Here is a 72,089-nt window from a genome sequence, read left to right as displayed (position 1 = left end):
TACTAGTCTTTTGGGTTTTTCTGGGCAGCCTGTCCTGCTGCCATTCACCAGACAGGTTTCTGCCCTCCTGCTGCTTGACCAGCTCAGGCAGAGGAAGGCAGAACAAAGGCTTCCCTGTGGAAGACGGAGGTAACACCCTCTCCCTTGGAAATAAGGCTTGGGAGTAGTAATCTCCCCAAGCCACTGGTTTGCTTTGAAGGGCACATTTGTTGCCCTCCTTTCATAAACAGGTTTGCATCAGTCCAGGGACCCTTGGTCCATGCTCTGGCACGAAAGTGGACAAAGGAAACTGGAGTGACCACTCCCCTGTCCATCACCCTCCTAGGGGGGTGCCCAGAGCTCCTCCAGGTGGCCACTCGATTCTGTCATCTTGAAACCAAGATGTGCAGAGGCCCCTGGGAGCATCTGAGTGGCCAAGTCAGGCAGGTGACATCACAGCCCCCTCCTGATATGTTGTCACCTTACTAGGTGACCAAACCCCCTTTGAGGGCTACTTAGGGACTCTGTTGAGGATGGGTCCCCAGATTCAACATGCATGATTCCACCAGACTTCACTGCTTTGTTTACTTCATCTTCTGGCCACTGGAACCTCAACTGGACTCTTCAGGAGCCGACAATGTAAAACTCCAGCGACAACTCCACTACTCCTCCCTGCTTCTCCGGCTCTTTCCACCAATTGCAACATTTCCCCAGCTGTGCATCCTCTGAGGTTGACAAGACTTCAGCCTGCACTAGGAAGCAAGAAGGAATTGAAGGAATCACTCCCCTGCATCTGGGAGGGGGTGTGTTTAGGGTTTGTGATTCGGTACTGGGAGGGGGCGTGGTTAGGGTTTGTGATTCGGTACTGGGAAGGGGCGTGTTTAGGGTTTGTAATTCAGTACTGGGAATGGGCGTGTTTAGGGTCTGTGATTCGGTATTGGGATGGGGAGTGTTTAGGGTTTGTGATTCGTTATTGGTAAGGGGCGTGTCTAGGGCTTGTGATTCGGTACTGGGAAGGGGCGCGTTTGGGGTTTGTGATTCGGTTTTGGGATGGGGCGTGTTTGGGGTTTGTGATTCGGTTTTGGGAAGGGGTGCGTTTAGGGTTTGTGATTCGGTTTTGGGAAGGGGCGTGTTTGGGGTTTGTGATTCGGTTTTGGGACGAGGCGTGTTTAGGGTTTGTGATTCGGTATTGGGAAGGGGCGTGTTTGGGGTTTGTGATTCGGTTTTGGGACGGGGCGTGTTTGGGGTTTGTGATTCGGTTTTGGGAAGGGGCGTGTTTGGGGTTTGTGATTCGGTTTTGGGACGGGGCGTGTTTGGGGTTTGTGATTCGGTTTTGGGACAGGGCGTGTTTAGGGTTTGTGATTCGGTATTGAGAAGGGGCGTGTCTAGGGCTTGTGATTCGGTACTGGGAAGGGGCGCGTTTGGGGTTTGTGATTCGGTTTTGGGATGGGGCGTGTTTGGGGTTTGTGATTCGGTTTTGGGAAGGGGTGCGTTTAGGGTTTGTGATTCGGTTTTGGGAAGGGGCGTGTTTGGGGTTTGTGATTCGGTTTTGGGACGGGGCGTGTTTAGGGTTTGTGATTCGGTATTGGGAAGGGGCGTGTTTGGGGTTTGTGATTCGGTTTTGGGACGGGGCGTGTTTGGGGTTTGTGATTCGGTTTTGGGAAGGGGTGCGTTTAGGGTTTGTGATTCAGTTTTGGGAAGGGGCGTGTTTGGGGTTTGTGATTTGGTTTTGGGACGGGGCGCGTTTGGGGTTTGTGATTCGGTTTTGGGACGGGGCGCGTTTGGGGTTTGTGATTCGGTTTTGGGAAGGGGTGCGTTTAGGGTTTGTGATTCGGTATTGGGAAGGGGCGTGTCTAGGGCTTGTGATTCGGTACTGGGAAGGGGCGTGTTTAGGGTTTGTGATTCAGTTTTGGGAAGGGGCGTTTTTACGGTTTGTGATTCGGTATTGGGAAGGGGCGTGTCTAGGGCTTGTGATTCGGTACTGGGAAGGGGCGTGTTTGGGGTTTGTGATTCGGTTTTGGGAAGGGGCGTGTTTGGGGTTTGTGATTTGGTTTTGGGACGGGGCGTGTTTAGGGTTTGTGATTCGGTATTGGGAAGGGGCATGTCTGGGGCTTGTGATTCGGTACTGGGAAGGGGTGCGTTTGGGGTTTGTGATTCGGTTTTGGGAAGGGGCGCGTTTGGGGTTTGTGATTCGGTATTGGGAAGGGGCGTGTCTAGGGTTTGTGATTCGGTACTGGGAAGGGGCGTTTGGGGTTTGTGATTCGGTATTGGGACGGGGCGTGTTTAGGGTTTATGATTTGGTATCTGGAAAGGGCGTGTCTAGGGTATCCCTTCCTAATAGCACTTGCTGTGGTATGTGTGAATGTTTTGCAAGGGATCTCCAACACCTGAAGGATGCTTATGGCCATGGTCGAGGCCGCGTCCCCTGTTCATCATGTGAAAATGGGGGTGCTTTGTGCTATTTGTGTATCAGCCTGGGTTTGTGGTCCTCAGCTTCTGACTCCACCCAATCAGCGCAGGCAGGGCCGGCTTTAGCGCTGGTGGAGTCCAGTGCGACAGTTTTGTTTGGCACCCCATGACCACCTCCTCGGATTCACTCACTACCACCCAGCAAAAGTGCCCCTCATCTCTCCATAGCCCCTCTCACATACATTCATTTGTTTTTAAGAGCTTGCAAAGGCTGGCGTTACAAACCCACTCTGCTATCCACATAAACTGTAGTTCTGTTCTTTGCAGCAGGCATATTAACCCTCTAGGCTACTTTATGGCGAGTCAAAACTGCCTCTAGGCCGGACTCGCGTCCCTCCCCCTAGCAGGAAGGTTAGTTATAATTGCTTCCTGAAGGTGGGCGCACGAGGAACTTTTCAACAGGTGCTTTTAAATTGCAAGTTTCGAAAGTCATTGCTGAACACAGCGCCCCCGGCCCAATCCAGATCAGCACCCGGTGCGGCCGCACCGTTCGCACTGCCCTAAAGCCGGCCCTGAGCGCAGGTTCACAAGGTCACAGCAAAGCCAGTGCAGTGCTCTGATCTCCGTCCACCACCGGCGCACATTAAGCACTGGACAGACACCCCCGTCGTCCAGCAGGTGGACAGACTCCATGGAGCATTCGGTTGCCACCAGCACCATTGGCCGGGAGGTGGCCGGACACCATCAAGACATGTACAGACACCACCATCACTCAGTGTGGACAGACATCACCATGACATGTGCGGACGCCACCATCACTCAGTGGGGACAGACATCGCCATGACATGTACGGGTCCCACTATCACTCAGTGGGGACAGACATCACCATGACATGTGCGGACGCCACCATCACTCAGTGGGGACAGACATCACCATGATATGTACAGTCTCCACCCATCACTCAGTGGGGACAGACATCACCATGACATGTACAGACACCACCATCACTCAGTGGAGACAGATATCACCATGATCCAGCAGGTGGGCAGACATGACTATTGTCTGGCAGATGTACAGACGCCGCCATCACTCAGTGGGGACAGACATCACCAGTATATCTGGACAGGCAACACAATTGTCCGGCAGATGTACAGACATCTTTTAGTGGGGACAGACATCACCATGATCCAGCAAGTGGAAGACAACACATATGTCCAGCAGATGTACAGACACCACCATCACTCAGTGTGGACAGACATCACCATGACATGTACAGACACCGCCATCACTCAGTGGGGACAGACATCGCCATGACATGTACGGGTCCCACTATCACTCAGTGGGGACAGACATCACCATGACATGTACGGACACCACCATCACTCAGTGGGGACAGACATCACCATGAGATGTACAAGCACTACCATCACTAAGTGGAGACAGACATCACCATGATATGTACAGTCTCCACCCATCACTCAGTGGGGACAGACATCACCATGACATGTACGGACACCACCATCACTCAGTGGAGACAGATATCACCATGATCCAGCAGGTGGGCAGACATGACTATTGTCTGGCAGATGTACAGACTCCGCCATCACTCAGTGGGGACAGACATCACCAGTATATCTGGACAGACAACACAATTGTCCGGCAGATGTACAGACATCTTTTAGTGGGGACAGACATCACCATGATCCAGCAAGTGGAAGACAACACATATGTCCAGCAGATGTACAGACACCACCATCACTCAGTGTGGACAGACATCACCATGACATGTACAGACACCGCCATCACTCAGTGGGGACAGACATCGCCATGACATGTACGGGTCCCACTATCACTCAGTGGGGACAGACATCACCATGACATGTACGGACACCACCATCACTCAGTGGGGACAGACATCACCATGAGATGTACAAGCACTACCATCACTAAGTGGAGACAGACATCACCATGATATGTACAGTCTCCACCCATCACTCAGTGGGGACAGACATCACCATGACATGTACGGACACCACCATCACTCAGTGGAGACAGATATCACCATGATCCAGCAGGTGGGCAGACATGACTATTGTCTGGCAGATGTACAGACTCCGCCATCACTCAGTGGGGACAGACATCACCAGTATATCTGGACAGACAACACAATTGTCCGGCAGATGTACAGACATCTTTTAGTGGGGACAGACATCACCATGATCCAGCAAGTGGAAGACAACACATATGTCCAGCAGATGTACAGACACCACCATCACTCAGTGTGGACAGACATCACCATGACATGTACAGACACCGCCATCACTCAGTGGGGACAGACATCGCCATGACATGTACGGGTCCCACTATCACTCAGTGGGGACAGACATCACCATGACATGTACGGACACCACCATCACTCAGTGGGGACAGACATCACCATGAGATGTACAAGCACTACCATCACTAAGTGGAGACAGACATCACCATGATATGTACAGTCTCCACCCATCACTCAGTGGGGACAGACATCACCATGACATGTACGGACACCACCATCACTCAGTGGAGACAGATATCACCATGATCCAGCAGGTGGGCAGACATGACTATTGTCTGGCAGATGTACAGACTCCTCCATCACTCAGTGGGGACAGACATCACCAGTATATCTGGACAGACAACACAATTGTCCGGCAGATGTACAGACATCTTTTAGTGGGGACAGACATCACCATGATCCAGCAAGTGGAAGACAACACATATGTCCAGCAGATGTACAGACACCCCCATCGCTCAGTGGGAACAGACACCGCCATCAGCCACTAGGTGGACAGACAGCATGGCCCAGAAGATGCACGGCACCGCAACTCACCCGAGAAACATTTTTACTCAACAGAACAAGGCAGGATTGACAGATGACGCCATAATGGGCTTCCATTTTACAGAATGTTGCATTCTGGGAGTTGTGGTCTCGGCTCACTTTCCTTGAACCACTTGTTCTAAAGTGCAGATCCCACTGGTTTGTGAGGGGGTGGGGTCTAGGACTGGTACCGCGGTACCCCGGTGACGTGGAGCCCGGTGGCCCTGGCACAGGGTGCCACCCACCCTGGCACTGTGCCAGGCGGCCCCTCTGAGGCAGGCGGCCCGCTCTTTACTCCCTCGCGGAGCAGGGCCGTGTAAGGCAGATAATGACTCAAGGCGCCTGTCCAAGGAAGGGGTTTTGTAACGGGGTCACATGCGCTATTTTTAGCCAAGCTTCCCTTCACTTCGCTTCGAGGCTCCCAGACAGGCTGGATGTAATCTGCAGAGGCTGGCAGGTTCCATTCCAGTCCACCCTGGCATGTGCTGGCACAGCCGACGTCACGAAGACTGATCATGCCCATAAGAGTGCTTGTTATAGAGCCATTCACCAAGAGGCGCACTGGCAACACCACGTGTACATGCACTTATCCAGAGGGAAGAAACACTTACAGACATCGGTCTACTCCCATATCAACAGATCTGCAGACATCCCTGTACAGACAGGTCAACACACCAACACACATCCATGCATACACAGAACACCAGATATAGAAGCACCCGTACACACACACATACTTACAGACATCCGTGCACACAGACACACCTACAGACACCAGTCCACACACACAGACTTACAGACATCCGTGCACACAGACACACCTACAGACACCCGTCCACACACACAGACTTACAGACACCCGTTTACTCACATACCAACAGACCTGCAGACAGGGCAACACACCAACAACACGTTCATGCATACACAGAACACCACATATAGAAGCATCCACACACACACACAGACTTACAGACATCCGTGCACACACATAGGCTTCCAGACATCCGTTTACTCACATAGCAACACGCTTGCAGACATCCGTGTACAGACCGGTCAACACATCAACACACATCCATGCATGCACAGAACACCACATATAGAAGCGTCCGTGCACACACACAGACTTACAGACATCCGTTTACTCACATAGCAACACACTTGCAGACATCCGTGTACAGACCGGTCAACACATCAACACACATCTATGCATGCACAGAACACCACATCTAGAAGCATCTGTGCACACACACAGACTTACAGACATCCGTGCACACAGACACCTACAGACACCCGTTCACACACACAGATTTACAGACATCCGATCACTCACATAGCAACGCACCTACAGACATCCCTGCCCAGACATGTCAACACATCAAAACACATCCATGTGTGCACAGAACACCACATATAGAAGCATCCGTGCAAACACACAGACTTACAGACATCCGTGCACTCACATAGCAACGCACTTACAGACATCCATGCACACACACAAACTTACAGACATTCGTGCACACACATCACAGCATACCTACAGACATTCCTGCACAGAGAGTCTAACAGACATCCGTTCACTCACATGACAATATACCTACAGACATGTAACAGCATACCTGGGACCACCGCCTGCCCTTAAAAACATGTTCGCTGCCATTCCCAAAGGGGAAGGGGAGAGAATGTGGTGCAACGGCCTGAGCTGCCGATCTAGGAGCCGGGGGAACCAAGTGCGAGTCTCGGCGTCGACTCAACATCCTGTGATTCTGAGCAAATCACTGAGGGCCTGATTAGGAGTGTGGCGGTCTGACCATCAGACACCGCGGACATCCCAAGGCACTGACAGCAGATGCCGGTTGCAATCAGCCAGGGCGGTGTTGACCTGGAGATCAGACAGTGCAGGGGTCCCCTGCCCAGCACCCTCGTAATGTGCACTGTCTGCTCTATTTTTGTGCCTTACAGTATATTTGTTTACAATTTTTGGTTACTAATATATATTTTAGTAGAGCATTGCTATTTTTTGCAGAGGAACATGGTAGGAAGATTTTTGAAATTATAGCATTTTTTAAATTAATTGTTAGTATTTAATTGATTAATTGATAAATGTTTGTGTATATTTTTCATGTTTAAAATATTACATACATTGTTTTTTTCAAATTGTATGTTGTGTTTTAGGTATTATTTGTCAAATGTATTTTTTATTTAGAATCTTTGTTTATTTTAAATAATATTTCAAAATAGATGTTGAAACATTTATTTATTATATAACTAATGTTTTTGGTGCTTCTTGATTTATGGTAAAAAGTAGATTTTACTTAAGCATATTTTTCAAAATTTGTATGTATTTGTCATATTTTTGTTTACTATTTTTGTATTTTTTAATATTAATATGATTTTTTTAATTTTGTAAATTTCACATGTTCACATTCTTTGTACAAAATGATTAGAAGCAGAAACGTTATTTGTACTTCTACCACAGTCCTATATTTTCTGAGCCGTTGCTTAGACTTGAGTGTGAAAAGTAAATTTAACCCCTCCTAAGTGCAACATGTTGCCTAATGTTGTGTGCATTGGAGTAGGAATTGTAAATCTAACCCCTACAGTTTTACTTATACATAAATTGGAGGGGGAAGCAAATCTAACCTCTCTGTAGTCCAAAATGTCCCTTATGTTGCGTAGACTAGAGGGTAAATTGTGAATCTAACACTCCAAAGTTTAACATTTTCCTAAACTGTTGTTTAGACTACGGCGAGAACAGTAAATCTAATCAATACGAGTTCAATACTTTCTCTACTGTTGTTTATACTCGGGTGAGAACAGTAAATCTAACCAATACGGAGTTCAATACTTTCTATGCTGTTGTTTAGACTAGGGTGAGAATAATTAATCTAACCAGTACGAGTTCAATACTTTCTCTACTGTTGTTTAGACTAGGGCGAGAATAGTAAATCTAACCTATACAGAGTGCAATACTTTCTCTACTGTTGTTTAGACTAGGGCGAGAATAGTAAATCTAACCTATACAGAGTGCAATACTTTCTCTACTGTTGTTTAGACTAGGGCGAGAATAGTAAATCTAACCTATACAGAGTGCAATACTTTCTCTACTGTTGTTTAGACTAGGGCGAGAATAGTAAATCTAACCTATACAGAGTGCAATACTTTCTCTACTGTTGTTTAGACTAGGGCGAGAATAGTAAATCTAACCTATACAGAGTGCAATACTTTCTCTACTGTTGTTTAGACTAGGGCGAGAATAGTAAATCTAACCTATACGGAGTGCAATACTTTCTCTACTGTTAGTTAGACTCGGGCGAGAATAGTAAATCTAACCAATACAGAGTTCAATACTTTCTCCACTGTTGTTTAGACTAGGGCGAGAATAGTAAATCTGACCTATACAGAGTGCAATACTTTCTCTACTGTTGTTTAGACTAGGGCGAGAATAGTAAATCTAACCTATACGGAGTGCAATACTTTCTCTTCTGTTGTTTAGACTAGGGCGAGAATAGTAAAACTAACCAATACGAGTTCAGTACTTTCTCTACTGTTGTTTAGACTAGGGCGAGAATAGTAAATCTAACCAATAGGGAGTTCAATACTTTCTCTACTGTTAGTTAGACTCGGGCGAGAATAGTAAATCTAACCAATACAGAGTTCAATACTTTCTCCACTGTTGTTTAGACTAGGGCGAGAATAGTAAATCTGACCTATACGGAGTGCAGTACTTTCTGTACTGTTGTTTAGACTAGGGCGAGAATAGTAAATCTAACCAATACGAGGTCAATATTTTCTCTACTGTTGTTTAGACTAGGGTGAGAAATCTAGCCTATACGGAATGCAATACTTTCTCTACTGTTGTTTAGACTAGGGCGAGAATAGTAAATCTAACCAATACGAGTTCAATACTTTCTCTACTGATGTTTAGACTAGGGCGAGAATAGTAAATCTAACCAATACGAGTTCGATACTTTCTCTACTGATGTTTAGACTAGGGCAAGAATAGTAAATCTAACCAATACGAGTTCGATACTTTCTCTACTGTTGTTTAGACTAGGGCGAGAATAGTAAATCTAACTAATACGAGTTCGATACTTTCTCTACTGTTGTTTAGACTAGGGTGAGAATAGTAAATCTAACCAATACGGAGTTCAATACTTTCTCCACTGTTGTTTAGACTAGGGCGAGAATAGTAAATCTAACCAATACGAGTTCGATACTTTCTCTACTGATGTTTAGACTAGGGCAAGAATAGTAAATCTAACCAATACAAGTTCAATACTTTTTCTACTGTTGTTTATACTCGGGTGAGAACAGTAAATCTAACCAATACGGAGTTCAATACTTTCTATGCTGTTGTTTAGACTAGGGTGAGAATAATTAATCTAACCAGTACAAGTTCAATACTTTCTCTACTGTTGTTTAGACTAGGGCGAGAATAGTAAATCTAACCTATACAGAGTGCAATACTTTCTCTACTGTTGTTTAGACTAGGGCGAGAATAGTAAATCTAACCTATACAGAGTGCAATACTTTCTCTACTGTTGTTTAGACTAGGGCGAGAATAGTAAATCTAACCTATACGGAGTGCAATACTTTCTCTACTGTTGTTTAGACTAGGGCGAGAATAATTAATCTAACCAGTACGAGTTCAATACTTTCTCTACTGTTGTTTAGACTAGGGCGAGAATAGTAAATCTAACCTATACAGAGTGCAATACTTTCTCTACTGTTGTTTAGACTAGGGCGAGAATAGTAAATCTAACCTATACGGAGTGCAATACTTTCTCTTCTGTTGTTTAGACTAGGGCGAGAATAGTAAAACTAACCAATACCAGTTCAGTACTTTCTCTACTGTTGTTTAGACTAGGGCGAGAATAGTAAATCTAACCAATAGGGAGTTCAATACTTTCTCTACTGTTAGTTAGACTCGGGCGAGAATAGTAAATCTAACCAATACAGAGTTCAATACTTTCTCCACTGTTGTTTAGACTAGGGCGAGAATAGTAAATCTAACCTATACAGAGTGCAATACTTTCTCTACTGTTGTTTAGACTAGGGCGAGAATAGTAAATCTGACCTATACAGAGTGCAATACTTTCTCTACTGTTGTTTAGACTAGGGCGAGAATAGTAAATCTAACCTATACGGAGTGCAATACTTTCTCTTCTGTTGTTTAGACTAGGGCGAGAATAGTAAAACTAACCAATACGAGTTCAGTACTTTCTCTACTGTTGTTTAGACTAGGGCGAGAATAGTAAATCTAACCAATAGGGAGTTCAATACTTTCTCTACTGTTAGTTAGACTCGGGCGAGAATAGTAAATCTAACCAATACAGAGTTCAATACTTTCTGCACTGTTGTTTAGACTAGGGCGAGAATAGTAAATCTGACCTATACGGAGTGCAGTACTTTCTGTACTGTTGTTTAGACTAGGGCGAGAATAGTAAATCTAACCAATACGAGGTCAATATTTTCTCTACTGTTGTTTAGACTAGGGTGAGAAATCTAGCCTATACGGAATGCAATACTTTCTCTACTGTTGTTTAGACTAGGGCGAGAATAGTAAATCTAACCAATACGAGTTCAATACTTTCTCTACTGATGTTTAGACTAGGGCGAGAATAGTAAATCTAACCAATACGAGTTCGATACTTTCTCTACTGATGTTTAGACTAGGGCAAGAATAGTAAATCTAACCAATACGAGTTCGATACTTTCTCTACTGTTGTTTAGACTAGGGCGAGAATAGTAAATCTAACTAATACGAGTTCGATACTTTCTCTACTGTTGTTTAGACTAGGGTGAGAATAGTAAATCTAACCAATACGGAGTTCAATACTTTCTCCACTGTTGTTTAGACTAGGGCGAGAATAGTAAATCTAACCAATACGAGTTCGATACTTTCTCTACTGATGTTTAGACTAGGGCAAGAATAGTAAATCTAACCAATACAAGTTCAATACTTTTTCTACTGTTGTTTATACTCGGGTGAGAACAGTAAATCTAACCAATACGGAGTTCAATACTTTCTATGCTGTTGTTTAGACTAGGGTGAGAATAATTAATCTAACCAGTACAAGTTCAATACTTTCTCTACTGTTGTTTAGACTAGGGCGAGAATAGTAAATCTAACCTATACAGAGTGCAATACTTTCTCTACTGTTGTTTAGACTAGGGCGAGAATAGTAAATCTAACCTATACAGAGTGCAATACTTTCTCTACTGTTGTTTAGACTAGGGCGAGAATAGTAAATCTAACCTATACGGAGTGCAACACTTTCTCCACTGTTGCTTCCACTAGAACAGGAATAATGAATATAGCCCCTCAGAAGTCCAACACTTACCTTGCTGCTTTATGAGATGGAGTTGGAATAGTAAACTAATTCTTTGAAAACACTTTATGTAACCTTTGTTAATTGTTATTTATAGTAATTTTGTATTGCTATTTGATATTATATTCTTGTATTTTTAAATCTCTACTATTTTTTGGGATTTATATTATTTTTCGAAATGTTTTGTCCTTTTTTTTAACTTCATTGTATTAGTTTCATTAATTGTAATATTTTGTTAGATATGTTTTATATTTGTGTTTGCTATTAATGTTATGTTTGGATTTTTTTAGAATTGTAAATATGTTGGACGAAATATGAATAAACCAAAAAGAAAATATAATCGCTCACTCGAGGCAATAATTCAGTAGTTTATTCTGTGCAAAGTAGTCCCATGATGTGCTTCAGCCAACAGCTGGGCGTGATCAGATGCCACATGGTATAACCCACTACCCTTAAAGTACTAATAGTTAACACAGAAAACAGACATCATCAAAAATGTTACAACGGGGGTCATCTTGGAAAGGGATAACTCAACCATGTACTTGTTATGAATTTACACATCATCATCAGGAAAAGCATCCCAATAAGTAAATATTGGACATGAAGTTATAATAAAGCCCCAGTGGGCGTGACTATCGCATTTGCTTGAAAAATACAATATCAACTTACAAATGATAATTATCTAAAGGAAAATCAAAATAAAGTGGTGTAGGAAAAGCGTAGGAATGGATGCTACATTACAGATGAGTTGTAAGGCCTCATTATGAGTTTGGCAGTCAGACCGCCAGACCGCCATAGTGGCAGCTGTCAAAAGATCAGCATGTTGGCTGTCATACAGACCGCCATATTAAGAGTTACACAGCCAGGACCGCCAGCCAAAAAAACAACATCGCTAGTACGTTGAAGAGCGGGAAATAGGCGACCCGACCACTAGCACTGACAGCCCGTCAACCAACCACCGAACCTATTACAAGTTCAGAATTGCAGTGGCGGTCAGGCGGTCATGCCGTAGGGGTCCTTCGATGGCGGTCCGAACCACAGCTGTTCACGGACACCACAGTCACATTGGATGATTTCAAAAAGAACACAGCTGACACACATTCACACACCCAACACACCTACAAACCACACGTCCCACGCAAAATACACCATCCAGAGCGCCCAAGTAAAGAAAAATTCCAATTTATTTGGCACTCCTCCATCTCTAAGTAAGTAAATATCCCACACCTTCAGCACACCCATATCACACCCACATGCACCCCTCCACTCCATTTACTACCCGTCACCACCTCAATTTCCAGCACCTATCTTTATTATTGATTATTTCATTTCACCACCATGTAACCCCAGAAAAATCCCCATTTCACTGAAGATGAGTTAAGAGTCATAGTGGATGAAATCATTAGAGTAGAGCCACATCTATTTGGAGCCCAAGCCCAGCACACTATTACCGCCAGGAAAATGGAAATGTGGCAAAGCATCGACAGAGTGATTTCTTTAGGCCCCACCCCGCGCACAAGAGACAACATCAGGAAGAGGTGGAACGACCTCAGGGAGAAGGTATATTCCATGGCATTTAGGCACCAGTTGCATGTCCAGAAGACTGGCGGTGGGCCCGCACCTCCTCCCTTACAACTCCCATCCTGGGACGAGAAGGTCTTGGCCCTCCTGCATCCTGAGGGCTTGACAGGGATACCTGGGAGTGGAGTTGGGTAAGTCACTAGAATACAAATGGCATCAAAAGATATTGGCATGCATGCTCACCTTGTGCCACCCTCACTGGCACCCCACTCAACAGTCCAGTGTCCACTTGTCCACAGACCCCTGTCTGGCCTTCAACGTGTGAACTAGACCCACCTGGGGGAACTACATCTCTGTATAACGGGTGTAGTACATGGGATTTACGACACTACAAATTCCAGCAGGCATTGTTCCAACATTACTAAAACCAGAACAGTGTAGCCTAATCAGATTTAACATCTAGCACAAACTCCACATTGGAGTGTACTCAGCTGAGAGGATGGCATCGGTATAGTCTGTGTGTAGGACAGGCACTGGCAGCAATGCTAAGCCCAGAGGCTATGCTACTCTCACTCTACTCAGCCACAACACTGTCCCCTGCCACTATGACCCCTGCTCCCTCCACTCAACCATTAAACTGTACCCACCGGAGAGGATGGCGTCTGTACAGTCTGTGTGTAGGACAGGCACTGACAGCAATGCTAAGGGCCAGAGGCACTGCATGCCCAATGCCAAATATCAGCCCACTGTGCGTCTGTTCAAGTATCCCTGTACGTGAACTTGCAATGGAACTGTACTCACCTGGGCGGGTGACCCACGTGTATTGTGTGTACACCTTGAAGTAATACGACTGTAAATCCAAAGAGAGCCTGTAACTCCAAGAACCAAGCCAGTGTCCATATGACAATGTGCATCTGCCTGTGAACTCACAGATGTAGTTTACCCACCTGGGAGGGACCAAGATACAGATCATGGTATACTCTGTGATGTGGCTAACCACCTATATCCATCTTGGGCAGCTATGCCAAGATGCCAAAAAGGTGGGCAGGAAGGACAGCCCAACCTGTGTGCCAAAACAATGAAAGACAAGTCAAAGGGCCCAAATGCATCAGATGATTGGTATTGGCAGCAGACATATTCCCAAAGCACTGAGCACACAATGGCAACTATCACACATACAACAAGGTTCTGGACTAACTGGGCATGACTAACTAGGTCTTAAGCTGACCTTAACCGAATCCTGCCCAGCCAATGTTTTCAGTGCACTGCTGGTAAGGTATGTCTATGACCATCGCTCCAAGTGCTAATAAACCCAGACATCCCGAAGCTGCTTGACTGCAATGGAATCTGTACGTTATCCAAATGTCAGGTCGACACAGTTGATAGCATGTGTGCCTGTCACGTAAAGGAAATCAGCAAATCCAATGCGTACATGGCCTTAGTCAAATGTTACTGTTAACTATTGGAGGCAGATGTCACAATAAAACCTGTAACATTCTGCCTCTAACATCAACAGGTCTACCTGCCACTTGGAACACAGAGACCACTCAAGAGACTGCCAAACACCCATGGATGAAACCCTCCGAGAGGACAACACTCTGGATGTGTAGAAGTTGAGGACGGTTCTGGCCCATCCAGGTAACCTGGTCAGGTGACACCTGTCAGCCTCACCATGACCTCATCGACTCCTCCTAGCCTGGTTCCGTCAACATCTCAGGCAACCAGTTATCCCCAAACCTGTGTCCCAAGGACAGTGACAACAATCATGTGCCCCCAGTCTAGGATTCTAAGTCACAGCAACACACCTCTCTCTAACAATGATGGTCCTGGAGCCAGTAGTAGTGAGCAAGCTGTGCCAAGGGCGCAGGCACGTGGGGGTAGGATGCATGGGGTAATGGTGTGGGCCAGCGGCATGTGGCTGGTGGGGATGGTTCTGGCCAGAACACATCTCACCCCAGACCTGGGAGCATACCAACAATCCCAAGGCGTGATGGGCCAAGTACTTGCCAAACTCAGGGAGATCAAGGAGCTACGGAGGGACTTCCATCGGGAAATTTGTGAACAGTGGGAGGCCCACAGTACCAACATGGCCTCCCTACCAGGGGTGCTGAAAGACATCAACACCACCCTGAGCAGGGATCGTCAACCACACCAGACCCCTTCCCATGGCCCGTCAATTCCAGACCGTTCTACATCCGTGGCAGCCACTGAAAGGGAGGCCTTGCCAGGGGAAGGACCTGCCTCAGACACCCCTCCCTCTGCAGCTGAAGAACCCCCTCACCGCAAGCGGGGACATCCACCTAAGCATCCAGGAGGTGCGGATGACAAGACACAAAGTACTGCCAGGAAGTGAGCCCAACTCCTTTGTGTGCCACTGATTCACTCTGTTGACTGTTCTCCAAACACTTTCAACTTTCCATTCAAGAAGGACACTGGACTTTGGACTTCAAATCTTGTGGCATCTACTATAAGGATTACATCCAGCATGACTGATTCCTTCACTGTCAATATCTTTTTTAGAGTTTTACCTTTGTTTCCTGTGCACATGCAAATAAACACACCTAACACTAAAACAATGCCTACTAGTGATTTGCTATTCTTGTGAGAATTTGAATGTTAAATCCATGTGATGCCAATGATGAATTCATAAGATGGTATGGAAGGAGGGATATGTCACAGGCAGTGAAGCTGTCTGCAGGTGAGTGTCTCCCTTTATACAGCCCGCTTCTGCCAGCGTCTCCCTGGCTGCTGGACCACCACGGTCACATTGGCGGTGTGCAACCTCGTAATGTGTCCGGCGGAAACCCAGGCTCCACTGGCATGTTTGTGCTTTCGGGTGACGTGGTGGTCTGTGCTGGCTGGCAATGCTGGCGGACCACTGGTGGTCTTCTGTTTCTACAACCGCCCAACTCATAATACGGCGATCCACTTCACCAGACCGTTAGCGGTTGGACCACCAACATGGCAGCCATGGGACCACTAAACTCGCAATCAGGCCCATAGAAATGAAAAACTCAATATTGAACATATCAAGATCTAATGTCCCAGGAAAGTGTGCTCTGAGACACTAACAAGAAAAAATAGCAAATATACTTTGAGAGTGATGTACATTAAAAAAAACTAAAAATTCACTGAAAAAACTAAGGGGCACATTTAAGAAAAGTGGGGCTGCACACAGTGCAGCACCGCATTTTTTGCACCCTTTACCGCCCCCCTACCGCCACAATGTGTGTGCCGTATTTAAAATAGGGCGCACCATGGCGCACGGTAGGGGGCAATAGCGTCATGTTTTAGGACGCTATTGATGTACTCTGCAGGAGTAGCGCCAAAAGTTTACATAGGGGCCCACTGTAAACAAAGGTGTTCCCCCTTTTAACGCCTGCTCTGAGCAGGCGATAAAAGTGCTGGAAAAAATTATGCAAGGAAATCTGTTAGACTTCCTTGCGCCATGTTTTCTGCCCCCCTAATGAGGGCACGCCCCCTTTGCATACATTATGTCTGGCTCAAGCATAATGTACCGCAAAGGGTTACAAAGTGGCGTAACGCATGCATTGCACCACTTTGTAAATATTGCGTGACATTTTTGGCCTTCTAACGCCACATTAGCGTAAAAAATTACGCTAATGTGGTGTTAGAATGGCGCTAGGGGCTGTTAAATATGTCCCTAAAGATTAAAGAGACAGTTAGAGTTAGGGGTTAAAAAAATCCTTAGAAATTCACTGGAAAAAAAACAAAGATTAATGTGAGGTTCTAGTTAGGTGACAATGTCAGTTGAAACCTAACATTTCAAACTAAAAATAAACAAACCGAAAGTCACCAGTTATGGTTTACTGAAGTTACAATAAATCACGCCTTGAAGTAACTGTAACTTGCGCCCTCACCATGCACTGTTTATACCCTAACATCTTGCATCACTCTTGACATGCTCAATGAGGGCATTGACAACATCAGTGGTATCGTCCCAAAGCCTTAAGGCAATGCTGTGCGTGGCGCGAGTTATAGGTACTTCAGGGCCGAGTTATAGGTACTTCAGGGCCAGAGTTATAGGTACTTCAGGGCCCGAGTTATAGGTACTTCAGGGCCCGAGTCATAGGTACTTCAGGTCCAGAGTTATAGGTACTTCAGGGCCCGAGTTATAGGTACTTCAGGGCCCGAGTCATAGGTACTTCAGGTCCAGAGTTATAGGTACTTCAGGGCCCGAGTTATAGGTACTTCAGGGCCCGAGTCATAGGTACTTCAGGGCCAGAGTTATAGGTACTTCAGGGCCCGAGGTATAGGTACTTCAGGGCCCGAGATATAGGTACTTCAGGGCCAGAGTTATAGGTACTTCTGTTAACAATAACTGGTGAATTTCAGCGTTTTCTTTTAAGTTTAAAAAACATATATATGTGGACAATTGATTTAAACTATGTAGTTTACATTTTATTATGTTTTACTGTAATACTGTATTAAAAGAAAAACAATGTTCTTAGATTTTTTGGACGATATTCTCTTCCACGATATTTCTGACAAGATATTTTTGTAATTCTTAATATAACTATAGGAATAACAACATTTCCGGCATGATATTTATGGGCTTCAGTGGTTCTGAATATGATATTTTGTCATGGAACCCAGGCACTTTTCTACTGGCTTGCAGGGTGAAATGCACAAAGGGGCAGATTTGACAGCCCCTAGCGTCACAGGAGCGTCACTTTTGTGGCGTTAAGCCCCCTTGTAAATATGGGCCCCTCCAACGCAGTTTTCTGCGTCAGAGGGGCGTGCAATGGGTGTTTGCAGTGGGCGTTCCACCGCAACACCCATTGCTTTTGATGCTTCCCCAGATTTATGAGAAATCGTAAATCTGTGGCAGCGCCAAAAACTAACCCCACCCCAGGGGTGGCGTTAGCATGGCACAACGAGGAGCAATGCTTTTATTCCTTCTCGTTTTTTGCTTTTTCCATGTGTGCTGCATTCTGCATAGAAAGAGCTAAATGCCATGAATGATTGTTTATGTGCAGGAGGGTGTCCCTTCCTGCACATAAACAATCATTCCAAAATGACGCTTTGGCACTTCTATGTGTGCGGCATTCTGCAGCACACACAGAAGTGCCAAATCACCATCATAGATTCTTTATGTGCAGGAAGGGACACCTTAAACAATAAACACATAAACAATCAATCCCCTCAACGCAGGCACCCTTGCACTATGGTGCAAGGATGCCTGCGTTGGGGCCGACAGTTTAATTCAGGGCAGGGGGAAACACAGGGGTGCGCCGTATTCCTGTAGTAGTAGTAATTACTTTATTTCAGTAAAAACAATAAAAGCGTACATAAATACTTGAGAAAAATGCATTAAAAATGCAAATCCCTATAAAGTACACACCCAAACATAATTCTAAAAGAACACCATCAGAAAAATATATAATTTAAGACTACTTAGGATAAAATCTTAAAATGCATGTACAGGCAATTAAAAGTAGATGCTGATTGAAAAGGCAGTATTACTCAGATAGATCTTCAGCTACTCAGACCAGGATCACCAGACCCGTAGTAGTTACCTAGGAGTGGTAATAGTAATTTCTTCCCTTGTATCACATTTAAGCGGCCCGAAGGCTCTTTAGGGATATAGAACTTCTGATAAGCAACGAATGGGGACAATCCACCTCCGAGGCCTGACCCAGTGGCTCTCAAAGATCAGGAGTACAGTTATAGATGAGTAATATATACAACTTAGTTTCGCGCCCCTATAAACACTAACAACACAATCTATACAATCAAGGCAAGGTGTTTATTGATATTTCCGTAAGGGCATCCCCCTCCATCTAATATGCCATGCGTGCTCTAAGTATTTGATATTCTGAATGCTATCACAGCCTTTGTTTCATATTTAAGGATTTTCGGGGCCTCCCAATAATGTCTAACAAGCAGAAGCTTTACCGTCCGCAATTATCCATTTTGTGCGTGGCTGTGAGTGCTGGGGACAGAAAAAAAGAATATGATTTTCAGTTTCTTTTTCCAATGGGCAGAAATGGCAGAACATTGAGGAACCTTGCGTGTCCCATTTGGCCGTCACGGTTCTTAAAGGTAGGGGCCTGTATCTAAATTGAAGATACAGCCATTTGGCAGTGGGTGGATGAATTTCATCCATAAACTCTTCATAAAGTGGAGAGCATTTAACATTTGGAAATTGCCCGGTCAGCTTCTCATCATCATAATTCGGCCAGATCTGTTCCAGGGCGCGATTCCAATAAGCACTTTTCACTTTGACTGGTTCCCTTAGCGACAGCTGCTGGCGAGTTCCAGAGATCTATCATTTTCAGCTTCTCGCACGGTATCCTAATATTTTCCAACCATGGCGTAACTACCCGTGAATCACAAGAGATCAGATCACTTAGGGAGTTCCTAAAGGTGTCAGCTGCTCAGCTGACCACAACCTTACCCAGTACTATAAGGGTTTGATAACCACCACCAAGTTTAGAGGATTAAGTGCTGGATCCAGCCTCAATGGAACCAGAGGCGTACCCTTTGATAACTTAAATGAGCCCTAATAAAATTGTTCTCAACCATTGAGAGGGCAAACTATCAGCAAACCCCAAGATTTCGGCCCCATAAGTGGCTGCCGGTAAAGCCGCAGCTTTATAAATCCGAAGGACCGGCGACACCGCACCTCCACCCATTGCCTTCTGTTTGCTACTGATCGGATAGGCTGTCTGCTTAAAAGATCTTTATTCTTCTCTAATCGATGGGTCCAGGTCATTGTATCAGACAGCCAGACCCCTAGATAATCAAAATGTTTAACCAGTCGATTATGGAGCCATCTATTACATTCTCCCCTTGAACAATTTATGGGTGTTAATATCCATGAATGTTGTTTTCAGTGGGTTAATTTCAAGGCCCCTCATCTTGCAGAAAGCCACATAGGAGCCCAGCTCTGCTTGAAGACCCGTAGGGGTTCTAGAAATGAGCAAGGGTCATCTGCAAACATTGGTATGGGGAGTGCCGTTCCAGCTAGCTTCGGAGCATCATGCGTACACTGAGAAAGCCATTTAACTGCCCCACTAATATAAAGGCTGAATAATGTCCGGCCAATACACAACCTTGCTTTACCCCGATGAATCGGAATCTTGCCTGTTAGGTCCCCACCCATGTTCCACCTCACTTTCGCAAAGGTATTTGTATGAAGAGCTCTTAAAATCTATAGTAGATCACATGGGACCCCATAAGCTTCAAGTACCTTCCACAGACTATCCCTTGGGAGTAAATCAAATGCCGACCTAAGATTTATAAAGGCAACGTACAAATGATCTCTCCTTAGGGTAATCTACTTCCAGCATTGCACTAGTATTGCATCTAAATCCTGCCTGAGCACCCTCAAGAATATAACTATCTATAGCCCAAGTTTGTAACTTCACCAAGACCGGTCTTCAAACTTTTGTTTGAGAGTTATCCGGCAGACTTATTGGTCTATAGATGGAGGGTAAGTGCCTTCTCCCTCTTTAATACATTGGTACAACAACCGCTCCAAGCCTAGTGGGCGGAATTTCCTCACCCCTCATAACGGCATTGCTAAGAGCATTAAGATAGGATGAGATAGAAAAAGGTCCCCCGCAATACAATCGCGCCCAGGGGCCTTTTCCTTCTTCATTTGCATCATTGCTCCCCTTGTGTCTCCCGGGGAGCAGTGGGAGGGCTCTGACTCAGTGTTAATCACCTGCGGAGAGTTAGTCGGACCCACTGGAGCAACAAGACAGCCCCTCTCGATGTGCTCCTCCAGTGCACTCTCATCGCGTTCCTGCCCCTCTCGTGTACAGGGCCCGAAGTGTTCGAACCACCCCTCAGGCTGCACCACCGTAGCACTAGGATTATCAATTATCTTTGAACTGGATGCTACCAATTTCTAGAAACCCTTTGTATTCTTACTCTTGAGTGCATGAGTACATTGGTCCGTTCCCAACTCTTTTGCTTTGGTTAAGATAGTCTTACCATGTTTCCTTGCAGAGGTTATTTGCATCCTAATGGCCAAATTCAGAGCTTCCAGGAGCCTCGTCTCATAAATTTGGGTTTGGGTATCTTTATTGTCCATAACTTCTGCCCATTTAACGTTCCTCCTATTGTTAACTGTCTCTACGGACTCGTATTGTATACTGGAGATAGGTTACAACGTGTGAACAGAACCGGTGCAAATACAGCACTTAAGGCATCATGGTCACTCTGTACTCTAGAGACAACAGCCATGCCAACCAGAAAAGGCCACACATCCTTATCCACCAAGAGGTCACCAACACAAGATGTCACCAGACCTCTTTTAAAGGTCGGCTTAGCAGGGATATCAGAACCACTATTACCATCTGCAATTCTCAAGCCATTCTCAGAAATCCGATCTTCCAATTGGGCTGCAACCGCACCCGAAGTTTCTATTATTTTGTCAGGCACCCCATGGGTGTCCAGTGAACTAAGGGCATGCATTGGATAATCCAGCCTCCTCAGCCCTCTTCCGAGTCTCGTATTGCAATCACCAGCAATACGATTTAAAGTGCCACCTTTTAAATTGTGCACACCCGCACACTGCACATCCACACTCTGTGTTCCTGCACACTGCACACCTGCACACTACACACCCACATACTGCACAGCAGCACACTCCACACCTGCACACTGCATATCCGCACACTAGACACCTGCACACCCGCACACTGCACACCCGCACACTGCACACCCACACACTGCTCACCTGCACACTGCATATCCTCACACTAGACACCTACACACCCACACACTACACACCCGCACACTGCATACTGCACACCCACACACTGCATACCCGCACACTGCACATCCGCACACTGCACACCCACATACTGCACACCCGCACACTGCACACCCGCACACTGCATATCTGCACACTAAACACCTGCACACCCACACACTACACACCCACACACTAAACACTGCACACTGCACACCCACACACTGCACACCAGCACACTGCACACCCGCACACTGCACACCCACAGCGTGAACACCCACACACTGCACATCTGCACACTGCGTTCCTGCACACCCGCACATTTCACATCCACATACTGCACAGCAGCACACTGCACATCCGCACACTGCACACTCCACATTGCACACCCGCACACTGCACACCTGCACACTGCACATCTACGCACTGCACACCCACAAACTGCATATCTGCACACTGCACACTCCACATTGCACACCCGCACACTGCACACCTGCACACTGCACACCTGCACACCCACAAACTGCACATACGCACACTGCACACCCGCACAATGCACATTGCACACTGCACACCCGCACGGTGCACTCTGCACACCCGCACACTACACACTCGCACACTGCATACTTGCTCACTGCACATTGCACACCCGCACACTGCACAATGCACACCTGCACACCATCACACTGGTCCCATCCTCCGCTTCTCTTCGACATATGCTATTCCCTCCCATTTGGACCCTCCCTGCTCTGGCACAGCCTCCTTAATAGTGCCAGTTGTTTAAGGTTTTGCTTTGTTTCTTGGCACTTTCCACCCTCTTGTCAGTCTCCGTGTTGTATGAAAAGGATGAAAAGGGGACGGGAAAAAGTCACAGAGTTGGCACTATCCAGGCTAATTCTACTTTCCATAAAGCAAGTACATTTTGTGAGGTTTGTCATAACAACGGTAGCACATAATGTATTTTGTCATTGTTAGTGTCAAACAAAAGGACATTTACAGTGACTGTGCCCCGACGCGCCGGTGGCAGCTCTAAAGCTGCCCACTGGTTCACCGCCTACTAACCCATCGGTACGATTTCACAACCCCAAGACATCCAGGTGCCCCTGCGCAGCTTCCAAGTGGGGACATCACATGTGTGGAACCTTGAAACAGAACTGCATTTTTAATAAGCAGCACTTTGTCTCTGTCCATGTGGAATTGATCATGGAAAAGGTACAGTCAAGACTACAAGTCCCACAATGCAATGTGTTGCTGACGCATGTTGCAAGCAGGCTGATGTGTGGTGGGGTTGGGCTGGCGAGACAATGTGTCAAGAGATAATGGCCCCTGGGGTCAGTGAGATGGGTAAAGAGCGGGGTCCTCTGTCTGGTGACACAATGTTTTTAGAGGGAGCAGTTAACACATCCGTCTCAGTATATCTAGTTGTTGCATTATTTATGCTTCTGTGTGGCACATCTGTCATTAACAGGGCTTTGTGGTGCTTCGTGTCTCATCATTCAAATTATATGAGGGAATTAAGTCATCTGCAGATTTTCCCATCTCTGAGGCTGCTTTTTTCAATGTTTTCTTTTGCCTGTTTAAGATATTTCCTGTAGTACTTTGGAAAGTTTTTGCTGAGATTGTATTTGTTTGGGGAAATGAAGGATCATAAACATGTAAATAAACTTTCTCACACACACCCGCTTAGAGCTCAGACACACTCGGGTACACGCAAACACCACCTGCACCCACAACCTACACTCACTGCCCTATACCCATCATCCTACCCCCATCAACCTACCACCGCCAGTACCACCACACCACCACTGCCACATTACTACCACCCCACCAAGTTAAACTACCAGCACCACCCTACCACCACCACCCTACCCCCACAATACCACAACCACCCCAGCACAACCCTGCCACCGCCACACTACTTACCACCACCACTCAACCCTATTACCATCACCCCCTACCACCAGCATCCTGCCCCACCCTACTACACCACCATTCCATCACTACACCCCACCACCACTACCACACCACCACCCTACCACTCCACCACCCTACTACACCACTATTCCATCACTACACCCCGCCACCACTACCACCCCACCACCACTACCACTCCACCACCCTAAACACCACCATTACCACCACCCTACCCATCACCCTAAACAGCCACCCACCCCCTACCACCACCATTCCATTACCCTACCCACCAGCACCACCCTAACCACCATCACCACCCTGACCATCAGCACCCTAACCACCACTCTAATCACCACTCCACCACCCTAACACCCACCACCACCACCCTACCCTAACCAACACCATCCTTACCACGGTCACCATTTCACCATCACCACCGTAACCAACAACCAAACTAACCACCACTCAAACAACCAACACCATAACAACCACCCTACTCTTACCACCACCATGCTTACAGCCCTATCCACCACTCTAGCTACTAGCACTCTAACCACCACCCCAACCACTGCCATTATCCTCACCACCACCACCCTGCTACCACCTTAACCACCACTGTGTCTCCAAACACTCTAATCACCACCACCACCCTACCCAGCCACCCGCCACCTTACCATCGCCGCTGCCCCACCCTAAACACGACCACCAGCAGCCTAACCAACACCCTAATCATCATCACCCTAGTAACCAACTTAACAACCACCCTAGTCATTCTACCCCAACCACCACCACCATAATAACCACCACCCTTCCTTAACCACCACCATCTTTACCTGCACCGCCATCACTTAACCACCACCACCCTAACCACCACCCTAACTACTACCAACCCCACACCACCATAACCATCACCCTCAAGATACTACAACCCTCACCACCACCCCTTCATCACTAATACCGCCTTCACCACCACTCAAATCACCACTGCACCCTCATTACCACCACCCTCACACCATCTCCACCGCCATCCTCACCACCACTACCCTCACCACCATCCTCACCACCACCCTAAGTACCACCCTAACCACCACCACCACCCTTTCACACAACATGGCTCTCATTTCCTGCAGAAGCTTCATTGGTTTAACAACCATTTTCAACTCATTACTTGACTGTGGTTTTCATGGAAAGTTGTGGCACAGGTTTGCATTCGTTCACCCTCGAGTAACTTGTTCTCGTCTGAAACTGCGCATTTAGGTATCTCTAAAACCAGGTCATATTAAAGATTGCGAAAGATGTATGTGTGGACTCTAGCTCTCTATTGACATGTCGGCCTTTTCCATGGAACTCGGGATGTGAACTTTGGGGGGCGCCATAGCAGGATGGTGCTGTGAACCCTGGTGTGAGCGCTCACATTTGTATAAACCATGTTTGATTACCTTTGTACATGTGAATTGCTGTGCAGTGGGAATAAGAAAACCTAGTGTTCATCGCATTACATGGCATGCTTTTAATAAAGCAACATAGAGGCTAGAAGACTGGTTTGTGGGCTTTCCTTCCTCTACCTGTGTGTTTGTCCCTCCCCTGGAGCATAACCTCATTACTTGTGTCCTTCCACTGCTTACTTTTCAGACACTCCTATTTTCTTTTTGATTAAGCACTCCATGAGCGTGCATGTGTTTTCCAGCTGTCTCCCTCATGTACTTCTCTTCACCTCTTCACTACTCTCCATGCCGTTCTTGCTCGTGTGTTTCTCCCTCACACCCTTTTGTGTTGTGCTTGCCTTTGGATGATTCTCCCCCATATCGCTTACTCGCCTTTATGCTCCTCCGCGGTTCCATGTTGCTCTTTCTCTCGCCCCCGTTATGCACTGCTCCTGCCATCTTCTGGGTTTCTTCTGACCCCACCCTTCGTGATATTTGGTGCCCGAGCCTACAAAACGACAGGGCTGCAGCAGCCGCGTCATTGCACTTTTATTTTGTTTTCTGTTTAGCCATGCTGTGCAGCATCACTAAAAAACTCTGGTGAAGTCAAAAGGGTCCAACGGTGAGACCTATTGCGTTTGCCAATGCTTGTTTTTGACGATGTTGTCTTGCATTAACAAACAAGCATTTATTTTGTACTTATATTTTTCCCGGTGCTGAAAAGCAATGGCATAAATTATTAGCAAAACCAACAGATTTATATCACTTTTGAAATGCGAATCTAATTGTCTCACCATTGCCAATGCTTGTTGTATTTGGCACCGTTACCTTTTGGGGTTAGCAAGCAATTAAAAAACGTTATAGATTTTAAAAAATGTATGTGACGGTCATTCTGGTGGGTTGTCTTGTCAACTGTCTCACTTCCGGCCTGGTGCTCTTCCGGTCTAGTGCCTTCTAGCCTGGAGGTCTCCTAGCCCGGCCATACAGTGACCTAGGGCTCTCCTAGCCTTTCACTGTCTCAGTTCATCCTTTGTTCCTGACTCTACCTCTGGGCTCTGTTTTTGTTGTATTTTGGTTTTACCAGCCTGGGACTCTTCTGATCTGGTGCTATTCTCTCTTGAACTGGCCAGGTTCTCAGCTTGCCACCACATTGACCTGGTGCTTTTCTGATCTGGTACTGGGAAAGTACCTAGTGCTATCTCGACCTGGCACTTCTCTAACCTAGCTAGAACTCTGCTGACCTGGTACTTGAATAGTACCTAGTGGTATCCCAGGCTGGCACTTCTATGGCCTTGTACATTCCCAGTATGGCACTTCCCTGACCTGGTTGTCTCTCTCCTGACCTGGCACTGGAATACTACCTAGTAGTATCCCAGACTGACTTTTCTCTGACCTGGTTGGCTTTCTCCTGACCAGGCACTGGCATAGTACCTAGTGTTATCCCAGAGTGGCACTTCTCTGACTTGTTTGGCTTTCTCCTGGCCAGGCACTGGCATAGCACCTAGTGGTATCCCAGACTGGCACTTCTTTGACCGGCTACATTCCCAGTATGACACTTTTCTGGCCCATTACTCTCCTGTTCTGTCTCAGTTCTGGACTGGCACTATTCTGGAATAGTTCTAGTCTGTCCTTAACTGGCACTAGCGAAACTGGGCACTGCACGTCTTGGACCCTCACGTCACCTGGTGATGCTCTGAATTCTCGCTATTCTAGCCTGGTACTTCTCTGACCTGGGACAAGTGTCATTAATCACCTCTGTCGCTCCTCTGACCTGGCACTCTTCTAGGCTGTCACTCTTCTGGCCTGGCATTACGGCGTGCTGGCACTAGCCCTGCACTGTCCCGGCGTGGCATTCCTCTGACTTGTCACTCTTCTAGGCTGTCACTCTTCTGGCCTGGCTCTACGGTGTGCTGGCACTAGCCATGCACTGTCCCAGCGTGGCATTCCTCTGACTTGTCACTCTTCTAGTCTGCCAATATTCTGGCCTGGCACTGCTGTGTGCTGGCACTAGTCTGGTACTGTTCCGGCCAGGCACTCCTCTGACCTGGCACTCTTCTAGTCTGTTACTATTCTGGCCTGGCACACACTAGTGTGTGCTGGCAGTAGCCTTGCACTGTTCCAGCGTGGCACTCCTCTGACCTGGCACTGTTCTAGTCTGTCACTCCTCTGACCTGGCACTCTTCTAGTCTGTCACTGTTTTTGCACTATTGTATACTCGGACTATTCTGGCCCTGTTCCGGCCTGGCACTATTCCAGCCTGGCACTATTCTGCCCTGTCAGTGTCGCCACCGGGCTCTCGCGCGGCTGGGCGCATAGCGGCTTGTAAAGTTCTCTGGATTCACAGCGCTTGGTTTGCTCGGTTGTTGGAGGCACCTGACTAGCCCCTGCCTCGGTGCCCGGTGCCCTCGGTGCCACCAGTTCGGTCCTGGCCGGGACGCCCAGGCAGAAAGGGAAAGTCACCATGCCTGAGGGGGGTGGGGTGCAGAAACCCGTGCCAGTCGCCCCCCCGCCCAGACCTGCCATGGCGCCTGCCTCCTGGGATAAAAATCTCTATTTACTGCTCAGGGTTTGGGGCTGCAATTACTTGAAAGAATAAACATGCCATTTCAAAACCACCCGGGCGCAAATAAACGAAGTATTTTTAGAGGGAAAGGCGGCAGCGGGGGCCCCGCCTGTCAGGGGAGACAAGCGGCGAACGGAAAGCATTCACCCCCCGACCCCCTCTTCATGGGATCAGGGCTCCTGCAACCTACAGTAACTGATTAACGAGGAAATAATAAACAGAAGGAAATGCTCCGAATCCCTGGAGGGCACAGAAACACGGAAAAGCAAAAGTACTCTCACTGCTGATGCATCGGGGGTGGAAAGAGGCCAGTTTATGCTACTGGTGCATTTCATGTAGCAAAGCCCCGCAGAGAAGTACTCATACCGGAACTCTCACATACTTGTGGGTCTGGGGACAAGTGCTGATACGCCGGCCCTTTAAGGTACCCGAGGGTGTGAGGGAATGCTGCTACTGGCCCTCGAAAGTACCTGAGGGTGTGAGGGAATACTACTACTGGCCCTCGAAAGTACCTGAGGGTGTGAGGGAATACTACTACTGGCCCTTGAAAGTACCTGAGGGTGTGAGGGAATACTACTACTGGCCCTTGAAAGTACCTGAGGGTGTGAGGGAATACTACTACTGGCCCTCGAAAGTACCTGAGGGTGTGAGGGAATGCTGCTACTGGCGCTTGAAAGTACCTGAGGGTGTAAGGGAATACTATTACTGGCCCTTGAAAGTACCTGAGGGTGTGAGGGAATACTACTACTGGCCCTCGAAAGTACCTGAGGGTGTGAGGGAATACTATTACTGGCCCTTGAAAGTACCTGAGGGTGTGAGGGAATACTACTACTGGCCCTTGAAAGTACCTGAGGGCGTGAGGGAGTGCTGCTACTGGCCCTTGAAAGTATCTGAGGGTGTAAGGGAATACTACTACTGGCCCTTGAAAGTACCTGAGGGTGTGAGGGAATACTACTACTGGCCCTTGAAAGTACCTGACGGCGTGAGGGAGTGCTGCTACTGGCCCTTTAAAGTACCTGAGGGTGTGAGGGAATACTACTACTGGCCCTCGAAAGTACCTGAGGGTGTGAGGGAATACTACTACTGGCCCTCGAAAGTACCCGAGGGTGTGAGGGAATGCTGCTACTGGCCCTTTAAGTACCTCAGGGTGTGAGGGAATGCTGCTACTGGCCCTTTAAGTACCTCAGGGTGTGAGGGAATGCTGCTACTGGCCCTTTAAAGTACCCGAGGGTGTGAGGGAATGCTGCAACTGGCCCATTAAACTACCGCAGGGTGTGAGGGAATGCTGCTACTGGCCCTTTAAAAAGTACCTCAGGGTGTGAGGGAATGCTGCTACTGGCCCTTTAAAGTACCTCAGGGTGTGAGGGAATGCTGCTACTGGCCCTTTAAGGTACCTGAGAGTGTGAGGGAATGCTGCTACTGGCCCTTTAAGTTACCTGAGGGTGTGAGGGAATGCTGCTACTGGCCCTTTAAAGTACCCGAGGACAGTGCTTTAGATGGTCCGGTACTGTCCGAGACTGAGTACCGGCACTTTTTTATTTTGAATGGGACAGTACCCGAACTTCTCAAGAAAAACGTGATACTTTTCATTGGACAGTACCGGCACTTCTCAGAATCAAGCAGGTACTCTGATACAGAGTACCCGCACTTCCATTTTTACATTTCAGGCACTGCCTCAGGGTGTAAGGGAATGCTGGCACTGGCCCTTTAAATGCAGTTGAGGCTCTGCAGAGAACTTTCAAATGTACGTGGCCTATTAGAGATACCTGAGTGTTGCAGAGAAATACTGGTGCGTTTTTGTATTTACCTGAGAGTTACAGAGAAGGGCTTGCATTGCCCCTTTAAATCTGCCAGGAGCCCATGGGATGAAGGTGTTGCTCTTCGAAGGTACTAGAGGCCTCCATAGCAGTGCTGGTAGTAACAGGGCAGTGCTCGTAGTAACCCTTGGAAGGTACCTGAGGCCTGCAGAGAGTGCTAGTAGTAACCCGTTAGAGGTACCTCGGGGCTGCAGAGCGGTGCTGGTAGTAACTCTTTAAAGGCACCTGAGTGCTGCAGAGCGATGCTGGTCGTAATCCTTCAAAGGTACCTGAGGCCTGCATAGCTGTTAGTAACCCTTCAAAAGTACCTGAGGCCTGCAGAGCATAGCTGTTAGTAACCCTTTAAAGGTACCGGAGGCCAGCAGAACAGTGCTGGTAGTAACCCTTTAAAGGTACCTGAGGCCTGCAGAGCAGTGCTAGTAGTAACTCTTGAAAGGTACAGAGGCCTCCAGGGCAGTGCTTGTAATACCCCTTTAAATGTACCGAGGCCTACAGAGCAGTGCTGGTAGTTCACCGTTAAAGGGACCTGAGGGCTGCATATCGGTGCTTGTAGTAACCCTTGAAAGGTACCCGAGGCCTGCAGAACAGTGCTTGTAGTAACACTTTAAAGGTACCCGAGGCCTGCAAAGCAGCACTGATAGTAAGTCTTTAAAGGTGACTGAGGCCTCCAGAGCAGTGCTATTAGTAACTCTTTAAAGGTACCCGAGGCCTGCAGAACAGTGCTGATACTAAGTCTTTAAAGGTACCAGAGGCCTCCAGAGCAGTGCTAGTAGTAAGTCATTAAAGGTACAGAGGCCTCCAGGGCAGTGCTTGTAATACCCCTTTAAAGGTACTGAGGCCCACAGAGCACTTCTGGTAGTAACCCTTGAAAGGTACCCTAGGCCTGCAAAACAGTGCTGGTAGCAACCCTTGAAAGGTACCTGATGCCTGCAGATCGGTGCTGGTAGTAACCCATTAAAGATACCTGAGGCATGCTGATCGGTGCTGGTAGTAACACTTTAAAGATACCCAAGGCCTCCAGAGCAGTGCTAGTAGTAACTCTTTTAAAGGTACCTGAGGCCTGCAGAGCAGTGCTAGTAGTAACTCTTTAAAGGTACAGAGGCCTGCAGGGCAGTGCTTGTAATACCCCTTTAAAGGTACCGAGGCCTACAGGAGCAGTTCTGGTAGTAACCCGTTAAAGGTACCTGAGGCCTGCAGATCGGTGCTGGTAGTAACACTTTAAAGATAGCCAAGGCCTCCAGAGCAGTGCTAGTAGTGACTCTTTTAAAGGTACCCGAGGCCTGCAAAGCAGTGCTTGTAATACCCATTGAAAGGTACCGAGGCCTACAGAGCAGTTCTGGTGGTAACCCGTTAAAGGTACCTGAGGCCTGCAGATCGGTGCTGGTGGCAACGATTTGAAGTGCAGATAGTAACACTCTAAAGGTGCATGATGCCTCCACAGTGGTGCTGGTGGCAACGATTTAAAGGTACCAAGGCCTGCAGAGCAGTGATGGTAGTAAACCTTTAAAGGTACCTGTGGCCTCCGGAGCCATGCTGGTAATAACCCTCAAAGGAACCTGGGGCTTTAAGAAAAGTCTTGGGAGTAACACTTTAAAGGTACCTGAGGCCTCCAGAGTGGTGATGGTAGCAACGATTTAAAGGTACCCAAGGCCTCCAGAGCAGTGCTGCCAGTAACCCTTTAAATAAACCTGACGCCTCCAGAACAGTGCCGGTAGCAACCCTTTAAACGTACCAGAGGCCTGCAGAGCAGTACTGGTATCAATCCTTTAAATGTATATGAACAGTACTGGTACTGTTTTTACATGCATGTATATCAGGCATTTTGAAAAGCACTGTACTGTTTTTACATGTATGTGTATCAGGCTTTTGCAGAAGTACTTGTACTTATTTTACCTATATGTATATCAGGCTTACTGGGAAGTACTGGTACTGTTTTTGTATGTATGTTTATTGGGCGTTTTGAAAGGTACTGGTACTGTTTTTACATGTATGCGTACCAGGCATTCTGAGAAGCACTGGTATTGCTTTTGGATGTATGTCTATCGGGCCTTCTCAGAAGTACCAGCACTGTTTTTACAGTTATGAATATCAGGCCTTTTTAGAAGTACCAGTACTGTTTTACATGCATGTAAATTAGGCCTCTTGAGAAGTACCAGTACTGTTTTTATATGTATGAATATCAGGCCTTGTGAGAGGTATTGCTACTGTTTTGTATGCATGTATATCAGGTTTTTTGAGAAGTACTTCTACTGTTTTTGTATGTGTGTAGATCAGGCCTTGTGAGAACTACTGGTACTGTAAATATATATATGGCTTTGTGATAACTACTGGTATTGTTTTTACATGTATGTATATCAGACTTTTTCAGAAGTACCAGTACTGTTTTTACATGTATGTATATTGGGCCTTGTGAGAAATACTAGTATTGTTTTTGTATCTATGTACATCATGCCTTTTGAGAAGCACTGGTACTGCTTTTGTATCTATGTATATCAGGCCTTCTGAGAAGTACTGGCACTGTTTTTATATGTATGCATTACAGGCTTGTGAGAAGTACTAGTACTGTTTTATATGTACGTATACCAGGCCTTTTGAGGAGCACTGGTACTGTTTTTACATATATATATATATATATATATATATATATATATATATATATATATATCAGGCTTGTGAGAAGTACTGGTACTGCTTTTACATGTATGTATATCGGACCTTTTCAGAAGTACCGGACCTATTTTTATACGTATGTCTATCAGACCTTGTAAGAAGTACTAGTACTGTTTTTACACACATGTGTTTCAGTTTTTTTAGAAGTACTGGCACTGTTTTTGTGTGTATGTATGTCAGGCCTTGTGAGAACTACTGGTACTGTTTTTACATGTATGTATATCAGACCTTTTTAGATGTACCGGTACTGTTCTTACATGTTTGTATATCAGGCATTGTGAGAAATACTAGCATTGTTTTTATATGTATGTACATCCAGCCTTTTGAGAAGTACTGGTACTGTTTTTATATGTATGTACATCCAGCCTTTTGAGAAGTCCTGGTACTGTTTTTGTATCTATGTATATCAGGCCTTTCAGACATATTGGTACTGTTTTATATGTATGCATATCAGGCTTGTGAGAAGTACTGGTACTGTTTTTACATGTATGTATATCAGGCTGGTACTGTTTTTGCAGGTACGTATATCAGGCTTGTGAGAAGTACTGGTACTGTTTTTACATGTATGTATATCAGGCTGGTACTGTTTTTGCATGTACGTATATCAGGCTTGTGAGAAGTACTGGTACTGTTTTCACTTGCATGTATATCAGGCCTTTTCAGAAGTACACGGACTGTTTTTATATGTGCACACATCAGGCTTGTGAGAAGTAACAGTACTGTTTTTACATGCAGGTAAGCCCTCCGACCAGAAATTGATATTGTCACAGTACACGAGGGTGTCAGACTTTTTTGTATAAAAGACAGGAATGAATGGTAGATATTCCGAATATTCTATCAACAGTGGACGTCATTGACAGCGTCCAGGTTTACTGGAAATAGTGAGTGGATACGGCGTCCAGGCACAGAGTGTACTCCCCTGGTGCACAGTAAACACAACCACACTTCACTTGTACCCTGGCCTTGCACGGAAGTGCTGCTGTCACTACACACGAGCACGCTCGTACACACTCGGACACACGCATATACACACACGCACGAGCTCTCACACACCGCAATCATCTCTTTATTTAATTCAGGCTTATGACTAGTGGTGCCGGGGACAGTGCATGCAGTCACCGTCAAGTATACACCCACACACACGTGCACACCTATGCACACACACGTGCACACACATACACCCACACACAGATACACACAAACGTGCACACCCATACACCCACACACACGTCACACCCGTACACCCACACACAGATGCCCACACACATACACACTCGTACACACGCATATACACCCACACACCCGTGCACACATATGCACGCACACACACGTGCACACACATACACCCACACACACGTGCACACACACGTGCACACCCATACACCCACACACACGTGCACACACATACACCCACACACACGTCACACCCGTACACCCACACACAGATGCCCACACACATACACACTCGTACACACGCATATACACCCACACACCCGTGCACACATATGCACGCACACACACGTGCACACACATACACCCACACACACGTGCACACACACGTGCACACCCATACACCCACACACACGTGCACACACATACACCCACACACACGTCACACCCGTACACCCACACACAGATGCCCACACACATACACACTCGGACACACGCATATACACACACGCACGAGCTCTCACACACCGCAATCATCTCTTTATTTAATTCAGGCTTATGACTAGTGGTGCCGGGGACAGTGCATGCAGTCACCGACAAGTATACACCCACACACACGTGCACACACATACACCCACACACAGATACACACAAACGTGCACACCCATACACCCACACACACGTGCACACATATGCACACACACGCACGTGCACACACATGCACCCACACACAGATACACACACACGTGCACACCCATACACCCACACACACGTCACACCCGTACACCCACACACAGATGCCCACACACATACACACTCGTACACACGCATATACACCCACACACCCGTGCACACATATGCACGCACACACACGTGCACACACATACACCCACACACACGTGCACACACACGTGCACACCCATACACCCACACACACGTGCACACACATACACCCACACACACGTCACACCCGTACACCCACACACAGATGCCCACACACATACACACTCATACACACGCATATACACCCACACACCCGTGCACACATATGCACGCACACACACGTGCACACCCATACACCCACACACACGTGCACACACATACACCCACACACACGTCACACCCGTACACCCACACACAGATCCACACACACTTGCACACCCATACACCCACACACACGTGCACACACATACACCCACACACACGTCACACCCGTACACCCACACACAGATCCACACACACATATACACACACACGTGCACACCCATACACCCACACACACGTCACACCCGTACACCCACACACAGATGCCCACACACATACACACTCGTACACACGCATATACACCCACACACCCGTGCACACATATGCACGCACACACACGTGCACACACATACACCCACACACACGTGCACACACACGTGCACACCCATACACCCACACACACGTGCACACACATACACCCACACACACGTCACACCCGTACACCCACACACAGATGCCCACACACATACACACTCGTACACACGCATATACACCCACACACCCGTGCACACATATGCACGCACACACACGTGCACACACATACACCCACACACACGTGCACACACACGTGCACACCCATACACCCACACACACGTGCACACACATACACCCACACACACGTCACACCCGTACACCCACACACAGATGCCCACACACATACACACTCATACACACGCATATACACCCACACACCCGTGCACACATATGCACGCACACACACGTGCACACACATACACCCACACACACGTGCACACACACGTGCACACCCATACACCCACACACACGTGCACACACATACACCCACACACACGTCACACCCGTACACCCACACACAGATGCCCACACACATACACACTCATACACACGCATATACACCCACACACCCGTGCACACATATGCACGCACACACACGTGCACACACATACACCCACACACAGATCCACACACACATATACACACACACACGTGCACACACATACACCCACACACACGTCACACCCGTACACCCACACACAGATGCCCACACACATACACACTCGTACACACGCATATACACCCACACACCCGTGCACACATATGCACGCACACACACGTGCACACACATACACCCACACACACGTGCACACACACGTGCACACCCATACACCCACACACACGTGCACACACATACACCCACACACACGTCACACCCGTACACCCACACACAGATGCCCACACACATACACACTCGTACACACGCATATACACCCACACACCCGTGCACACATATGCACGCACACACACGTGCACACACATACACCCACACACACGTGCACACACACGTGCACACCCATACACCCACACACACGTGCACACACATACACCCACACACACGTCACACCCGTACACCCACACAGAGATGCCCACACACATACACACTCATACACACGCATATACACCCACACACCCGTGCACACATATGCACGCACACACACGTGCACACACATACACCCACACACAGATCCACACACACTTGCACACCCATACACCCACACACACGTGCACACACACATATACACACACACAGATCCACACACACATATACACACACACACGTGCACACACATACACCCACACACAGATCCACACACACTTGCACACCCATACACCCACACACAAATGCCCACACACATACACACTCGTACACACGCATATACACCCACACACCCGTGCACACATATGCACGCACACACGTGCACACACATACACCCACACACAGATCCACACACACTTGCACACCCATACACCCACACACACGTGCACACACACATATACACACACACAGATCCACACACACATATGCACGCAAACACACGTGCACACACATACACCCACACACAGATCCACACACACATATACACACACACACGTGCACACACATACACCCACACACACGTCACACCCGTACACCCACACACAGATGCCCACACACATACACACTCGTACACACGCATATACACCCACACACCCGTGCACACATATGCACGCACACACGTGCACACACATACACCCACACACAGATCCACACAAACGTGCACACCCATACACCCACACACATGTCACACCCGTACACCCACACACAAATGCCCACACACATACACACTCGTACACACGCATATACACCCACACACCCGTGCACACATATGCACGCACACACGTGCACACACATACACCCACACACAGATCCACACACACTTGCACACCCATACACCCACACACACGTGCACACACACATATACACACACACAGATCCACACACACATATACACACACACACGTGCACACACATACACACACACACACATCAGTCACATCATAGTACGTGCTATCGCCATAGAATGACACACACAAGGCAGTCACAAAGTAAATGCAGTCGCTGTTTGCACCCACAGCAGTCACACATCACAGTTGATAAGATCACAGCAAACATACAGCAGTCACTGCTCGGCGCGTGCCCCCCCCCCCCCCCTCGCAGGACTGGAATCTCCTTGGGCCTCTCCAATGCTTTGCTATTCCTAGAAAGGGGCCTCTTAACTGTGACGTCACTGGCTCATACCATCTGCCACGAGACCACGTGTGCCGTGACCTTGGCTCGGTTTATGTCAGCACTGAGATTTAACTGAGCTGCCACTGCCAGTGACCTCAGTGAGAATCAGGAGCTCCCACTGTCAGTGAAGTCAGTGAGACTCACGCGCAGGAGTGACCGAGAGCTCCCACTGCCAGTGAAGTCAGTGAGACTCACACTGAGGAGTGACTGAGAGCTCCCACTGCCAGTGAACTCAGTGAGACTCTGCTCCAGGTCTGACTGAGAGCTCCCACTGCCAGTGACATCAGTAAGACTCAGGAGTGACTGAGAGCTCCCACTGCCAGTGAAGTCAGTGAGACTCACGCTCAGGAGTGATCGAGAGCTCCCACTGCCAGTGAAGTCAGTGAGACTCTGGCTCAGGTCTGACTTAGAGCTCCCACTGCCAGTGAACTCAGTGAGAATCAGGAGCTCCCACTGCCAGTGAAGTCAGTGAGACTCTGCTCCAAGTCTGACTGAGAGCTCCCACTGCCAGTGAAGTCAGTGAGACTCTGGTTAATGTCTGACTGAGAGCTCCCACTGCCAGTGAAGTCAGTGAGACTCTGGCTCAGGTCTGACTGAGAGCTCCCACTGCCAGTGAACTCAGTGAGAATCAGGAGCTCCCACTGCCAGTGAACTCAGTGAGAATCAGGAGCTCCCACTGCCAGTGAAGTCAGTGAGACTCTGCTCCAAGTCTGACTGAGAGCTCCCACTGCCAGTGAAGTCAGTGAGACTCTGGTTAATGTCTGACTGAGAGCTCCCACTGCCAGTGTAGTCAGTGAGACACTGGTCCAGGTCTGACTGAGAGCTCCCACTGCCAGTGAAGTCAGCGAGACTTACGCTTGCGCTCAGGAGTGACTGAGAGCTCCCACTGCCAGTAAAGTCAGTGACACTCACGCTCAGAAGTGACTGAGAGCTCCCACTGCAAGTGAAGGCAGTGAGACTCTGGTTAATGTCTGACTGAGAGCTCCCACTGCCAGTGTAGTCAGTGAGACACTGGTCCAGGTCTGACTGAGGGCTCCCACTGCTAGTGAAGTCAGTGAGACTCTGCCTAAGGACTGACTGAGATCTCCCACTGCCAGTAAAGTCAGTGAGACTCTGCCTAGGGACTGACTGAGAGCTCCCAATGCCAGTGAAGTCAGTGAGACTCTGGTTAATGTCTGACTGAGAGCTCCCACTGCCAGTGTAGTCAGTGAGACACTGGTCCAGGTCTGGCTGAGAGCTCCCACTGCCAGTGAAGTCAGTGAGACACTGGTCCAGGTCTGGCTGAGAGCTCCCACTGCCAGTGAAATCAGTGAGACTCTGGTTAATGTCTGACTGAGAGCTCCCACTGCCAGTGTAGTCAGTGAGACAGTGGTCCAGGTCTGACTGAGAGCTCCCACTGCTAGTGAAGTCAGCGAGACTCACGCTTGCGCTCAGGAGTGACTGAGAGCTCCCACTGCCAGTTATGTCAGTGACACTCACGCTCAGAAGTGACTGAGAGCTCCCACTGCAAGTGAAGGCAGTGAGACTCTGGTTAATGTCTGACTGAGAGCTCCCACTGCCAGTGTAGTCAGTGAGACACTGGTCCAGGTCTGACTGAGAGCTCCCACTGCCAGTGAAGTCAGCGAGACTCACGCTTGCGCTCAGGAGTGACTGAGAGCTCCCACTGCCAGTAAAGTCAGTGACACTCACGCTCAGAAGTGACTGAGAGCTCCCACTGCAAGTGAAGGCAGTGAGACTCTGGTTAGTGTCTGACTGAGAGCTCCCACTGCCAGTGTAGTCAGTGAGACACTGGTCCAGGTCTGACTGACAGCTCCCACTGCTAGTGAAGTCAGTGAGACTCTGGTTAATGTCTGACTGAGAGCTCCCACTGCCAATGTAGTCAGTGAGACACTGGTCCAGGTCTGACTGAGATCTCCCACTGCCAGTAAAGTCAGTGAGACTCTGCCTAAGGACTGACTGAGAGCTCCCAATGCCAGTGAAGTCAGTGAGACTCTGGTTAATGTCTGACTGAGAGCTCCCACTGCCAGTGTAGTCAGTGAGACACTGGTCCAGGTCTGGCTGAGAGCTCCCACTGCCAGTGAAGTCAGTGAGACACTGGTCCAGGTCTGGCTGAGAGCTCCCACTGCCAGTGAAGTCAGTGAGACTCTGGTTAATGTCTGACTGAGAGCTCCCACTGCCAGTGTAGTCAGTGAGACAGTGGTCCAGGTCTGACTGAGACCTCCCACTGCTAGTGAAGTCAGCGAGACTCACGCTTGCACTCAGGAGTGACTGAGAGCTCCCACTGCCAGTAAAGTCAGTGACACTCACGCTCAGAAGTGACTGAGAGCTCCCACTGCAAGTGAAGGCAGTGAGACTCTGGTTAATGTCTGACTGAGAGCTCCCACTGCCAGTGTAGTCAGTGAGACACTGGTCCAGGTCTGACTGAGAGCTCCCACTGCCAGTGAAGTCAGCGAGACTCACGCTTGCGCTCAGGAGTGACTGAGAGCTCCCACTGCCAGTAAAGTCAGTGACACTCACGCTCAGAAGTGACTGAGAGCTCCCACTGCAAGTGAAGGCAGTGAGACTCTGGTTAGTGTCTGACTGAGAGCTCCCACTGCCAGTGTAGTCAGTGAGACACTGGTCCAGGTCTGACTGACAGCTCCCACTGCTAGTGAAGTCAGTGAGACTCTGGTTAATGTCTGACTGAGAGCTCCCACTGCCAATGTAGTCAGTGAGACACTGGTCCAGGTCTGACTGAGATCTCCCACTGCCAGTAAAGTCAGTGAGACTCTGCCTAAGGACTGACTGAGAGCTCCCAATGCCAGTGAAGTCAGTGAGACTCTGGTTAATGTCTGACTGAGACCTCCCACTGCCAGTGTAGTCAGTGAGACACTGGTCCAGGTCTGACTGACAGCTCCCACTGCCAGTGAAGTCAGCGAGACTCACGCTTGCGCTCAAGAGTGACTGAGAGCTCCCACTGCCAGTAAAGTCAGTGACACTCACGCTCAGAAGTGACTGAGAGCTCCCACTGCAAGTGAAGGCAGTGAGACTCTGGTTAATGTCTGACTGAGAGCTCCCACTGCCAGTGTAGTCAGTGAGACACTGGTCCAGGTCTGACTGAGGGCTCCCACTGCTAGTGAAGTCAGTGAGACTCTGCCTAAGGACTGACTGAGAGCTCCCACTGCCAGTGAAGTCAGTGAGACTCTGCTCCAGGTCTGACTGAGAGCTCCTACTGCCAGTGAAGTCAGTGAAACCCAGACTCAAGTCTGGCTGACAGCTCTCACTGCCAGTGAACTCAGTGAGACTCTGGCTCAGGTCTAACTGAGAGCTCCCACTGCCAGTAAAGTCAGTGAGACTCTGCCTAAGGACTGACTGAGTGCTCCCAATGCCAGTGAAGTCAGTGAGACTCTGGTTAATGTCTGACTGAGAGCTCCCACTGCCAGTGTAGTCAGTGAGACACTGGTCCATGTCTGACTGAGATCTCCCACTGCCAGTAAAGTCAGTGAGACTCTGCCTCAGGACTGACTGGGAGCTCCCAATGCCAGTGAAGTCAGTGAGACTCTGGTTAATGTCTGACTGAGAGCTCCCACTGCCAGTGTAGTCAGTGAGACACTGGTCCAGGTCTGGCTGAGAGCTCCCACTTCCAGTGAAGTCAGTGAGACACTGGTCCAGGTCTGTCTGAGAGCTCCCACTGCCAGTGAAGTCAATGAGACTCACGCTAGTACTCAGGAGTGACTTAGAGCTCCCACTGTCAGTGAAGTCAGTGAGACTCACGCTCAGGAATGACTGAGAGCTCCCACTGCCACTGAAGTCAGCAAGACTCACGCTCAGTAGGGACTGAGAGCTCCCACTGAAGCCAGCGAGAGTCACTCTCAGGAGTGACTGAGAGCTCCGGCTGCCAGTGAAGTCAGTGAGACTCACGCTCAGGAGGGACTGAGAGCTCCCACTGCCAGTGAAGTCAGTGAGACTCTGGTTAATGTCTGACTGAGAGCTCCCACTGCCAGTGTAGTCAGTGAGACACTGGTCCAGGTCTGACTGACAGCTCCCACTGCCAGTGAAGTCAGCGAGACTCACGCTTGCGCTCAAGAGTGACTGAGAGCTCCCACTGCCAGTAAAGTCAGTGACACTCACGCTCAGAAGTGATTGAGAGCTCCCACTGCAAGTGAAGGCAGTGAGACTCTGGTTAATGTCTGACTGAGAGCTCCCACTGCCAGTGTAGTCAGTGAGACACTGGTCCAGGTCTCACTGAGGGCTCCCACTGCTAGTGAAGTCAGTGAGACTCTGGTTAATGTCTGACTGAGAGCTCCCACTGCCAGTGTAGTCAATGAGACACTGGTCCAGGTCTGACTGAGATCTCCCACTGCCAGTAAAGTCAGTGAGACTCTGCCTAAGGACTGACTGAGAGCTCCCAATGCCAGTGAAGTCAGTGAGACTCTGGTTAATGTCTGACTGAGAGCTCCCACTGCCAGTGTAGTCAGTGAGACACTGGTCCAGGTCTGGCTGAGAGCTCCCACTGCCAGTGAAGTCAGTGAGACACTAGTCCAGGTCTTGCTGAGAGCTCCCACTGCCAGTGAAGTCAGTGAGACTCTGGTTAATGTCTGACTGAGACCTCCCACTGCCAGTGTAGTCAGTGAGACACTGGTCCAGGTCTGACTGACAGCTCCCACTGCCAGTGAAGTCAGCGAGACTCACGCTTGCGCTCAAGAGTGACTGAGATCTCCCACTGCCAGTAAAGTCAGTGACACTCACGCTCAGAAGTGACTGAGAGCTCCCACTGCAAGTGAAGGCAGTGAGACTCTGGTTAATGTCTGACTGAGAGCTCCCACTGCCAGTGTAGTCAGTGAGACACTGGTCCAGGTCTGACTGAGGGCTCCCACTGCTAGTGAAGTCAGTGAGACTCTGCCTAAGGACTGACTGAGAGCTCCCACTGCCAGTGAAGTCAGTGAGACTCTGCTCCAGGTCTGACTGAGAGCTCCTACTGCCAGTGAAGTCAGTGAAACCCAGACTCAAGTCTGGCTGAGAGCTCTCACTGCCAGTGAACTCAGTGAGACTCTGGCTCAGGTCTAACTGAGAGCTCCCACTGCCAGTAAAGTCAGTGAGACTCTGCCTAAGGACTGACTGAGTGCTCCCAATGCCAGTGAAGTCAGTGAGACTCTGGTTAATGTCTGACTGAGAGCTCCCATTGCCAGTGTAGTCAGTGAGACACTGGTCCAGGTCTGACTGAGATCTCCCACTGCCAGTAAAGTCAGTGAGACTCTGCCTAAGGACTGACTGAGAGCTCCCAATGCCAGTGAAGTCAGTGAGACTCTGGTTAATGTCTGACTGAGAGCTCCCACTGCCAGTGTAGTCAGTGAGACACTGGTCCAGGTCTGGCTGAGAGCTCCCACTGCCAGTGAAGTCAGTGAGACACTGGTCCAGGTCTGGCTGAGAGCTCCCACTGCCAGTGAAGTCAGTGAGACTCTGGTTAATGTCTGACTGAGAGCTCCCACTGCCAGTGTAGTCAGTGAGACAGTGGTCCAGGTCTGACTGAGACCTCCCACTGCTAGTGAAGTCAGCGAGACTCACGCTTGCACTCAGGAGTGACTGAGAGCTCCCACTGCCAGTAAAGTCAGTGACACTCACGCTCAGAAGTGACTGAGAGCTCCCACTGCAAGTGAAGGCAGTGAGACTCTGGTTAATGTCTGACTGAGAGCTCCCACTGCCAGTGTAGTCAGTGAGACACTGGTCCAGGTCTGACTGAGGGCTCCCACTGCTAGTGAAGTCAGTGAGACTCTGGTTAATGTCTGACTGAGAGCTCCCACTGCCAGTGTAGTCAATGAGACACTGGTCCAGGTCTGACTGAGATCTCCCACTGCCAGTAAAGTCAGTGAGACTCTGCCTAAGGACTGACTGAGAGCTCCCAATGCCAGTGAAGTCAGTGAGACTCTGGTTAATGTCTGACTGAGAGCTCCCACTGCCAGAGTAGTCAGTGAGACACTGGTCCAGGTCTGACTGAGATCTCCCAATGCCAGTAAAGTCAGTGAGACTCTGCCTCAGGACTGACTGGGAGCTCCCAATGCCAGTGAAGTCAGTGAGACTCTGGTTAATGTTTGACTGAGAGCTCCCACTGCCAGTGTAGTCAGTGAGACACTGGTTCAGGTCTGGCTGAGAGCTCCCACTTCCAGTGAAGTCAGTGAGACACTGGTCCAGGTCTGGCTGAGAGCTCCCACTGCCAGTGAAGTCAGTGAGACTCACGCTAGTACTCAGGAGTGACTTAGAGCTCCCACTGTCAGTGAAGTCAGTGAGACTCACGCTCAGGAATGACTGAGAGCTCCCACTGCCACTGAAGTCAGCAAGACTCACGCTCAGTAGGGACTGAGAGCTCCCACTGAAGCCAGCGAGAGTCACTCTCAGGAGTGACTGAGAGCTCCGGCTGCCAGTGAAGTCAGTGAGACTCACGCTCAGGAGGGACTGAGAGCTCCCACTGCCAGTGAAGTCAGTGAGACTCTGGCTCAGGAGTGACTGGGAGCTCCTACTGCCAGTGAAGTCAGTGAGACTCTGGCTCAGGTCTGACTGAGAGCTCCCACTCCCAGTGAAGTCACTGAGACTATGGTTAATGTCTGACTGAGAGCTCCCACTGCCAGTGAAGTCAGTGAAACCCAAACTCAAGTCTGGCTGAGAGCTTCCACTGCCAGTGAAGTCAGTGAGACTCTGCTCCAGGTCTGACTGAGAGCTCCTAATGCCAGTGAAGTCGGTGAGACCCAGACTCAAGTCTGACTGAGAGCTCTCAATGCCAGTGAAGCCTGTGAGACTCTGGCTATTGTCTGACTGAGAGCTCCCACTGCCAGTGTAGTCAGTGAGACACTGGTCGAGGTCTGACTGAGAGCTCCCACTGCCAGTGAAGTCAGCGAGACTCACGCTCAGGAGTGACTGAGAGCTCCCATTGCCAGTGAAGTCAGCAAGACTCAGAGTCCGGAGTGACAGACAGCTCCCACTGCCAGTGATGTCAGTGAAACTCTGGCTCAGGTCTGACTGAGAGCTCCCACTGCCAGTTAAGTCAGTGAGACACACTTAGGAGTGACTGAGAGCTCCCATTGCCAGTGAAGTCAGCGAGACTCACGCTTAAGAGTGACTAAGAGCTCCCGCTCACAGTGAAGTCAGCGAGGCACTGACTCAGGAGTGAATAAGAGCTCCCACTGTCAGTGAAGTCAGTGAGACGCTGGTTAATGTCTGATTGGGAGCTCCCACTGCCAGTAAGTCAGTGAGACTCTGCTTAATATCTGAGTGAGAGATTCCACTGCCAGTGAAGTCAGTGAGACTCTGCTCCAGGTCTGACTGAGAGCTCCCACTGCCAGTGACGTCAGTAAGACTCAGGAGTGACTGAGAGCTCCCACTGCCAGTGAAGTCAGTGAGACTCACGCTCAGGAGTGACCGAGAGCTCCCACTGCCAGTGAAGTCAGTGAGACTCTGGCTCAGGTCTGACTGAGAACTCCCACTGCCAGTGAACTCAGTGAGAATCAGGAGCTCCCGCTGCCAGTGAAGTCAGTGAGACTCTGGTTAATGTCTGACTGAGAGCTCCCACTGCCAGTGAAGTCAGTGAGACTCTGGCTCAGGTCTGACTGAGAGCTCCCACTGCCAGTGAATTCAGTGAGAATCAGGAGCTCCCACTGCCAGTGAAGTCAGTGAGACTCTGCTCCAAGTCTGACTGAGAGCTCCCACTGCCAGTGAAGTCAGTGAGACTCTGGTTAATGTCTGAGTGAGAGCTTCCACTGCCAGTGTAGTCAGTGAGACACTGGTCCAGGTCTGACTGAGGGCTCCCACTGCCAGTGAAGTCAGCGAGACTCACGCTTGCGCTCAGGAGTTACTGAGAGCTCCCACTGCCAGTAAAGTCAGTGACACTCACGCTCAGAAGTGACTGACAGCTCCCACTGCAAGTGAAGGCAGTGAGACTCTGGTTAATGTCTGACTGAGAGCTCCCACTGCCAGTGTAGTCAGTGAGACACTGGTCCAGGTCTGACTGAGGGCTCCCACTGCTAGTGAAGTCAGTGAGACTCTGCCTAAGGACTGACTGAGAGCTCCCACTGCCAGTGAAGTCAGTGAGACTCTGCTCCAGGTCTGACTGAGAGCTCCTACTGCCAGTGAAGTCAGTGAAACCCAGACTCAAGTCTGGCTGAGAGCTCTCACTGCCAGTGAACTCAGTGAGACTCTGGCTCAGGTCTAACTGAGAGCTCCCACTGCCAGTAAAGTCAGTGAGACTCTGCCTAAGGACTGACTGAGTGCTCCCAATGCCAGTGAAGTCAGTGAGACTCTGGTTAATGTCTGACTGAGAGCTCCCACTGCCAGTGTAGTCAGTGAGACACTGGTCCAGGTCTGACTGAGATCTCCCACTGCCAGTAAAGTCAGTGAGACTCTGCCTAAGGACTGACTGAGAGCTCCCAATGCCAGTGAAGTCAGTGAGACTCTGGTTAATGTCTGACTGAGAGCTCCCACTGCCAGTGTAGTCAGTGAGACACTGGTCCAGGTCTGGCTGAGAGCTCCCACTGCCAGTGAAGTCAGTGAGACACTGGTCCAGGTCTGGCTGAGAGCTCCCACTGCCAGTGAAGTCAGTGAGACTCTGGTTAATGTCTGACTGAGAGCTCCCACTGCCAGTGTAGTCAGTGAGACAGTGGTCCAGGTCTGACTGAGACCTCCCACTGCTAGTGAAGTCAGCGAGACTCACGCTTGCACTCAGGAGTGACTGAGAGCTCCCACTGCCAGTAAAGTCAGTGACACTCACGCTCAGAAGTGACTGAGAGCTCCCACTGCAAGTGAAGGCAGTGAGACTCTGGTTAATGTCTGACTGAGAGCTCCCACTGCCAGTGTAGTCAGTGAGACACTGGTCCAGGTCTGACTGAGGGCTCCCACTGCTAGTGAAGTCAGTGAGACTCTGCCTAAGGACTGACTGAGAGCTCCCACTGCCAGTGAAGTCAGTGAGACTCTGCTCCAGGTCTGACTGAGAGCTCCCACTGCCAGTGAAGTCAGTGAGACACTGGTCCAGGTCTGGCTGAGAGCTCCCACTGCCAGTGAAGTCAGTGAGACTCACGCTAATACTCAGGAGTGACTTAGAGCTCCCACTGTCATTGAAGTCAGTGAGACTCACGCTCAGGAATGACTGAGAGCTCCCACTGCCACTGAAGTCAGCGAGACTCACGCTCAGTAGGGACTGAGAGCTCCCAGTGAAGCCAGCGAGACTCACTCTCGGGAGTGACTGAGATCTCCCACTGCCAGTGAAGTCAGTGAGACTCTGGCTCAGGAGTGACTGGGAGCTCCTACTGCCAGTGAAGTCAGTGAGACTCTGGCTCAGGTCTGACTGAGAGCTCCTACTCCCAGTGAAGTCACTGAGACTATGGTTAATGTCTGACTGAGAGCTCCCACTGCCCGTGAAGTTAGTGAAACCCAAACTCAAGTCTGGCTGAGAGCTTCCACTGCCAGTGAAGTCAGTGAGACCCTGCTCCAGGTCTGACTGAGAGCTCCTACTGCCAGTGAAGTCGGTGAGACCCAGACTCAAGTCTGACTGAGAGCTCTCAATGCCAGTGAAGCCAGTGAGACTCTGGCTAATGTCTGACTGAGAGCTCCCACTGCCAGTGTAGTCAGTGAGACACTGGTCGAGGTCTGACTGAGAGCTCCCACTGCCAGTGAAGTCAGTGAAACTCTGGCTCAGGTCTGACTGAGAGCTCCCACTGCCAGTTAAGTCAGTGAGACACATTCAGGAGTGACTGAGAGCTCCCACTGCCAGTGAAGTCAGAGAGACTCACGCTTAGGAGTGACTGAGAGCTCCCGCTCCCAGTGAAGTCAGCGAGGCACTGACTCAGGAGTGAATAAGAGCTCCCACTGTCAGTGAAGTCAGTGAGACGCTGGTTAATGTCTGATTGGGAGCTCCCACTGCCAGTAAGTCAGTGAGACTCTGCTTAATATCTGAGTGAGAGATTCCACTGCCAGTGAAGTCAGTGAGACTCTGCTCCAGGTCTGACTGAGAGCTCCTACTGCCAGTGAAGTCAGTGAGACCCAGACTCAACTCTGACTGAGATCTCCCAATGCCAGTGAAGTCAGTGAGACTCTGGTTAATGTCTGCCAGTGAAGTCAGTGGTACTCACGCTCAGGAGTGACTGAGAGCCCCCTCTGCCAGTGAAGTCAGCGAGACTCACGCTTGCGCTCAGGAGTGACTGAGAGCTCCCACTGCCAATAAAGTCAGCGAGACTCACGCTCAGGAGTGACTGAGAGCTCCCGCTGCCAGTAAAGTCAGTGAGACTCACGCTCAGAAGTGACTGAGAGCTCCCACTGCCAGTGAAGTCAGCGAGACTCATGCTCAGTAGGGACTGAGAGCTCCCACTGAAGTCAGTGAGACTCACGCTCAGGAGTGACTGAGAGCTCCCACTGCCAGTGAAGTCAGTGAGACTCTGGTTAATGTCTGAGTGAGAGCTCCCACTGCCAGTGAAGTCAGTGAGACTCTGCCTAAAGACTGACTGAGAGCTTCCACTGCCAGTGAAGTCAGTGAGACTCTGCTCCAGGTCTGACTGAGAGCTACTACTGTCAGTGAAGTCTGTGAAACTCAGACTCAAGTCTGACTGAGAGCTCTCAATGCCAGTGAAGTCAGTGAGAATCAGGAGCTCCCACTGCCAGTGAAGTCAGTGAGAATCAGGAGCTCCCACTGCCAGTGAAGTCAGTGAGACTCTGCTCCAAGTCTGACTGAGAGCTCCCACTGCCAGTGAAGTCAGTGAGACTCTGGTTAATGTCTGAGTGAGAGCTTCCACTGCCAGTGTAGTCAGTGAGACACTGGTCCAGGTCTGACTGAGGGCTCCCACTGCCAGTGAAGTCAGCGAGACTCACGCTTGCGCTCAGGAGTTACTGAGAGCTCCCACTGCCAGTAAAGTCAGTGACACTCACGCTCAGAAGTGACTGACAGCTCCCTCTGCAAGTGAAGGCAGTGAGACTCTGGTTAATGTCTGACTGAGAGCTTCCACTGCCAGTGTAGTCAGTGAGACACTGGTCCAGGTCTGACTGAGGGCTCCCACTGCTAGTGAAGTCAGTGAGACTCTGCCTAAGGACTGACTGAGAGCTCCCACTGCCAGTGAAGTCAGTGAGACTCTGCTCCAGGTCTGACTGAGAGCTCCTACTGCCAGTGAAGTCAGTGAAACCCAGACTCAAGTCTGGCTGAGAGCTCTCACTGCCAGTGAACTCAGTGAGACTCTGGCTCAGGTGTAACTGAGAGCTCCCACTGCCAGTAAAGTCAGTGAGACTCTGCCTAAGGACTGACTGAGTGCTCCCAATGCCAGTGAAGTCAGTGAGACTCTGGTTAATGTCTGACTGAGAGCTCCCATTGCCAGTGTAGTCAGTGAGACACTGGTCCAGGTCTGACTGAGATCTCCCACTGCCAGTAAAGTCAGTGAGACTCTGCCTAAGGACTGACTGAGAGCTCCCAATGCCAGTGAAGTCAGTGAGACTCTGGTTAATGTCTGACTGAGAGCTCCCACTGCCAGTGTAGTCAGTGAGACACTGGTCCAGGTCTGGCTGAGAGCTCCCACTGCCAGTGAAGTCAGTGAGACACTGGTCCAGGTCTGGCTGAGAGCTCCCACTGCCAGTGAAGTCAGTGAGACTCTGGTTAATGTCTGACTGAGAGCTCCCACTGCCAGTGTAGTCAGTGAGACAGTGGTCCAGGTCTGACTGAGACCTCCCACTGCTAGTGAAGTCAGCGAGACTCACGCTTGCACTCAGGAGTGACTGAGAGCTCCCACTGCCAGTAAAGTCAGTGACACTCACGCTCAGAAGTGACTGAGAGCTCCCACTGCAAGTGAAGGCAGTGAGACTCTGGTTAATGTCTGACTGAGAGCTCCCACTGCCAGTGTAGTCAGTGAGACACTGGTCCAGGTCTGACTGAGGGCTCCCACTGCTAGTGAAGTCAGTGAGACTCTGGTTAATGTCTGACTGAGAGCTCCCACTGCCAGTGTAGTCAATGAGACACTGGTCCAGGTCTGACTGAGATCTCCCACTGCCAGTAAAGTCAGTGAGACTCTGCCTAAGGACTGACTGAGAGCTCCCAATGCCAGTGAAGTCAGTGAGACTCTGGTTAATGTCTGACTGAGAGCTCCCACTGCCAGTGTAGTCAGTGAGACACTGGTCCAGGTCTGGCTGAGAGCTCCCACTGCCAGTGAAGTCAGTGAGACACTAGTCCAGGTCTTGCTGAGACTCTGGTTAATGTCTGACTGAGACCTCCCACTGCCAGTGTAGTCAGTGAGACACTGGTCCAGGTCTGACTGACAGCTCCCACTGCCAGTGAAGTCAGCGAGACTCACGCTTGCGCTCAAGAGTGACTGAGATCTCCCACTGCCAGTAAAGTCAGTGACACTCACGCTCAGAAGTGACTGAGAGCTCCCACTGCAAGTGAAGGCAGTGAGACTCTGGTTAATGTCTGACTGAGAGCTCCCACTGCCAGTGTAGTCAGTGAGACACTGGTCCAGGTCTGACTGAGGGCTCCCACTGCTAGTGAAGTCAGTGAGACTCTGCCTAAGGACTGACTGAGAGCTCCCACTGCCAGTGAAGTCAGTGAGACTCTGCTCCAGGTCTGACTGAGAGCTCCTACTGCCAGTGAAGTCAGTGAAACCCAGACTCAAGTCTGGCTGAGAGATCTCACTGCCAGTGAACTCAGTGAGACTCTGGCTCAGGTCTAACTGAGAGCTCCCACTGCCAGTAAAGTCAGTGAGACTCTGCCTAAGGACTGACTGAGTGCTCCCAATGCCAGTGAAGTCAGTGAGACTCTGGTTAATGTCTGACTGAGAGCTCCCACTGCCAGTGTAGTCAGTGAGACACTGGTCCAGGTCTGACTGAGATCTCCCAATGCCAGTAAAGTCAGTGAGACTCTGCCTCAGGACTGACTGGGAGCTCCCAATGCCAGTGAAGTCAGTGAGACTCTGGTTAATGTTTGACTGAGAGCTCCCACTGCCAGTGTAGTCAGTGAGACACTGGTTCAGGTCTGGCTGAGAGCTCCCACTTCCAGTGAAGTCAGTGAGACACTGGTCCAGGTCTGGCTGAGAGCTCCCACTGCCAGTGAAGTCAGTGAGACTCACGCTAGTACTCAGGAGTGACTTAGAGCTCCCACTGTCAGTGAAGTCAGTGAGACTCACGCTCAGGAATGACTGAGAGCTCCCACTGCCACTGAAGTCAGCAAGACTCACGCTCAGTAGGGACTGAGAGCTCCCACTGAAGCCAGCGAGAGTCACTCTCAGGAGTGACTGAGAGCTCCGGCTGCCAGTGAAGTCAGTGAGACTCACGCTCAGGAGGGACTGAGAGCTCCCACTGCCAGTGAAGTCAGTGAGACTCTGGCTCAGGAGTGACTGGGAGCTCCTACTGCCAGTGAAGTCAGTGAGACTCTGGCTCAGGTCTGACTGAGAGCTCCCACTCCCAGTGAAGTCACTGAGACTATGGTTAATGTCTGACTGAGAGCTCCCACTGCCAGTGAAGTCAGTGAAACCCAAACTCAAGTCTGGCTGAGAGCTTCCACTGCCAGTGAAGTCAGTGAGACTCTGCTCCAGGTCTGACTGAGAGCTCCTACTGCCAGTGAAGTCGGTGAGACCCAGACTCAAGTCTGACTGAGAGCTCTCAATGCCAGTGAAGCCTGTGAGACTCTGGCTATTGTCTGACTGAGAGCTCCCACTGCCAGTGTAGTCAGTGAGACACTGGTCGAGGTCTGACTGAGAGCTCCCACTGCCAGTGAAGTCAGCGAGACTCACGCTCAGGAGTGACTGAGAGCTCCCATTGCCAGTGAAGTCAGCAAGACTCAGAGTCCGGAGTGACAGACAGCTCCCACTGCCAGTGATGTCAGTGAAACTCTGGCTCAGGTCTGACTGAGAGCTCCCACTGCCAGTTAAGTCAGTGAGACACACTTAGGAGTGACTGAGAGCTCCCATTGCCAGTGAAGTCAGCGAGACTCACGCTTAAGAGTGACTGAGAGCTCCCGCTCACAGTGAAGTCAGCGAGGCACTGACTCAGGAGTGAATAAGAGCTCCCACTGTCAGTGAAGTCAGTGAGACGCTGGTTAATGTCTGATTGGGAGCTCCCACTGCCAGTAAGTCAGTGAGACTCTGCTTAATATCTGAGTGAGAGATTCCACTGCCAGTGAAGTCAGTGAGACTCTGCTCCAGGTCTGACTGAGAGCTCCCACTGCCAGTGACGTCAGTAAGACTCAGGAGTGACTGAGAGCTCCCACTGCCAGTGAAGTCAGTGAGACTCACGCTCAGGAGTGACCGAGAGCTCCCACTGCCAGTGAAGTCAGTGAGACTCTGGCTCAGGTCTGACTGAGAACTCCCACTGCCAGTGAACTCAGTGAGAATCAGGAGCTCCCGCTGCCAGTGAAGTCAGTGAGACTCTGGTTAATGTCTGACTGAGAGCTCCCACTGCCAGTGAAGTCAGTGAGACTCTGGCTCAGGTCTGACTGAGAGCTCCCACTGCCAGTGAATTCAGTGAGAATCAGGAGCTCCCACTGCCAGTGAAGTCAGTGAGACTCTGCTCCAAGTCTGACTGAGAGCTCCCACTGCCAGTGAAGTCAGTGAGACTCTGGTTAATGTCTGAGTGAGAGCTTCCACTGCCAGTGTAGTCAGTGAGACACTGGTCCAGGTCTGACTGAGGGCTCCCACTGCCAGTGAAGTCAGCGAGACTCACGCTTGCGCTCAGGAGTTACTGAGAGCTCCCACTGCCAGTAAAGTCAGTGACACTCACGCTCAGAAGTGACTGACAGCTCCCACTGCAAGTGAAGGCAGTGAGACTCTGGTTAATGTCTGACTGAGAGCTCCCACTGCCAGTGTAGTCAGTGAGACACTTGTCCAGGTCTGACTGAGGGCTCTCACTGCTAGTGAAGTCAGTGAGACTCTGCCTAAGGACTGACTGAGAGCTCCCACTGCCAGTGAAGTCAGTGAGACTCTGCTCCAGGTCTGACTGAGAGCTCCTACTGCCAGTGAAGTCAGTGAAACCCAGACTCAAGTCTGGCTGAGAGCTCTCACTGCCAGTGAACTCAGTGAGACTCTGGCTCAGGTCTAACTGAGAGCTCCCACTGCCAGTAAAGTCAGTGAGACTCTGCCTAAGGACTGACTGAGTGCTCCCAATGCCAGTGAAGTCAGTGAGACTCTGGTTAATGTCTGACTGAGAGCTCCCACTGCCAGTGTAGTCAGTGAGACACTGGTCCAGGTCTGACTGAGATCTCCCACTGCCAGTAAAGTCAGTGAGACTCTGCCTAAGGACTGACTGAGAGCTCCCAATGCCAGTGAAGTCAGTGAGACTCTGGTTAATGTCTGACTCAGAGCTCCCACTGCCAGTGTAGTCAGTGAGACACTGGTCCAGGTCTGGCTGAGAGCTCCCACTGCCAGTGAAGTCAGTGAGACACTGGTCCAGGTCTGGCTGAGAGCTCCCACTGCCAGTGAAGTCAGTGAGACTCTGGTTAATGTCTGACTGAGAGCTCCCACTGCCAGTGTAGTCAGTGAGACAGTGGTCCAGGTCTGACTGAGACCTCCCACTGCTAGTGAAGTCAGCGAGACTCACGCTTGCACTCAGGAGTGACTGAGAGCTCCCACTGCCAGTAAAGTCAGTGACACTCACGCTCAGAAGTGACTGAGAGCTCCCACTGCAAGTGAAGGCAGTGAGACTCTGGTTAATGTCTGACTGAGAGCTCCCACTGCCAGTGTAGTCAGTGAGACACTGGTCCAGGTCTGACTGAGGGCTCCCACTGCTAGTGAAGTCAGTGAGACTCTGCCTAAGGACTGACTGAGAGCTCCCACTGCCAGTGAAGTCAGTGAGACTCTGCTCCAGGTCTGACTGAGAGCTCCCACTGCCAGTGAAGTCAGTGAGACACTGGTCCAGGTCTGGCTGAGAGCTCCCACTGCCAGTGAAGTCAGTGAGACTCACGCTAATACTCAGGAGTGACTTAGAGCTCCCACTGTCATTGAAGTCAGTGAGACTCACGCTCAGGAATGACTGAGAGCTCCCATTGCCAGTGAAGTCAGCGAGACTCACGCTTAAGAGTGACTGAGAGCTCCCGCTCACAGTGAAGTCAGCGAGGCACTGACTCAGGAGTGAATAAGAGCTCCCACTGTCAGTGAAGTCAGTGAGACGCTGGTTAATGTCTGATTGGGAGCTCCCACTGCCAGTAAGTCAGTGAGACTCTGCTTAATATCTGAGTGAGAGATTCCACTGCCAGTGAAGTCAGTGAGACTCTGCTCCAGGTCTGACTGAGAGCTCCCACTGCCAGTGACGTCAGTAAGACTCAGGAGTGACTGAGAGCTCCCACTGCCAGTGAAGTCAGTGAGACTCACGCTCAGGAGTGACCGAGAGCTCCCACTGCCAGTGAAGTCAGTGAGACTCTGGCTCAGGTCTGACTGAGAACTCCCACTGCCAGTGAACTCAGTGAGAATCAGGAGCTCCCGCTGCCAGTGAAGTCAGTGAGACTCTGGTTAATGTCTGACTGAGAGCTCCCACTGCCAGTGAAGTCAGTGAGACTCTGGCTCAGGTCTGACTGAGAGCTCCCACTGCCAGTGAATTCAGTGAGAATCAGGAGCTCCCACTGCCAGTGAAGTCAGTGAGACTCTGCTCCAAGTCTGACTGAGAGCTCCCACTGCCAGTGAAGTCAGTGAGACTCTGGTTAATGTCTGAGTGAGAGCTTCCACTGCCAGTGTAGTCAGTGAGACACTGGTCCAGGTCTGACTGAGGGCTCCCACTGCCAGTGAAGTCAGCGAGACTCACGCTTGCGCTCAGGAGTTACTGAGAGCTCCCACTGCCAGTAAAGTCAGTGACACTCACGCTCAGAAGTGACTGACAGCTCCCACTGCAAGTGAAGGCAGTGAGACTCTGGTTAATGTCTGACTGAGAGCTCCCACTGCCAGTGTAGTCAGTGAGACACTGGTCCAGGTCTGACTGAGGGCTCTCACTGCTAGTGAAGTCAGTGAGACTCTGCCTAAGGACTGACTGAGAGCTCCCACTGCCAGTGAAGTCAGTGAGACTCTGCTCCAGGTCTGACTGAGAGCTCCTACTGCCAGTGAAGTCAGTGAAACCCAGACTCAAGTCTGGCTGAGAGCTCTCACTGCCAGTGAACTCAGTGAGACTCTGGCTCAGGTCTAACTGAGAGCTCCCACTGCCAGTAAAGTCAGTGAGACTCTGCCTAAGGACTGACTGAGTGCTCCCAATGCCAGTGAAGTCAGTGAGACTCTGGTTAATGTCTGACTGAGAGCTCCCACTGCCAGTGTAGTCAGTGAGACACTGGTCCAGGTCTGACTGAGATCTCCCACTGCCAGTAAAGTCAGTGAGACTCTGCCTAAGGACTGACTGAGAGCTCCCAATGCCAGTGAAGTCAGTGAGACTCTGGTTAATGTCTGACTCAGAGCTCCCACTGCCAGTGTAGTCAGTGAGACACTGGTCCAGGTCTGGCTGAGAGCTCCCACTGCCAGTGAAGTCAGTGAGACACTGGTCCAGGTCTGGCTGAGAGCTCCCACTGCCAGTGAAGTCAGTGAGACTCTGGTTAATGTCTGACTGAGAGCTCCCACTGCCAGTGTAGTCAGTGAGACAGTGGTCCAGGTCTGACTGAGACCTCCCACTGCTAGTGAAGTCAGCGAGACTCACGCTTGCACTCAGGAGTGACTGAGAGCTCCCACTGCCAGTAAAGTCAGTGACACTCACGCTCAGAAGTGACTGAGAGCTCCCACTGCAAGTGAAGGCAGTGAGACTCTGGTTAATGTCTGACTGAGAGCTCCCACTGCCAGTGTAGTCAGTGAGACACTGGTCCAGGTCTGACTGAGGGCTCCCACTGCTAGTGAAGTCAGTGAGACTCTGCCTAAGGACTGACTGAGAGCTCCCACTGCCAGTGAAGTCAGTGAGACTCTGCTCCAGGTCTGACTGAGAGCTCCCACTGCCAGTGAAGTCAGTGAGACACTGGTCCAGGTCTGGCTGAGAGCTCCCACTGCCAGTGAAGTCAGTGAGACTCACGCTAATACTCAGGAGTGACTTAGAGCTCCCACTGTCATTGAAGTCAGTGAGACTCACGCTCAGGAATGACTGAGAGCTCCCACTGCCACTGAAGTCAGCGAGACTCACGCTCAGTAGGGACTGAGAGCTCCCACTGAAGCCAGCGAGACTCACTCTCGGGAGTGACTGAGATCTCCCACTGCCAGTGAAGTCAGTGAGACTCTGGCTCAGGAGTGACTGGGAGCTCCTACTGCCAGTGAAGTCAGTGAGACTCTGGCTCAGGTCTGACAGAGAGCTCCTACTCCCAGTGAAGTCACTGAGACTATGGTTAATGTCTGACTGAGAGCTCCCACTGCCCGTGAAGTTAGTGAAACCCAAACTCAAGTCTGGCTGAGAGCTTCCACTGCCAGTGAAGTCAGTGAGACCCTGCTCCAGGTCTGACTGAGAGCTCCTACTGCCAGTGAAGTCGGTGAGACCCAGACTCAAGTCTGACTGAGAGCTCTCAATGCCAGTGAAGCCAGTGAGACTCTGGCTAATGTCTGACTGAGAGTTCCCACTGCCAGTGTAGTCAGTGAGACACTGGTCGAGGTCTGACTGAGAGCTCCCACTGCCAGTGAAGTCAGTGAAACTCTGGCTCAGGTCTGACTGAGAGCTCCCACTGCCAGTTAAGTCAGTGAGACACATTCAGGAATGACTGAGAGCTCCCACTGCCAGTGAAGTCAGAGAGACTCACGCTTAGGAGTGACTGAGAGCTCCCGCTCCCAGTGAAGTCAGCGAGGCACTGACTCAGGAGTGAATAAGAGCTCCCACTGTCAGTGAAGTCAGTGAGACGCTGGTTAATGTCTGATTGGGAGCTCCCACTGCCAGTAAGTCAGTGAGACTCTGCTTAATATCTGAGTGAGAGATTCCACTGCCAGTGAAGTCAGTGAGACTCTGCTCCAGGTCTGACTGAGAGCTCCTACTGCCAGTGAAGTCAGTGAGACCCAGACTCAACTCTGACTGAGATCTCCCAATGCCAGTGAAGTCAGTGAGACTCTGGTTAATGTCTGCCAGTGAAGTCAGTGGTACTCACGCTCAGGAGTGACTGAGAGCCCCCACTGCCAGTGAAGTCAGCGAGACTCACGCTTGCGCTCAGGAGTGACTGAGAGCTCCCACTGCCAATAAAGTCAGCGAGACTCACGCTCAGGAGTGACTGAGAGCTCCCGCTGCCAGTAAAGTCAGTGAGACTCACGCTCAGAAGTGACTGAGAGCTCCCACTGCCAGTGAAGTCAGCGAGACTCATGCTCAGTAGGGACTGAGAGCTCCCACTGAAGTCAGTGAGACTCACGCTCAGGAGTGACTGAGAGCTCCCACTGCCAGTGAAGTCAGTGAGACTCTGGTTAATGTCTGAGTGAGAGCTCCCACTGCCAGTGAAGTCAGTGAGACTCTGCCTAAAGACTGACTGAGAGCTTCCACTGCCAGTGAAGTCAGTGAGACTCTGCTCCAGGTCTGACTGAGAGCTACTACTGTCAGTGAAGTCTGTGAAACTCAGACTCAAGTCTGACTGAGAGCTCTCAATGCCAGTGAAGTCAGTGAGACTCTGGTTAATGTCTGGCTGAGAGCTGCCACTGTCAGTGACGTCAGTGAGACACTGGTCCAGGTCTAACTGAGAGCTCATACTGCCAGTGACGTCAGTGAGACTGTGGCTCAGGTCTGACTGAGAGCGTCCACTGTCAGTGACGTCAGTGAGACTGTGGCTCAGGTCCCACGGCAAGTGAAGTCAGGGAGACTACATTCCATGGCAAAATCCCACGCATCTGTGGTGTTTCCTTGGTTAACATTATAGGACAGTTGTTTGTCCGTTTGGAAAATGGAAGAAAATACTGAGTAAATGTTTTTGAAACATGAAAATATCTCCACGTGTTTTATCACCTCTTCAGGCAGGAGCAAGATCTTGATGCAGGATTTGCAGCTATAGGTAACCTGCAATGTGCTGAAACAATGTATATTTTGTACAGGTGCACCGAGAAACCAGAGGGGTAAATGCTTCTTAACAGCCTAAAGATCCATACAGAGGTGTGCAAGCCACCCGGCAGTGAAAGGCTTAACTGCACTCACTCAGTCATCTTGGATGGTGAACCAGTGATCATTGAATAAGAGCAGTGGGGTGAAGGCAGGTCATGGGGTCATTCATTGCTGTTAGGGCCCTCTCTGTGGGGAACGTCCTACAAGCTCTACCAGGATTTCAGGGGTACGTATCCTCCTTTCAGGGGTACCCATCCTCATTCAGAGCTGCCATGTCTGCCTCTCCTGCTAGGGAGCGCCACACCCACCAAGAGGGATGGAGGAAAAAACTTCTTAATATGAACCTATCCACCCTAGAAACATGCGCACATGTGCATGTATGGTAAAACAGGGCAATCCCCTCCCCAGTCCCTTCCTGCCAAAGAAAAACAGCTGTGATTCATTTAGGGGGCGATCTGACCCACTCCAGGGGTGTCGTGATCAATAATGCAGCGGGTGCAGTGGTACCGGAGATACTGGGATGTGAGAGCCCACAGCCCGTTACTGTCAATATTTTTTGCAACTTTTTTTTCCACTTCTATACAGCACGAACACAACCTGAAGGTATTGGAGCGCTTTACATGAGCACCAGTTACATTACTCAAGGACACATTCAGTTAGGATATAATGTAATTTATATTTGGGCGGACAGGATATCCATCACCGTTGTGACAGAGTAACCCCTCCACCAAACTGTAAATCCGGCCCTTAGTGATTTGCCCAGGATCACAGGATTTTGAGCGGGCTCGAGGCGTGGTCGACAGCTCAGACAGTGACCACCTCCTCGCCCCCATTATTAAACAAGGGTGTGAGTCCACTCCACTTGCCCTGGGGCTGTGGGTACCCTTGCTGGTCCCTGAACCAGGTCACACCATTAACACACAGCAACGCATTATTTCTGGAATAAACAGTAAAAACCCAGATTCTGCCCTTCCAGCTCTGCCTTTGCAAGTTATTCCACATGATTGCTGACAAGCTGCTCTTTTCCTGCTGGTTCTGCTAAAAATGTGTCAGTCTGGTCTCTCTAAAAGTCTTTCAGGAGTCCCGTCCGTGCTCCCTGCCAGGGCAGCATTGTGCGTTTCCAGGAAACTGAGAATTCACAAAGGGGTGGGGCAGAAGGCAAGGCATGCTTTACACAAAAGCATAACTCAAAGGCCTGAGTTGCTTTTATTGTAATTGTAATAGTATTTATATAGCGCGTATTCTCCCTGCCGAGGCTTTGAGTTGCTTTTCGGCGAGTAGCACGGTACTCCAGAGCCCAAAAGTATTAGTGGTAGATTAGTATAGGCAAATATGAGTTAATTTGAGCGGTGGGCTGTTGTATTTTATTTTCAGTGATTTATATAGCGCCTTCCCATCAGGCGGATGTCCATAAACTGCTTTTACACTCTGGAATACCACCTTGTTGGCTTCTCATGGGCAGCCTGAGTGGGGAATTCACGTTGCGTTTGGTTCTTTTCGGTATTTTTTAATGCTGAGTCGCCCCTGATAGTAGTCGGTAAGGTTGGCGCTTACTAGTGCATTGGTAGCAAAGGGATATTTGAATAGTGGCCTCCTAGGTGTGATAATGTACCTCTGCCACCGGTGTCATTCTGCTGGGTTGTCCTGTTGTCTGTTACTCAGCATCAGATGGTTGCCACGACTCGAGGCCTCTTTCCCATTAGCGGCTTTGATGCCATTCTGAGTGTGTGGTGTGTTTAAGTGAGGTCTTCAGGCTGGGGGTGTAGGTAGGTAAGACGTGAGCTGGTGTGTCAGAAGAACTTGAATGTGTGTGCCAGGTGTGGTGCAGTGTGAAGGATGCTCTCAGTAGTTGTGTCAAATATTCACTGTAGTTGTAGGGCCGCTTGTGAGGCCTGCTGGGTGTGGACGTGCTGGTGACGTCGGCAGCACTGGGCCCACTAGATGGCTCGGCAGCAGTCCAGGAGCTACAAGAGACAGCCGAGGAAGGCCGCCCTTGTACTTAAGTGATGTCACATGGCTGCCAATGAGCGTCGTTCTAAAGGGAGACCCCTTATCTGCCAATCACAAATGTGTTATTTAACCGGCTCCCAACAACAATGAACCAAAATCTGAGCTTTGTTTACTGTGTGCCTGACCTTCACCCCAAAGCCAAAACCATCTGTGAGCCTGCCTGTCAAGATTAAACATCTCTTCAGAGGGCGCCATCCACACCGGGGCAAGCACGCACATTTGTGGTGGCCACCGCCCATCGGCTGCAAATTCTGTATTACTTCCCATGATTCAGTGGGCTCCTTCATTGATTAAATTACTGTTAATTCACGTGTCAGATTGATTATGACGGAAAATATATACATATATTTTACAATAAGACATACTCACTATACATTGTACAGCTACCAATTAAGTGAAGATCTTGTGCAGATCTAACACAAATGGTGTTTCATCTGAGCATTCAAGAGGGGGCTGTGTGAAAATAGGGGTATACAAGTTCAGAATGCTGCCAAGAAATGAGTTGTCACAGGTTTTATTTTGTACAATCAATTGCATATTCTTTTTTTTGGGCAATATCAGCGTGACGGAGTATACGTTTCGGTCCATTTCTGGTGAACTTGCGTAGGGCCAGCATCAGGACAAGGTGTATGCCCTTTCTAGTTGTCCTCATCTCTACATTTGTGTTGAGAGTGTCTTAATGGATCAAAGGCAGCTCAATTCCATGATTATTCTGTTCTAGTGGTTTTAAATAGCGCCTGGCTACCCTCGCGGCCCTCCTAGTGCTGAGACAAACACACCTTCTAATCTGGACCAAGGTGGACGTGACCTGACAGCTAGAACAGATGTGCCTTCAGGAGTTTTCTAAATGCGATCCAGAGAGATCACATCTGGCAATGGACAGGAGGTCTTTCCATAGTTTAGGTGTCAAGTATGCGCTGGAGCGACCGCCACATCTTGTTATCCTGATCCTGGACACCTTCAACAGATTGGAATTCCTAGAACGTAATGATCTCCTGGGGTTGTAGGGTTTTAAGAGTTGACACATGAGAGAGGACCTTTTCTGCGAAGTGCTCGTTGGGCCATGCATAGAACTTTGAAATGGATCTACTGGGAGCCAATGCAGCACAACCAAGGCTGGAGCAGCCGAGCAATATTTAGGAAGCTGCGGAAGGGAACGCGCCGCTGCGTTCTCTACAACCTGTAGACATCTTAGGACGTACTAAGGGCTTCCCAAAAAATAGAGAGTTGCCATAGTCCAGCCCATAGTTAATTAGACCTTGATGTCGGAGGCAGCCGCTGAATGACTTTTCTTAATGTTCTCAGTAACCCGAAACAGGTCGCAGACAGGTTCTTGGCTTGGCTTTCCACTGTCAATTTGTTATCCAACCAAAAACCAAGGTTTTTTACTGCCACTGAGGAGGGTTCGGGTCGATCTCCTGGGCGATCTGGCCACGCTAGTTCACTCCATTTGGCGGATTGTAGCCGACAACCACCACCTTTGGTTTCCTCCATTGAGCTTCAGGCTGCTGTCGGACATCCAGTCTGTGACCTCCTTGAGAGAAGCGTTTAATCCTAAGGAGGACTGCTGTGAGTCAGGGGTGAGCGTTAGAATCAACTGTGCGTCGTCTGCGTATGAGACTAATGCGAGGCCGAGTGCCTGCACCATTATCATGGGTGGGAAACAACCTGACTGCCCTCTTCAAGCCAGAATATCACCAGCTCAAGTTCATTAAATGTAGAAGACTTTCCATGAGAGGAATCACAGTACCTCACCTCATCCAACTAGAAGTAGACGATTCTACCTCACACAGCAGACAGCACCTGCTGCTAGCTCGGCCGAAGGAATAAACGATTGGCCGAATGAAGTGCTGGATCCAAGATGACAGTTAGTGGCTGTATTAGTGGCAGGTGGTAGGTGACCAGTCCAGTGTTTGTGGTTATGGTTTCTGTGACGTAGCAGGTGTGTAAATAGTAGGGGTGGGCAGAACTTTCATTGTTTCACTCTGCGGAATTCCACAGAGCTGCATTAAAAATCTGTGATATTCTGCGGAGTTCTGTGAGAGGGCAGAAATCAGTATGTTGCGCTGATTTTTAGTGCCGGAAGCGCGTTCTGCGCTGAAAAATCAGTGTGAACAGCAATATTTGGTGCACCAGAGGGCGCTACTGCTCGAGCTGCTTGTGCTGCCGCTCAAGTAGATTATCTACTGGAGTGGCAGATTTCTCACCATGAACAGTCATGACCGGTCACAACCGTTCACGGTAAGAAAATCATCAAAAATCACGCTACAGGATGCCAATTCCTGCTTGCCAACTTACTGTTGGCAAGCCGTGTATGAGAAAAGAGTTTGCCAGAGGGTGGTTTGCAAAATTTGGCCAGAACTCCGCATTACAAGCATAGCACAGAGTGGCCAAAATTCCACCAACTCCGCTGGCGGAGCGGAATTTATCGTCCACTCCTAGTTAACAGTTGCAGCAAGAAGGTAACTGGCCGTGTTGATATCTAAAGAGCGGTGGCTGGTTACAGAGTGCATGGGCATGGGGAGGAACACCGTTTGTATGTTACTATCTGCAGTGAGAACGGTGGTGCCTACATCCATGGCTGCAGAGGGGAGACTGTTGCTGTGGTACTAGGTATGTTACAGGTTTGGTGCGTGTAACATGGTGCAGTATTGATGGAGAGTGGCCCTACGACCATGAGCTTGTAGGGTGTTAGCGCCCTTGTAAATGGAAGTGAAGAGATTAGCAGTTGAATGAATCTATGCTGTAAAGAGATGTGCAGCTTTCTTACTGTCTGCAGGGAAGAAGATGGTACCTGAAGAGCTCTGCAGCTGTTAATGGCTCTTTTGAGGAGATTGCTAATTGTTAGATAGGTGTCATTTTTATTAGGGTCCAGCCTGCGTATCGGTTGTGAGACGCTGTAGTAGTTAGAAAAGGGCTCGGAGCCCCACCCAGGTCACGTCAGTGTCTTTCATTGGTTCGTGGGCTTGCCTTTTAAAATCTGCTTGCTTTCATTAGTGGAAGGCACGCATACGTCATGCCTTTTCCGGTGGTTAGCCCACCTCGAGCGCAGCGACCAAGTACTGAAAACATACGAGGCTCGCTGTTTTCTGTCTGGTTTGTGGACTACTTTTTTGCTTTTTTCGCAGCGAGATCTCACTTGGTAGAAGTCGAGCGCTTTGCATGACATCGACCCTTTTACATAGTTAATTGCACTTTTGCCGGTTACGTATATAATTGCACTTTTTCCGATATGTTTCACCATAAGTGAACTGTTATTTCCTTTTGTGTGTCTGCTTTGCACTGATGGCGGCCATCAGCTCGCTTATGTGAAACCTTTACTTTTCAGTTTATATGCCAAGAAAAGTCCAGTTAGTTATGTGAAACTGTTTTATTTTTATTTTCAATTTATGTGGCAAAAAAAGTCCGGTTGGGAGTTTACAACTGCTAATAGCTCTAACTCAGAGAAATGCAAGACCCATTGCATTGCAAATGCTTGTTGTATTAGTCCTGGCGAATACTGAAAGGAAACAAAAGCTAAAACCAGTATTCAAAACACTTTCCCAAGAATTGCATATTTCCTTTTTTGCATAGGTTCTAGGTTTGAGTCAATGTATACCTGTTTTACAGTTAACTACGAATTATATACGAAACCCGCGTACTAATATTTAGTCAATGTCAACAGATCTTTCTCATGATTACTATACCTCAAGGTTTTCTTCAATAACTCTTTACACGATGCAGTTGACATTGCAGCCAGGAATATTAACCATGGAAAATTATGTTCCATGATTGTCTTATTGATAAGTGGCAGCTTTAGTTCCAAATTATTATATGAATACACTTTACAATAATTAAGACTTTTAGTGCAGTGGTATTTTCCTTGATGCACTCACAAATATAATTTATCCTATGGGTTTTCGATTTCGGCAGACGGGGAATCCATCACCATTGTGACAGAGTAACCCGTGCGCCGAGATCTAATTCAGATGGCCGGGTAAGTCATAGATGCATGATGACAACCAGACAGGAGCCAGAATGAAGCTCTGCTCCCATCCATTCAAGGTTTGCATATTGGTACACAGAACACTCCTATGAGATAATATAATCTTCGGCCAATCATCCTCGTGTGTTTCAATTAGGAAGAATGAAATTGGGTGGTCTATTAACCACTTTAATAACTTATTTCACAATCGTTCACACTTTATTTTATCAAAAGCTGTACTATAATCAATGAAACAAGCATATAAAGTATCATTTTGACTAATTACTTCATTTGTTTGAAGAATAAAATCTGAGACATTTGGTTGCATTAAGTCATTTTCATTCGCCCATGTTGTCAAACTGCTTAGTAGATGTTTTGCAGATAGCTTACCTTCACAATCTGAAAGGGAACTATCCTGTGTTTTTGGTCACATTTTGGGCCGTTTTAGGTCGAGTGCGCAAGCGCTTTGTTCTGTTTTAAGTCTTGTGGGCTTTTAGCCACGTCCACCTCATGCCCATCACTTTCACTCGTTTGTGGGCTTGACTTTTAAAAAATCCTTTGTAATCATCGGTAAATGCTTTACGTTTGTCCCCCCTTGGGGAGGTTTTGTTACCGCCTTGCAGACTGCCTCTGTTATATTGATAACTGCACGATTGCTGATAAGTTTGACTGAGTGAACTTCTTTTTTCTTTTGTGTGTCCCCTTCGCGCTCATGCTCATGGCAGCCGTGGCGCTTTGAATCTGCTCATTTATGTCAGCTGTTTTACTTTTCATTTTCAATTTATGTGGCAAGAAAAGTCCAGTTAGGAATTTACAACACCAATAGCTCTAACTCGAGCAAATGTGAGACCCATTGTATTGCAAATACTTGTTTATAAATAGGATGGTTTATGGAACCTTTTCATTCTGGAGGAATTATCCCAAATTCTATTACATTTGAAAACGACCAAGTTAATAAAAAGCTCCATAGGAACACCTTGATTTTTACCAAATCGTTTGGAGTTCCTTTAGGACCAACTACTCTTGAAGAATGACAGTGTTTTTTAATCAAGCTGGTCATTTCGTCTTTGATTATATTAAGTGATGATTTAAAGAAAGTCACTGTCACGTTTGGACCTGTTATATTACTTGTGTACAGGTCCTTTATTTAGGATGCCAAAATATCATTTGGTTTAAATTGGTAATTTGATATTGTATGTGCCGCAGTTCCATAACCTAAAAATAACTAAAGACAACATTTATATTAATTAATTTTATTACCTCCACAAGATGGGCCCAAGCTTCTTCTTGCTGAGTGTTTTTTATAGGGTGGGCAGTATGTTTCATTCCGCCATAGAATTGACTCAATTTGGTGACTCCGTGGTACCCTTGTCATGCAGAGTTCTGGCCAAATTCTGCCAATCACCGCATGGTGGAATTTGTTTCACCGCAAGGCAGAACAAATGCGAGCTAGCGAGCACAAGTGAGATTTGGCGTCCCCGGTCAGAGTCAGAGGGCTGCTTCTTGAGTAGATTTGCTGCCGCTCAAGTAGGTTTTCACCTCGAGCTGCAGCAAAATCAACTTGAATGGCCACAAGCTCTTGCACACCGCGTGGTGCTGATAACGCTGATTTTTCAGCGTAGATTACGCTACTGGCACTAAATTGCAGTGCGAGCAGCGTGACATTAATATTTTTCTACCCAATGGCAGAACTCCATGGAATCTCTCTGAGTTTTTATGTAACTGTGGAATTCCAAAGAGTGAAACCTTGTGTGCTCTGCCCACCACTGTATCTCCCCTTTGGCTTGTCCCTAAATTGGAGCTTTGCATATGTAATCTGATTATCGTGTTCAGTTGAACAGGGATTTTTAGGAGGGCTCATATTTCTTTCCATTGATGCCATTTTTCTCTAGTGATTAGAAGATCAATATTGTTATGTTGGTGGCCAGAGTTCATGTAGATATTCAGATTTTTCAGTACAGATGTAAAAACAATAACAATTGATTTTATCAATGGTTCTCAACAAAGTACCCAATGCTTTTGATTTGGTCCATTTTCACTCCCATTTGATGTTCTAGAGGTTAGTTGTTTCTTCAATAATAGTATCTTTAAAACAAGTTCTCCATTCCATCTAATAAATGTATTACTTCCAGTTGTGACATAATTGACGTTTATTATGTTGCTGCTCATAATTGAAATATAATATTATTTCCTTCAGATCATGGTCCCTCTTGTCGCCGAGGTTCTCATTATCCTAATGAGGCTACTGGATTTGGGCGGCAGAATCACATAGATTGTGGGTACTAAGTACAATTCCACACCATGTGAAGCTTGTCGGCCTAATCCGGAGTTTCCGGCTAACTAGCAGCGCCTCATCTCTGTCGAAGAACAGGGATGATTGTGGAAACTGGGCGCATGACAAGAAAGAATCCTCAGGGGAATCGTGGTCGATCAGATCTCATCCCTTTCTCCCGGTTACCCAGGTCTCACACAGGCAAAGACGACAGAGGCAGAATATAGCTCAATAAGAGTTTTATTGACTTAACTGCATCTTAGATAAAAAGGCATGTATCGCAATAACTAGGATGATAAACCACAATAAAAGCAAGTAGGTGACCAGGAGAGTGAAACAGTAAAATAGTCCTACCATCCTGTCACTAAGGATAATGTGATATATATGTTTTCTCCCTACACTATGATTGAGCACAGCATCATAAGCTTAATATGCCCTTTAGGATTCCCCCGGGAGAGCATCATCCCTCATCCCTGGATAATGAAGCCTGTAGCCTAGGAAGACACCTTCCCCATGTAGATCCTGGATTCGGCTGCCTAAGCAAATAACTGTACGGAAGCAATCAGCACACAGTCGTGGTCATCTGGCTGGAATCTCCCTCTAAAGTGTTTGGAACAAAGGCGTGTTTTTATAATAAAACAGTTGACACTCTAAGAAATGGTCCCACATATGGGTGCGTGTTTTTCTGTGAATGTTGGAGACACAGCATACCACGTTTGTCGGCAACCCTGACTGTAGCCTTGAAGAAAGCACAGAGTGGAATAAATGTCCTGCTAAGAACGCAATGCTTTCCTAGGCGAAAAGACAATGAGATAGAGAGAAACAAAACAGCACCGCAAGAATGCAGCTATTGCTAGAAAATAAAGCGATGCTGAATAAAATATAACTGCTCTTTAGCACAACGGCAGGCCGAGTTTGCTAAAATAACGTGTCTAAAATATGGCTAAAATAGCTGCACAACACTCTCCTACCTAAGAATGATTTCAAAGCGTTTACATTTATAGAAGTTGTAATAATGATCAAGTATAGTCAATTGTCATTTTTGGATTTGCTGCTTTGAATGTTATTTTAGCCGGTCGATCCTTTGCAAGCCGACTGTTTAACATTTGATAGCGTAGTTCAGAAATGAAAATCATGCTATATTGCTGTTATAGGCATACATGGTTGTTTGTCTGCGAGATGTTAATTAGAGTTTTTGGATATTGTACACTGTGTTTGGTGAATCTTTTGAAAGAGAACCTATAAAGATGGAAATAAGAGGTTTTAAATGAAATCACTGGTTAGAATAATAAAAGAGTTTTGTTTTTTACCAAAATCAGTTAAAACTTTTCTAAAATAAAATAGTAATTTGTTTTTTTATAATTAAAGATGGTGGTAAATAAATGTTTACTATAAGGAGATTGTTGGTATTTCAATTACCTATTAAGCCTATTAATATATAATTTGGTTTACATTCAATAGTAGAGCTCTTCATATTAAGATTATCATTAATTAGGGTTCATGATCTCTACTGGGTCGCCCGAGGTACCTTTGGAAGCCATAATTTCCTGTATAGTGACGTTTGATAAGGAAGACTCAGTACTCTTTCATAATTCTAGGACGCAGACCACTTGATGATCATTAGGGGATGTAAGTAGACGTTTTCCACTGGCCTTTATCTTCCTCTCTACGCCTGCAGTATTCTCGGAACAGATAGAAAGTTCTGAATGCCCCATCTTATTTTGAGACCTGTTAGGTTTAGTGTCTAAAACTCAGATTTGTTGTACAGGATTGATCTGAGGCAGTTGGCATAAGGACGCGCCGACTGATTGCCGAGAGTTTATTGGTTGTAATTTTCATATTCGTATGTTCGAGGTGATATTCCGGTCCTTTAAAGTTGCGAGTTTGATTTAGTGTATGTAAGGAAACAGGCTTTTTGCAGGTTCTCCCCACTTTTTGCCCCCATTTACACCGCTAGCTGATGGTTTCCCGGCTCTGAAAGTGCACTGAAGCCTGCTTATCAGACCTCAGTACCAGTATTTTTAACCCCATACTAATTACATGTCCAATTGGATACACTCAACTAGCAATGCCTGACTTACTTCTAAGTCACTAGTATATGGCACCCAGGTACCCAGGGCATGTAACACAGAGGGCCTCATTGCAAGTTTGATGGGCAGAAAAGACCACACACCAAACTCTCACGTTCATGAGACCACCAACGCAGTCTCCTTCCCGCCGGCCCTATTATGAGTTTCCCACTGGGTCAGTGGGCGGTCATAATACGCCGGCAGCAAAGCTGCTGTGCGTCAGGTGCACCAGCACTCATCGCGCAAATCACTGTCTGCAAAGCAGACAGGTCTGGCCAGGGGCTCCCCCGCACTGCCTATGCCATGTGCACCCCCTCTCCGCCAGCCTTTACATGGCAGTGAAACTGCCATGTAAACGCCGGCAGGGAGAGGGGTCGTAATCCCCAGGTGTAGGAAAGTAGCCTCTTTCTAGCCTTGTTACCCCCACTTTTGGCCTGTTTGTGAGGGTATGTCAGGGTGTTTTCACTGTCTCACTGGGATCCTGATAGCCAGGGCCCAGTGCTCATAGTGAAAACCCTATGTTTTCAGTATGTTTGTTATGTGTCACTGGGACCCTGCTAGCCAGGACCCCAGTGCTCATAAGTTTGTGGCCTATATGTATGTGTTCCCTGTGTGGTGCCTAACTGTCTCACTGAGGCTCTGCTAACCAGAACCTCAGTGTTTATGCTCTCTCTGCTTTCCAAATTTGTCACTACAGGCTAGTGACTAAATTTACCAATTCACATTGGCATACTGGTACACCCATATAATTCCCTTCTATATGGTACTGAGGTACCCAGGGTATTGGGGTTCCAGGAGATCCCTATGAGCTGCATCATTTCTTTTGCCACCCATAGGGAGCTCTGACAATTCTTACACAGGCCTGCCACTGCAGCCTGAGTTAAATAACGTCCATGTTATTTCACAGCCATTTACCACTGCGCTTAAGTAACTTATAAGTCACCTATATGTCTAACCTTCACCTGGTGAAGGTTGGGTGCAAAGTTACTTAGTGTGTGGGCACCCTGGCACTAGCAAAGGTGCCCCCACATCTGTAGGAGGCTGGCCTGGCTTGTAGTGGGTACCAGAGGTACTTACACCTTGTGCCAGGTCCAGTTATCCCTTATTAGTGTAGAAGAGGTGTTTCTAGCAGCTTAGGCTGATAGAAGGTAGCTATGGCAAAGCAGCTTAGGCCGAACTAGGAGACATGTAAAGCTCCTACTATACCACTGGTGTCATATGCACAATATCATAAGAAAACACAATACACAGATATACTAAAAATAAAGGTACTTTATTTTTATGACAATATGCCAAAAGTATCTCATTGAGTACCCTCAGTATGAGGATAAGTTATATACACAAGATATATGCACACAAACCAAAATTATGCAGATAATAGCAAAAGGAAGTAATGCAAGCAGTGTAAAGTTACAGTAGATTGCAATAGGAGCATATAGGTATAGGGGCAACACAAACCATATATTCCAAAAGTGGAATACGAACCACGAATGGACCCCAAACCTATGTGAGCTTGTAGAGGGTCGCTGGGACTGTAAGAAAACAGTGAGGGTTAGAAAAATAGCCCACCCAAGACCCTGAAAGGTAGGTGTAAAGTGCACCTACAACCCCCAAAGAGCACAGAAGTCGTGATAGGGGGATTCTGCAAGGAGAACAAACACCAGCAATGCAACAACAGTGGATTTCCGGACCTGAGTACCTGTAAGACAAGGGGACCAAGTCCAAGAGTCACAACAGTGTCGAGAGTGGGCAGGAGCCCAGGAAATGCCAGCTGAGGGTGCAAGGAAGCTGCCACTGGTTGGAAGAAGCTTGGTGTTCTGTAAGAACGAAGAGGACTAGGAACTTCCCCTTGGATGGATGTCCCACGTCGTGAAGAAGCTTGCAGAGGTGTTCCCACGCAGAAAGACCGCAAACAAGCCTTGCTAGCTGCAAAGGTCGCGGTTAGGGTTTTTGGATGCTGCTGTGGCCCAGGAGGGACCAGGATGTCGCCACTTGGATGAGGAGACAGAGGGGGCGCCCAGCAACATAGGAAGCCCTCACAGAAGCAGGCAGCACCCGCAAAAGTACCTGAACAGGCACTTAGAAGAAAAGCGAACCAGAGTCCACCCGAAGTCACAAAAGGGAGTCCCACAACGCCGGAGGACAACTCAGAGGGTTGTGCACTGCAGGTTAGAGTGTCGGGGACCCAGGCTTGGCTGTGCATGAAGGAAATCCTGAAAGAGTGCACAGGAGCCGGAGCAGCTGCAAATCACGCGGTACCCAGCAATGCAGTCTAGCGTGGGGAGGCAAGGACTTACCTCCACCAAACTTGGACTGAAGAGTCACTGGACTGTGGGAGTCACTTGGACAGAGTTGCTGAGTTCCAGGGACCACGCTCGTCAGGATGAGAGGGGACCCAGAGGACCAGTGATGCAGTCTTTTGGTGCCTGCGTTAGCAGGGGGAAGATTCCGTCAACCCACGGGAGATTTCTTTGGAGCTTCTGGTGCAGGGTGAAGGCAGGCTATTCCCAGAGCATGCACCACCTGGAAACAGTTGAGAAAGCCAGCAGGATTAGGCGCTACAATGTTACTGGTAGTCGTCTTGCTACTTTGTTGCGGTTTTGCAGGCATCCTGGAGCATTCAGCAGTCGATATTTTGGTAGAAGGTGAAGAGGGAGATGCAGAGGAACTCTGGTGAGCTCTTGCATTCGTTATCTGAAGAATTCCCCAAAGCAGAGACCCTAAATAGCCAGAAAAGGAGGTTTGGCTACCAAGATAGGAGGATTGGCTACCAAGAGAGGTAAGAGCCTATCAGAAGGAGCCTCTGAAGTCACCTGCTAGCACTGGCCACTCAGAGCAGTCCAGTGTGCCAGCAGCACCTCTGTTTCCAAGATGGCAGAGGTCTGGGACACACTGGAGGAGCTCTAGGCACCTCCCCTGGGAGGTACTGGTCAGGGGAGTGGTCACTCCCCTTTCCTTTGTCCAGTTTTGCACCAGAGCAGGGCTGGAGGATCCCTGAACCGGTGTAGACTGACTTATGCAGAGATGGGCACCATCTGTGCCCATCAAAGCATTTCCAGAGGCTGGGGGAGGCTACTCCTCCCCAGCCCTTCACACCTATTTCCAAAGGGAGAGGGTGTAACACCCTCTCTCAGAGGAAATCCTTTGTTCTGCCTTCCTGGGCCAGGGCTGCCTGGACCCCAGGAGGGCAGAAACCTGTCTGAGGGGTTGGCAGCAGCAGCGGCTGCAGTGGAGACCCCGGAAAGGTAGTTTGTCAGTATCCGGGTCTGTGCTAGAGACCCGGGGGATCATGGAATTGTCTGCCCAACGTCAGGATGGCATTGGGGTGACAATTCCATGATCTTAGACATGTTACATGGCCATGTTCGGAGTTACCATTCTGACGCCATACATAGGTAGTGACCTATGTATAGTGCACACATGTAATGGTGTCCCCGCACTCACAAAGTCCGGGGAATTTGCCCTGAACGATGTGGGGCACCTTGGCTAGTGCCAGGGTGCCCACACACTAAGTAACTTTGCACCCAACCTTCACCAGGTGAAGGTTAGACATATAGGTGACTTATAAGTTACTGAAGTGCAGTGGTAAATGGCTGTGAAATAACGTGGACGTTATTTCACTCAGGCTGCAGTGGCAGGCCTGTGTAAGAATTGTCAGAGCTCCCTATGGGTGGCAAAAGAAGTGCTGCAGCCCATAGGGATCTCCTGGAACCCCAATACCCTGGGTACCTCAGTAGCATATACAAGGGAATTATATGGGTGTACCAGTATGCCAATGTGAATTGGTAAATTTAGTCACTAGCCTGTTAGTGACAAATTTGGAAAGCAGAGGGAGCATAACCACTGAGGTTCTGGTTAGCAGAACCTCAGTGAGACAGTTAGTCATCACACAGGGAACACATACAGGGCACATACTTATGAGCACTGGTGCCCTGCCTGGCAGGGTCCCAGTGACACATAGACTAAAACAACATATATACAGTGAAATATGGGGGCAACATGCCAGGCAAGATGGTACTTTCCTACACTCGTTTGGGGGGAGGTTGTGTTGTGGTGTGACTTTAACTCTGATGTACCTAATGGATTATTGGGTACATCACAGGGTATGTCTGCAACCAGACAGCAAGGGGAGTTGGAAGAAGGCAGCAGGAGGAGCAGGCTCTGTTGTGGCTCTGGTGTGGCTCTGTTGTGGCGGCTATTTCTGACAAACCTGAAGTGTAATAAAAATGCCTGGAACATGAACTGAGCATCGCGCTGTCTCTTAACATAATCATCAAAGACTCACAGAATAAAACAGCTCTTTAATGCATTAAAAGAGGTTTTTAACACCCCCCACCTTAACCAGAGCATGTTCAATGACTCTTGCCCACTTGGCCCTCTGCCCCAGATCTGCCTGGGCAGTATCCTCGTAAATCTTAGACTATACTACCCCTTTCTTGGCTTCCATCCTAAAATCCATTCCTTCTTTGATTTTCCAACCCAATGTCTCTGATCACCTTCCCAGGGCCACACAATTCTGCTTGTTACAGGATATTATTTGTGTTTTTTATTTCCTTCTGTTTCATGAGTTGCTGGACTTTGTCTCTCTCAACACTTTCACAGTCTGGCACCTTCACTTCCTGGGGAAGCCGGGGCGGGGGTGTCACACGCCCAAAATCCTAAAGATTACCTCCTAAATTTTCCACCTGGATTGGATTGGAGCAGATTTCAGATTTTTATGAGTTTCACAAGAAATGCTGAGAGGAATGAGCTCCGGAACCCCTAAAGAGCAAATGACCTTCTACAGATTCCTCCCTCAGTGGGGCATCAGCACAGGTA

The 72,089-nt window shown here is 48.7% G+C and overlaps 2 protein-coding genes across 2 annotated transcripts; both read right to left on the bottom strand.

Annotated features, from left to right (window-relative positions):
• Nucleotides 1-37,681: 37,681 nt before the first annotated feature.
• On the bottom strand, nucleotides 37,682-46,721 carry LOC138249642 (serine-rich adhesin for platelets-like). The gene is made up of 3 exons (XM_069203587.1): nucleotides 44,842-46,721; nucleotides 41,535-44,021; nucleotides 37,682-41,153 (listed from the first exon to the last, which is right to left on the bottom strand). Exons 1-3 carry the CDS (start codon nucleotides 46,719-46,721, stop codon nucleotides 37,682-37,684), a joined length of 7,839 nt encoding a protein of 2,612 aa, XP_069059688.1.
• Nucleotides 46,722-47,076: 355 nt separating this feature from the next.
• LOC138249641 (serine-rich adhesin for platelets-like) lies at nucleotides 47,077-55,636 on the bottom strand. The gene is made up of 6 exons (XM_069203585.1): nucleotides 53,795-55,636; nucleotides 53,228-53,421; nucleotides 51,687-53,138; nucleotides 49,268-50,866; nucleotides 47,900-49,154; nucleotides 47,077-47,628 (listed from the first exon to the last, which is right to left on the bottom strand). The coding sequence occupies exons 1-6, from the start codon at nucleotides 55,634-55,636 to the stop codon at nucleotides 47,077-47,079; spliced, it is 6,894 nt and encodes a 2,297-aa protein (XP_069059686.1).
• Between the last annotated feature and the right edge of the window lie 16,453 nt (nucleotides 55,637-72,089).

This window comes from Pleurodeles waltl, chromosome 8 (assembly GCF_031143425.1).
Source record: "Pleurodeles waltl isolate 20211129_DDA chromosome 8, aPleWal1.hap1.20221129, whole genome shotgun sequence".
Lineage (NCBI taxonomy): Eukaryota > Metazoa > Chordata > Amphibia > Caudata > Salamandridae > Pleurodeles > Pleurodeles waltl.
This window is presented reverse-complemented; position numbering and strand designations above follow the sequence as displayed.

Bases quoted from the DNA above. Each gene is read 5' to 3' on its own strand.
- LOC138249642 (XM_069203587.1), bottom strand. From the start codon at position 46,721: ATGTGTCTCACTGACTTAACTGGCAGTGGGAGCTCTCAGTCAGACCTG. The intron at 44,022-44,841 runs GTAACTCCTGAG...CTTAACTGGCAG, and splicing joins ACTGGCAGTGGGAGCTCTCA to TGGGAGCTCTCAGTCAGACC. The intron at 41,154-41,534 runs GTGTCTCACTGA...CTTCACTTGCAG, and splicing joins TCTCAGCAAGACCTGGACTA to TGGGAGCTCTCAATCACTTC.
- LOC138249641 (XM_069203585.1), bottom strand. From the start codon at position 55,636: ATGTGTCTCACTGACTTAACTGGCAGTGGGAGCTCTCAGTCAGACCTG. The intron at 53,139-53,227 runs GTCAGACCTGGA...ACTTACTGGCAG, and splicing joins ACTGGCAGTGGGAGCTCTCA to TGGGAGCTCCCAATCAGACA. The intron at 47,629-47,899 runs GTGAGTGTCACT...CTTCACTGGCAG, and splicing joins GCTGTCAGTCACTTCTGAGC to TGGGAGCTCCTGATTCTCAC.